The 72,089-nt window shown below is 36.8% G+C and overlaps 1 protein-coding gene across 1 annotated transcript; it reads left to right on the top strand.

The window, feature by feature from the left end:
• The first annotated feature begins 39,806 nt into the window (after window positions 1-39,806).
• On the top strand, window positions 39,807-60,413 carry LOC106092500 (uncharacterized). Its single transcript, XM_013259383.2, is given in 2 exon segments — window positions 39,807-40,012; window positions 57,150-60,413. A coding segment is annotated over 1 exon segment (2,751 nt). The 5' UTR covers window positions 39,807-40,012; window positions 57,150-57,497; the 3' UTR covers window positions 60,249-60,413.
• The last annotated feature ends 11,676 nt before the right edge of the window (window positions 60,414-72,089 follow it).

Below are 72,089 nucleotides of genomic sequence, written 5' to 3'. Positions count from 1 at the left end.
TTTTTTAAAACTGAAAGCAAAGTTAAGGGTAAGTGTCAGCAATACTAAAATTGCTACAAAATTCTTGTTCTAAACTGAGCTCTAACTGGTAACCCATTGATGGAGTCAGCGTTTGTCCTCAGTATATTATTGTTTGAGTTAAAGCGCATGTAAAGTTAGAAGGTTTAAACATCAACAGATGTAATTCTTTAATTAACAAATGGACACTATGTGTTACCATTATTCAATAGATCTTAGAGTTATCCTTTCACAGTTATAACATATTCTTCCTTCGCATATTTAATATATTTGCCTTTTACCCCTTTTGTATATTGTATATCAATATTCGACATACATTTACTTAATTTCCTTTATTCAGATTCTTGGTATCCAATAAATTTATACTCTATTGAATAAAACTTTGCACTCGATCTTTTGTGGAGAATATTTTTTTTAGCTTAAGAACGCATACAAACATACCGTTTTACGTTTTTGGATTATTTATGTGCAGACACAAGGGTGAATTGAAGTGAGAGAATTTAAAAAATTAAAAAGAATCATGCAATCGCCTGGTCTGCATTATACATATGTAGGTCAACCGAATGTTGTTTGATAAACGTATTTATTCGAAGATTCTACATTCCCGTAGGCTGTTTGAATTTGGTTTGATATATAATCAGAGGCGAAGAGAATTCTTTAAGGAGTTCAGTATCTATGATATACATACCTAAGCTTCAAGGCGGTGGTTGTCCACATATGCGTATGAGTAACATATATTGACCATAATTATATATGCGCCATATGGGACCAAGAAACCGAAGGTTGTATTAGGTTAGGTTACAGTGGGGTATTTATACAGTTAGGTATTTTCTTAACGTACTCACTTAGACTATTTTCGTCCATTGTTATACTACAATAGCGACAGATCAGACCTCAGATGGGAGTCGTGCCAACATCTCCCGCACTGGTAAGTCGAGCATGCTACCAGCTCTGCTAATGAGGCGACCATTAAACTGTAGGTTAGGTTGAAAAGAGGGTGAGGGTATTAATTTGTCTCATGGACACTATGAACATACACCTAAGCAAGTAATCGGCTTTTTGTGCGCTCTAAATACTTTAAAGTAATCTCGAAAAGGAAAATCTAAGTTAAGAATAAAGTGCTAGTAACAGTATCCCTAAATGTTTTCCATACCACGCCCTTAGTTGGCTCATGTCTGGTATTGTGTCCTCACCTAAGTTCCGGTGTCACCTAGACACGAAATCCGGAAATCCTGCATACCCTACAAATGCTATAACTTGCCGCCACTATATTGCACACAAACGGATTTCCCTAAGTGGCCTACAAATCGAAGAACGCAACATCTATTCAAACTGACTGAAATATCGACAATGACTTATGTTACGACTACTAAAAAGCATACTTAATAGGTTGTTATAAGATTCTTCTTTTAAAGCCTCTGGTCATCTTAGCTTGACGGAATAGTGTCCGTTCAAAAAATTGATTCATATTTACTTATTTCATAAAACGTAAAACACCTATCTCATATATCCTAGCAAAAATTCAATGATAATAAAAGGTAGGTTAACTTCTATACGAATAATTGCCAGCTACATAACGATTAGGAAAACTATTCAATAAGGCCTTAGCCTATTAAGAAGTTAACATGATTATGTATGAAGCCGAAGATGATCAAAAAAAAAAAAAAAATCGGAGGGGGTAATCTCCTCCTTAAGCTAGCGCTATTTGTAAGGTACTATGGCATGTAAAAACTTCTTCCCAAAAGTAGTGTGGCATTGCGGCAAGCCGCACAGTGGAAATAAGTGGAAATAAGTCTGCCATTTGCGAACGGATAAATGTATCTTTATATGGTTATACAGACGATGCCCAAAATTTCAGAGGCCTAGAAGGCCCGGGGCTCATTTGTGAGCCCTCATAGATTATCACCTTGGCCCTAAAAAATTTTGTTTTGTTCATTAATGGTCCGATTTTTAAAATTTTTATTTGCTCGAACGTGCACCGAACACCACTTAATTTTCACAATTTTTAAATTTCTAATCCGCATAACTATCGACTGAAGAAACGAATATTGTAATATGATACCGAAACATAATTGAACAATGTACAAGCCATATAAAACCGTATTTAGGTTAAAAATCGTCTCACAAATATCTTCTTAAATAACAAAATACGAGGTCTCGTTGATACAGGGCATGAGATGCATTTTCGAACAAATAAAGCAATTTTGAAAAGATGTATTCGTTAAAGAATTACAGACAGATTTTTAAGTCTTCCGACTGCGTGATTGGATTGTGATTGAATGTATAGGGGAAAACCGAGATGTCCACATTGGATAGACATTCTTGCCAACATCTTTTAATATTTCATGTTTAAAATATACATTTTTGGAAAGGTCAGCACTTGCTTTATAACGAAATTTACAAGTTGAAATCAAAATATTAAATTTGGCGGGACTATTTAGGTGTAACACAAAATGAGCCCGAAATGTACACATTTTTGAAAACAAAAACTCAAACCGAAATTATCATAAAAGACAACGTTTTAGTTTTTCAGTATTTTGTAGACAAATGTTTCCTACAAAAACAAAAAATAAAATATTTCTTTAGCCCCATTTCTTGACGATGCGCAAACTGGAGAAAGAAGTTTGCAAAATCGGCATTTTTTGTCTAATAGCCATAGAGCTCTCAATCCTTGGATGGCGAGAAAATTTTTTCCATGGATTTAAGTACCACCTAGGGTAACAAAAATATATATTACCAAGTCGGGGGTTTCAGCTTTGTGTTTTGAGAACTCGAAGGTTTTCTAGTGTTTTTTCGTAAAAAATAAAATAAATTGAAAGCTTTATATCATACCTTCTTTACCTTTTTGACTAAAAGTGCCAAAAAAGTAACTCTCATTACTGACTGGAGAATCGTACCTCAGCATATAATGCGACAAAAATATAGCAAATTTACCTATCCAAGTCTGTTAAAAATTTTAAAATCTGTTAGGAAATGTCTTTACAAACATAAAATTAAAAGACTAGCATCTGCAAAAATTAAAAAAAAAACTTCGTCGAAGTTTTTATTAAAAATGTTTTCGTAGGGTTTTTAAGACTCTCAAGCAAATGAATAATTTTAAAATCGGACCATATATGCGCTTTTGGCAGACCGAACTAAATTGTATACGGTCGAGGTGACCAATTTCGAAGGCACATCATTGGGCGCCTGGTTCTTTGAATTTTCGCACATGATCTGTATAACACCTCAGCTATGACCATACAAAATTTCGTGAAGATATCTTGATCAGTCCACAAATGACAGACAAATTTCCACTAACATTGTGCCCTTCCCACCGTGCACCGTTCGGACTAGGCTATAATAAGGAGGTCCCTTATCATTGAGCTTAAACTTGAATAGGACAGCACTCATTGATATATGAGAAATTTCTATTTTTCCATTATGGGGTGTTCATGCGCAAATTTTGCATTTGGACTTTTGAAGCGCCGTCTACTAGACTCCATTGCAATTTAACACTATAAGCTTGACAACTGCAGTACACAGCATGACACGCTATTTAAAACCCCCAACTTTTGCCAGCGGCAATATGCAATATGTTTGATTTTAAGTTCAATTATCTCTTAGAGTGATGGGAAACTTCCGGTAACCGGAATTGCCACGTAATCTGCAGACCAATAATATATTCGTAATGCATAATTTAGTGAGTTGTTAATACACTTTCTGACGGTTGTATCGATGAAACTCAGAAACTCTAGCTCTCCCATGGCTAACAATGGTTGACATCAAGGTCTGGGAAATCCAACCCAAAACTTGGCCAGGCCGTTTTTAGCCCATTTTTCATTTTTATTTATTACTGATTTTTGAAGTATTCTTAGCAACAAATATCTTAAATTACAATACTACCACCCTAAGTCTTTATACATTTACACACAACGAATTTATGCTTTTTATTTTTGTTTATATTTTATGAGTATATGTTTCCTATGAAAATTTTAGACATTTTTCCTACATTTCAATTCTCCTCCATTTCTTGCTTCTTTTCCCTTTGTCGCCGTTATTATTTTGTCTGCATAAAGGGAAAGGAGAAATCTTCATATGCTCCTTGCTTGCAAAATGTAAAATAGATTTGAAATGTGTTTATAGTAGCCCTTTGCAAGTACATATACTCTCTCCTCTCTCTCTCACACACACACATGTCCATTGTGAGATGGCCGTATATTTACAAAGAACTACTTACAATGAAATATATATATATATATATATATATATATATATATTACAAAAAAATGAGAATGAGGAAAGAGATCCTTCCATGTAGATTAATATTGGAGGCAAATATTGAAGTTATTTTCCATGGGATTACGTTCGTTATACACAATGTTAAGTATTATCGCATGTGTTTGAGAGAATGCATATCTATGGCAAGTTTATATTTCAACTGGAATAAATTGAATTCTAAAGTTCTTGGTATTAAAGTTCATTGAAATGTAAAAACAAATACAGCTGGGAGTTTTATGTTCAATATCGATAACTTCATTTGCAAATCGATTTTTTATTGCAATGTCAAGGCATTTGTATTGTTTAAAAACGTGTTTTTATCAATTGCAAATGAAATAATTTACTTTTGCTGATTTGAAAATGGTAATGTTTTTCTTATTTAATATATGAAAGTAAAATAATACAAAGTTGTATCATGTCAAGAGGCAATAATTAAATATTCATATTACGTTACATTCTGTAAAAAACATTATTTATTTATTTAAAATATTTTGGAAATTTCAGACAAACCTATGAGTACAGAGATATATACTTTGCCATAAATACGAGCGATTTCTGAATGACGCCTCCGCTTTTCTTTAGCCAATAATGTTTGGGGACAAAATATGTAACCTTTTGTAAAATAGAAAGATAAGCAACAAAGAATAATTGCTTATCATACATTCCTATATGATGCAATACTTTTTATATTATATAAAAAATATTCCAAACATATGTTTACGTAGTCGTTTCATGAGTTATTTGCTTTCCAAAAAAAAAAAAAATAATAATAATAATGCAATCATAAAACGATTTTGTTTTCCAGCAAAAATCTGCCTTGAAATTTTACAAGAAACATGTGTCGCCTTCCAATATCGGAAGGGTCGTAAAATTGTTCATATGTTATATGAATATATTCACACTATTTGAAAATTAAAAAAAAAATGCTTTGGCGTTTCGATTGTCAAAACGCCATTGAACATGTGTCACATCCTCTATGTAGGCAACAAATGTGGCAGTTTGTCGATGTGAATATTTTTTTAACGGCACCTCCACTTGTCTTCACACATTATTTCGATTGATATTGCCTTTCGTTACTTACCAACAGTAACGACGTGTGATACAGTTGGTATAGAAAATTTGTTGGCAATATTTTTAAAAAGGGTAATTTTTTAAGAGCTATACGAAAGTTTCTCATGAAAAATCACATAAAATCAGAAAAATCCTTGAAATCTTTATTTGATTGACCGGGCCCGAACGTGCAATAAAATGTGCACCAAACTCGCCTTTCAATAAGTCCATTGTTTGGCGTGCTGTGTGTCATGTCGCAGTGTCTTGTTGAAACCACATGTTATGCAAGTTAAGTTTTTGCATTTTGGACAAAAAAAAGTGGTAGCGCTCACCATTCACAGTTACGTTACGATGGTGATTTTTTTTTAAGAAGTACGGTCCAGTGATGCCACCATCCCATAAACCGCATCAAACTGTAACTTTTTCTGAATGCATTGGTAGCTCTTGCAATGCTTCTGGTTGATCATCATTTCAAAATCAAGCATTGTGCTTATTTACTGTACGTACCCATTAAGCCAAAAATAAGCTTCGTTGTAAAATGCAAGAAGTGCGTGATAAACTTTCATGGCAGAGCCCGCACTTTGATAGTAAAATTCAATAGTTAGCAACCGTTATTCGTTTGTAGACGACTTACAAACTGCAGACGAAACTGCAATGTTTGACTGTGAAAGAAAACACGAAACGGGCGCGAGCTGTTTTTAAACCAGTGTTGTCAAAAAGATAATAGGTAACAAATCACCCTTTATATATATATATATATATATATATATATATATATATATATATATATATATATATATATATATATATATATACTAAGTGTAGTTACTGACAATAAACGTTTGCTTACAATTTATACATATGCATTCAAGTAAAAGCGTGTAAAGTTCGGCTGTGCTGAATCTTATATACCTTAAACCATGGAACGCTTTTTTATGTTCTTTACACGGTTTAGAATTGTGCCAACAAGAGGTTAAAGAAGTATACTCGGGAGATCAGTTTATATTGGAGCTACAATATATCAGGATATCAACTGATTCTGGCCATTCTTAGGATAACTGTGGGAGGCCATAAAAAAGTCATCATGTTTAATTTGGTTAGGTTCAAGATGTGTAATTGGGACATCGACTTATATGGAGCCACACGGATCTATTCTGACCAAACTTTGCTTAGCTGTTTGATAAGAATTGGGGCCTCTATTGCTCAAGAGATTTAATCGAGTGGTTTATATAGAAGCTATGTCTTAACATCAACCGATTAAGCCCATTTACAATCCCAATCCAACTAGGTCAAGAGCAAGTAAAATGTAGGACGCCCACGAATAGGGGTTACACTCCCTAGGGACCTGAAAAACCAAATTCATTTTTGAAAACCAAAATTCAAATCGACATTATCATAAAACAAAAATTAATAAAGATATGGTTGTGATTTTTCAGTATTTTGTGATTTTTCAGTATGCATTTCCCCAAAAAAAATAATAAGTATAAATATAACTTGTTTCCCAAATTGTTGACCATGCCCATACTGGATAAATGTGTTTGCAAAATTGGCATATTTCAGTAAAATGGTCATAGAGATCTCAATCCTCTGATGCCGGAAAAATTTGTTGCATGTATTTAGCTTTTAGTTTTGAGAACTCGAAGGTGTTTTCCAGTTTCTTCGTAAAAATATGCCAATATTTTTTTTTTCAATATTTCCTACAAATGATCAAACCACAAATTATAAAAAAGTCATTTAAAACGCATTTAAATTAATTTTTCTTTATAGTACAGTAAGCTCAATTGAAAGCTTCGGTCAAATAAAGTTAATACACAAGAAACCAACTACCAAATTTGTATGTGAAACATTAAATTCTCAACTAATTTTAGCATTGAATCGAAGACATTATTTGTTGAAGTACGTAAGTAAGACTCTACAAGAGACTTGACAAACAAAATTATTGAAATTTTGTTGACTTTCAACAAATTCTTTAGTTGAGGTAGTTGTAAAAATAGGCGTACTACTATGCAAAGCACAAAACTCCCATGCCAATCATGACTTGCAAACCCAGGTTCGAGTCCCCTGGTTCGTATTCAGAAAAAAAGTTTTGGAGTGGTTTTTACCTTTTTTTAACTTAATCAATTGAAACACTTATTACTGTGCAGCAGTACTTATTGATTTATTTCATCGTAAAGAAGATGATGTCGGCAGGTTAGAGGATTCGTGCAAGACTACCAAACATGAGATCATGAGTTCAATACTCTGCGGCACCAAAATTATTAACATTTTTAAGGGTAATAGTAGATACAAAAACACCACCACTTGAAGCAAAGCACTTGAAGCAAAGCACCACTTGAAGCAAAGCAAAGCGTTGGCTGGTTAGATGGTTTTTTGCCTTGCTTTTAGATATATTGTTGTTGTTATATGTTGGCTTGCAAAGCGTGCCTTTCAACAACAAATTTGTACTTTGGTACGTTGAGATTCAAAATTAATTTTGCAGGAAAATTAACAACTTTCGTAGTTGTTTTTGCGACCAAAGTTGTTGATTTTCAAAATTATTTTTATCTTTGTATAGACTAAACAATGAACGAAAGATCAAGACATGTCAGAAACTGCCTCTTTTCACTTTTTTGGTTTGAAACTCGCATAACTTTGACGGAAGATTCGGACCTCGGCATATATTGTGGCAAAAATATAGAATGCTTTGTCAGCTTTGCAAGTCACAAAAAAAGTTGGTTAAGAAATGTAATCACGCATTAGCTTCAAAAATTGAGATATTGAGCTGGAAATTTTTACAGATCAGCATTTTTTTAATACGCAGGTTTAGTTTTGATCAGGCGATTTTCCAATATCGGGTTTTGAGCCCACAACAGGGGCATTTATCATACGATTTGGCTCAAACGGTGAGTTTTCCAAAGCCCCTAAATTATAAATATGGTCCCGATCGGTCTATATTTAGGTATAGCTGCATACAGACCGGTCTGCCGATTTAGGGTCTTAAACCCACATAAGCCTCATTTAGGTCTCTCGATATCCGAGCCGAGTTCTGTCCACATACGATTATATTTAGATAAGCTGCCATGTAGACAAAATGGGCCATATTTAGATACAACTTTAGATATGGTGATTATGATAAATGGTTATGATAAAATAGTATAAAATGGTATAAAAAATTTATTCATGGTATTAAAGTTCGGCACTGCCGAACGAAATACGTTTTTACTCGTATTTCAGGCTGCCATCTCCGGAGAGAATCACTCTGCAATTGTCGAATCGAAATACATGAGCCTAGTGCTTGATTCGTATCTTTTATGAAACCTGGTAGTCAGTCGAAAGTTGGGAGTTAAACCATTGTTAAATCAGTTCTGACATTTGGAGCCCTGCTTGGTAAGAGGCTGTACACGAAAAAAATAATTTATTAGCCAAAAATGAACTTTTCGACAAGTAAACTTTTTTTATGAAAACGTTGGCACTTTGTTGCATCCAGCCTGGCGCCGTTTGGTGGGAGTTTTTTTGGTTTGTGGTTTTGTAATTACAAGCATTTTTCAACAAATTAAAAATTTCAAAAAATTTTTCGACTTTACATCCATAAATGAGGCTTTTCGACTTTACATACACACACGACCGCGAACCTACCATTACTGACTGCTGAAGGACTAAGCGCCAAAAAATCACAAAATAAATCTCCAAAATTGTTGAGACACAAGATATGAGTAAACTAAAACAAATTCTTCTTTTCGTTAAACAAATCGTCTTTTGCTGTAAACAAAACAATTTTTGGCCTAAAAAAGATTGGAATTTTTAAGAGCCATACGAACCGGAGTGATTTTAACATCGATATGTGGAAAATTCATGACTAGCGATCAACGGTGGACGAAAATGATGCACATTTGCTATAAAATTAGTACTTCCTCTATTACAAATATATTCCAAACGTTATATTTTTTTGCGTGTAGAAGGCTCGTGTATGAAGTTTATATTAGATATCGGCTGGAAAATAGCCGGCGAGCGAACCAGTTGAGGGTTTTGCACACGTTCCATATGTCGATTTACATTATATATATTAGCATCACGGTGCATGCTGTAAGCTGTACCATGAAGCGCAATGGTTTCCTGTGCTGAACATAGCGCCACTTTAAGTTATTGTGTAAGGGAAGAATGTAAGAATTCTAACGCGATGGATTGCTCCGATGAAAAAACTGTAGTGCAGAAACTAGCGCATTTTCGGCGCTAGTGTATAGGCGGATGCTTTCCTTACCCGCTTTCCTACTCCGGTATGGAAGCATTGTTTTTGTATTTGGTCACGATCTTAAATGAATGACAGAACATATCATAACGATTTTAAACGAATACTGGAGTGTTAATGATTATGGTTATAAATGCGATGAATTGCAAACATAATATCACCAGTGAATTAAATACATCAGCAGCGCTGTGTGGCTTGAAATTCGCTCACATAGCTGCTGAAAATTCTGCAATTTTTTTTCTGGGATATGTAGAAATGGAGCGCTGCTTCTTTACCCATACATGTGGGTGTATCGGATAGGGGTTGTTCCCTCTCTTTACCTCGTCTCTTGGGACTTAAAAGAACGATAGCAACCCAAGTTACCTCTTCAAATTTTGATTGGGCCTTTTAACTTTGAAGCAATATGTGATTATGTGTCTTCCGTTGTCCTTCGCGCCTTTTCTCAAAGAATGATCTTGTACGCCGCTAGAGGCATACCCACAACTTCCAACTCGACTGAAAGGACTAAGTTATTTGTGGTCCGATACCAAGTGCTGGTTAGTCATCTCACCAACAGATCTACTACAGTCTAGGGCGATTTTTGAATTTAAAAATACACTAGCCCACCCACGCACGCTCCGCTGTGCCCTGTTCTACAATACACGAAACAAAAATTTCCTTATACATATTTGTAATTCAAACTTCTACTGTTCATGGTTGCATCTTGGCTTCAAAGTTTTTTTTACAATACAGATGCATGTTGGCTTCAACTTTTTTTTTTACAATATTGCAAAAAAGTTACTCTCAAAGAAATTTGTTAGTAGAATGTAGAAAAAAATTTTGAGTAACAACGGATAGTCTGCCGGAAATGGGAAAGCAAAAATTTTTGCAAAAACGGCAAACATTATCTGCTGTTTCTTCTTCCTTTTCTTCTTTAATTGGCTATGACAGAACATTTGTTCCACTAGCCGAACGTAGAATAGCGTTCCAAGCGCCTTGATATTCTGCGCTCATTTAATAATATCTGATGTCAATCTTCGATGTGCGTTTTCTGACGTTTTCATATGTTGAATGCCATAATTACTTTAAAAAGATTAATATATTTCACCTTTTTTTTAATTTTTTGTCTCTCAAGTTTCAATTTTATCAAATTTTCTAAAACAAAATATCTAGTAAAATCATATTTAAGCCTTTAAACCAAAACTGGACGTCTAAAATTGTCACAAATGTACATAAATGTATAAGAAATGCGTTAAGTATTGTTTAGAAGTTTATAAAATTGAAACTGTTTCCTGCTTTGATAAAACCTTTTTATTATAAAATCATCGAAGAGTAATTGCAGGTTTCAGAAAATTCATTTCTCTGGGTTAAAGTCAAAATATTTTAAAGCCTTCATAGGTTCTTCCGAGTCTACATTCATTATATTTTTTTCATGGCTAATCGTAATCCACTAATCGAATTCGCACTCTACTGATACTTCATCTAAAATGTTTATGCCCTAGAAAACCAAACCAAATGTTATGATCGGATTGAAGGTTCGCTCTTAAGTATTTTAAGGAGAGATGAGTGCTCAGATACTTGGCTTTATATGGCCAATGTCAGTTCGTACTCTACTCCTAAAACCCGTTTATTTGATACGAAGATTGACGGCCCTTGAGAAACTTGGCCAAAAAGTTGGATATCAAAATGATACACTGCTCTCGAATATCTTGAATTTGAACCCCATGTTATCATAATTAGGTTATATGTCCGTTAAGTCCTTTTGGGTTAAGGCTCTCTGAAACATTAATCCATATTTGTATGTTTGGTTGATACCATACTTCTAAAACCGACGCATTTAAGTACTACTTTATAATGATATATTCAAAATTATTCACTGGGAACATTTCAAGAAAATAGATACCGTCCTCTATATGGACATACAAACAAAAATAAATTATTTGTGTTTATACATAAACGCCAGTATGCACCTCTGGCGAAATTCTCGTTACCATAAGAAATGCATTGACATATACTAAGCGAAATTTTCGTTACCGATACTGTTACCGAAAATCTCTCTTGTAGGTACGCAGCTCAAATGAAATTTTCTTTGCGTAACAGGGTGACGTAATAGACATTAGAGCTTTTTATTTCAATAACGAATAAATATTTATGTTCTAATAATCCCATGCTACATGAAATTAAATTATTTGCAAAAACCTTTGGTACATATGTACTTTATTAGGAAAAAATAATTAAAATTCGGTCAAAATTATAAATCGATGTTAGACGCCATCTTTTAGTGGCGGCATAAATGTCTCGGCTGCAACCGAAAATTTCGCTATAGATGCATACCCAGCTTAATAAAGATATGAGCCCATTACATATTGCAAAATACTACATCCTCTCCCCTCCTTTAAACTGTTCATTAAGTGCATACTATAGCCACACCATCAATTGGTTTGACAAAGCAGAATCATTCAAAACATAAACGACCTGTACTGTAGCTCTCAATAAATATCTTTCGACTGATGCAAATTTCATTAAAATCCATTCAGGCGTTCGGCTGTAATATGTACCACAAAATCGCCTTTAAAAAACCTTTGCCCGTTAATAAACATACATATATACTCGTATTATACAGAGTATTATTGGCGGCCTGGCTCACTTAGCAGATATTTATTCGCATGGTGTGATTCACAGTAGGTCTTTTAAGATTCGTCCAACGGAACACAAAACCAAGGTCTATCAACTGCAGCATACATCCAGTGCTTGACATGCGCTGTAAAGTCTCAAGGATTGTCAATGTGGCTTTCGCGATGTACAAGGCAAGAGTAGCGAGTAGTGTAATGGGATACCAGGGGAGTAGCTCTGCATGTCTTCGAGTATGAAAGTACCCTACACTGTTTTTGAAGCATGTTGCAATTCATAATGATAAAGAGTTTGATTTATATTCAACTTTTTTAGAAATCTTGTTTAACTATTTGCTTTCAATACGTCTAATCAGACGGATATTAAATGACCGGAGATGTCCCATAGAGTCCTGAAGTCATTAAAAATTGTTGATTCAGACCTTGACTAATCACAGATGGCAGTTCCACAATCCTTCATGTGATTTCAGCTATAAACTAATTCCTCAAGGTATTGAAGGCAAGAAACTAATTATGTAGGATGTCGACTCCAGTCAAATGTCTGTGGTTTCTTTGGTTAGAAAAACTTTGGTTCTTGCATCTAAAAACTTTGGTCCTTGGCTTTATTTTGAACTAAAAACTTCTGTCGTTCATTTTCCATTTGTCCACTAAATAACGGCCTAGTTTAAAATAAGATTCGAACCAGTTATGTCTTATAGAAATTATTTTATCCCTATGTCTTTTGGAGGCCACCGTAGCGCAGAGGTTAGCAAGTCCACGTAAGACGCTGAGCGCCTGTGTTCGAACACTGGCGAGAATATAAAAAAATGTTTTCAACGGTGGTTATCTCCTCCTAATACTGGCGACATATGTTAAGTACTATGCAATGAAAAAACTTCTCCCCAATGAGGTTACGCACTGCGGCACGCCTTTCGGACTGGGCTATTAAAAGGAGGCCCCTCATCATTGAGCTCAAAACTTGAATCAGACAGCACTCATTGATATGGGAGAAGTTTGCTTCTGTTCATGGGTAAATTTGCATTCGCTATGTCTTTTTAATTCTCTTTATCTTGAAATGGTATTATATGCATTTTCAAATATGCCTATAAGATCTGACAAAATTATATCTTAAACACTTAACAACTACTTACCATTCCATTTTTAAGTGAACCAACAAATTGGATACAAACAATGGAAATATCTGTGCCAAATTTCTCAAAACATAGAACTGAAAAATAATACAAAAATCTTTATTCTGCCTGAATTGATACTGTGTTTGCACTTTGCTACAACAAATATAAACACATCATCATCATTGTCATCTCGATCATCGACGTTGTTGAAACGAAATGCAAAATCACTGAAAGCATGGAACGCGAATGTTGAAAATACTTCACAAGCAAAATATCCAAACGACAATGTTGACGCGGCAAGGAAAAGAAGCTTTAATGCAGAAATGAATACAATACGCGAATCCCACTGAATATAAGAAGTAAACGAGCTTATGTTGTTTATTGGATATGACTAGCTGCTGATGTTGATACTCTCGCAATAAAGCAGGAATTGACATAGAAAATTTGCAATACATCCCCTCTAGACGGTCCCCTGATTCCGGGAGTATTGCCATGGTGAAACAAAGTCTTAGTTACTTATGTGCATATAAAGAAAATGTGAATACAAACAAGGATATTAGCATGTACAGTGCATATAGACTCTCGCTCATATTTGTACGCACACGCTGGCATGTGATTACATTTGTACTTGCAAATTTATACAATTTGTTATTTTAAGCTATAAAACAAAACTTGGCATTTTTGCCAACGCCAACGATGTGCTGCTTCCCTTTCAGCCAACCTCATTGACATCTTTCCCGACGGATTGCTTCCTTGCCAGTAAGTCATGTTCTGTTTGCACAAAAAAAAGACAAATGTTGTAGTCCTTGTATTGCGTACTCACTGGATTGAAGCATCCAAACAAGTGAACGACGTCAGCTAATGCCTCTTTTGCAATTCATGCTGAGAAAACGGATATGTGGCATATTCATGTACTATGGAAGTTTCGGTTTGAGTTGGAATATTCAGACAAATGCTAAAAATCCTTCGGGGAATGTTTCTACATACAACAAAAAAAAGTAAAATAAATAATCAAACGTTTTAGAACAATTTGAGTTTAAACAATGCCATGTTTGTAAATATAGCAGTATTTTACTGCAGGCAATCAAAGTACAAGCACAATAAATGAACCAGATTTGGAAAAGGGAAGTGGGGAATTTAAATATCATAAAATGTGTAACATAGCAAAACAAATTAAAAGCGTGATATATTAATGAATTATAAATGTGAACCAATTTTATGTGTAGTGAAAGGCTAAAAAATATTTTGAAGCAAAGTTTTGAGAGGAATGAGCTTTTGTTTCGTTTCTGAATTTTGTCCTTTAGATGGATTATGCCATTAAAATTTATAACTCATAATTGTATTGGAGAATTATTCATGGCGATGGGTATTCCATGTTTTGTTTCAGTTTCGGTGAAGAATCCTAGTATCTTCATACATTGTTTATTCCCGTCGTGCCTCTGTGTTCTCAATGGTGTATAGATGCTTACGGAAAGAAAAAAAAGATGATGAAGATAATACAACAGTGGTTGAAAATCTGAATTCTGAATAATGGTAGGAGTATTTGACGTGTTTTTTTCAGTGTATTCTAAATGGTGCAGAGAATTGGGGGCGAAGCGGCAGTAATCTTGCAAATTACATTATTAGTACCCAACTTCTTCCCTCAATCTAACCTTATGATGTATTGTAGTAACAGCCAGCCTTGAAGCGTAAAAATCACACGCGTAAAAATGGCGACTTTGAACTTATGGTTGTTAGTTGCATTTCCTTGAACCAAAGCAAGGGACAAACAATGACTGTCATGACTTTCAATTTATTGGCTGTTTTGGCTTTCACCTTATCTGTGGACCTCAACTATTTGGTCTAAGGAATAATTGCAGAAGACCCTTTGACAATGTGAAGGCCACAAAGGCACCACAGAACTGGGAAATCTATACTCTGCTTGTAGTTACATCTTTCCTGTCGCATATTTCAGGACAGCACGCCTGTACCAACGGCAAGTCTACTGAATCAGCTTTGAACTAGTCACAGCAGGCTATCTTGCTGTCAAGGAATTTGCAATGGAAGCATTTTCTTGTCATTGAGAGCACATACTTCTTTACTTTACTTAAGTTAGGTTAGGTTGTAAAGAGGGTGCAGATATTAACCCGCCCCATGTCACTATGGACATACACCTAAGCCAGTAATCGGCTTGTTGTGCGCTCTAAAAGCTATAAGGTAGCCTCTAAAAAGAAAATTTTAAGTTTAGAGGCTACTTTATAGTTTTTAGAGCGCACAACAAGCCGATTACTGGCTTAGGTGTATGTCCATAGTGACATGGGGCGGGTTAATATCTGCACCCTCTTTTCAACCTAACCTAAACTAAGTAAAGTAAAGAAGTATGTGCTCTCAATGACAAGAAAATGCTTCCATTGCAAATTCCTTGACAGCGAGATAGCCTGCTGTGACTAGTTCAAAGCTGATTGTTTTCAATACAACTCCCCTAAGTTGGTTCATATTTGATATTGTGTCTCCACCTAAGTGCCGGTATCTGTTAGACAGAAAAGCCGGGCAATTAAAAACGAAATGCTACAACGTCTCATCATCTTCCCCGCATGCCCTACACATGCTATCACTTGCCGCACCGACTTAACATAATTGAGCTCGTAGTCTTGTGTGTCCCGTTATGATACCAATAGCTATACTGTCCTCCTTCTTACTACCTTTCAGTAATAGCCTCGTCTTCTCACGATCTGGATCCCCCATAGGATTTTCGCCGAACCAACAAGGCTAGAAGCGCCTACCTTAAATTCAATAGAATTTGGAGAACAAAGACATCTCACATAACACAAAAGACAGAATCTTATGGTTCCCAATTTTCTCCATTTTTATACCCTCCACCATAAGATGGGGGGTATACTAATTTCGTCATTCTGTTTGTAACTACTCGAAATATTCGTCTGAGACCCCATAAAGTATATATATTCTTGATCGTCGCGACATTTTATGTCGATCTAGCCATGTCCGTCCGTTCGTCCGTCCGTCCGTCTGTCTGTCGAAAGCACGCTAACTTCCGAAGGAGTAAAGCTAGCCGCTTGAAATTTTGCACAAATACTTCTTATTAGTGTAGGTCGGTTGGTATTGTAAATGGGCCATATCGGTCCATGTTTTGATATAGCTGCCATATAAACCGATCTTGGGTCTTGACTCTCTCTCTTGAGCCTCTAGAGTGCGCAATTCTTATTCGATTGGAATGAAATTTTGCACGACGTGTTTTGCTATGATATCCAACAACTGTGCCAAGTATAGTTCAAATCGGTCCATAACCTGATATAGCTGCCAAATAAACCGATCTTGGGTCTTGACTTCTTGAGCCTCTAGCGTGCGCAATTCTTGTCCGATCAGAATGAAATTTTGCACGACGTGTTTTGTTATTATATCCAACAACTGTGCCAAGTAAGGTTCAAATCGGTTTATAACCTGATATAGCTGCCATATAAACCGATCTTGGGTCTTGACTTCTTGAGCCTCTAGAGTGCGCAATTTTTATCCGATTGAAATGAAATTTTGCACGACGTGTTTTGTTATGATACCCAACAATTGTGCCAAGTATGGTTTAAACCGGTCCATAACCTGATATAGCTGCCATATAAACCGATCTTGGGTCTTGAGTTCTTGAGCCTCTAGAGGGCACAATTCTTATCCGATTTGAATGAATTTTTGCACGAAGTATTTCGTTATGATATCCAACAACTGTGCCAAGTATGGTCGAAATCGGCCCATAACCTGATATAGCTGCCATATAAACAGATCTGGGGATTTGACTTCTTGAGCTTCTAGAGGGCGCAATTCCTATCCGATTTGGCTAAAATTTTGCTAACGTATTTTATTCTTACTTTGAACTACTGTGTCAAATAAGGTTCAAATCGGTTCATAACCTGATATAGCTGTCATATAAACCGATCTAAGATCTTGACTTCTTGAGCCTCTAGACGTCGCATTTATTATCCGAATTGCCCGAAATTTTGTACGACGGATTCTCTCATGACCATCAACAAACGTGTTTATTATGGTCTGAATCGGTCTATAGCCCGATACAGATCCCATATAAATCATTCTCTCTATTTTACTTCGTGAGCCCCAATGGGCGCAATTCTTATACGAATTGGCTGAAATTTTACACAGGTCTCCAACATATAATTTAATTGTGGTCCGAACCGGACCATATCTTGATATCGTTTTAATAGCAGAGCAACTCTTTTCTTATATCCTTTTTAGCCTAAGAAGAGATGCCGGGAAAAGACTTCGAAAAATGCGATCCATGGTGGAGGGTATATAAGATTCGGCCCGGCCGAACTTAGCACGCTTTTACTTGTTTTATCTGCTCGGGTATGCAAGGCGTTTTGGGAGTTTTTACCATCTATTTCGTTTAATCTCCATTTGCTACCAAACTTACTTTCACGGATTCCCTTTCGATAGTTCAAACCGACCCATGGCACGAGGGTTGCCTTTTATATTTCAGGATTAGAGAACACAAAAACAAATATTAATAATCGAAAACCTAGTCAGGACTATGCGGCTCAAAAGTGAAGTTGTGTCATATTTTTGGAGTATTTCTTTCGATCAATCGACACGAGCCTTTTATTGAGCAACTGACCAATTGTGTGGGATCCAACGCGAATCAAATTTTTTTGACGGTCAAATGTTCATGCAATATTGAATGTATGCTGGTCCCACTAATGCCTAAGGTTGTCTCAATCTCATGATAGATCACATGACGATATTGCGATATCATTTGGCGCACAGCATCAATGTATTGGAGTGAAATACGACCTCGGTTGAATCCACCATACCATCGATATACACTGTTCCTTGATGTAGCTTCATTGCCAATAATTGAATTAAGTTCATCGATGCACTGTTGTTGAGTTAATCCATGTCGAAAGTTGGAAAAAGTAATCGCACGAAAATGTTCGCGATTTTAATTAATTTCTTGGGCGAGATTAATCTTTTAAGTTACTGTAAGCAACACAAATAGCGCTCGTATGTCAAAACGTTCTGAGTACGGATAACCTCAAAAATGTCAAGATTTACGATAGAGTTGTAAGTTGGCAGATTTCAACACAAGGGTTGTACAGTTCCGAAATATAAAAGGAAACCCTCGTATCCATGTCGTTGGCATAGGCGAGTAGCATGTGTGTTCTCATAAGTAGTGCGTCATATGTATTCGCATCTGTGTTTCTTATTATCTACTCCAGCAGGATATAAAAGAGATCACACGATAAGCTGTCTCTTGTATAAAACCTCGCCTGGTATTTAATGGTTTGAGGTGATTCTTTCCTATTCTTAAACAGGAACGTGTATCAGCAAGCGTCATCCTGTAGAGTTTCATCAACTTTGCAGAGATACCAAACTCAGACATGGCTTGAAACGTCGGACACTAGCAGCTGGGAACAATGTTCTTCCCATATCCCAAGCATATTATCTGTATCAGTCACCGGATTTCCTTCTTTATCTCTGCAGGAAGATGAGCTTGCACCAAAGCTTTCATCTATGGTAAAATTTCCGAACACCTGTACATCTCAATTTACTCACTCACAACTTCTTTTTTCTTTCTGCGGAATAGACGTTTCTCCTCTCTTCTTTTTCTTGGTTCCCCTCTTTCATCTGGTTGCTACTAATACTTCGCTAATGTGAAACCGCCTTAATACCGTAAGAAAATTTATTATTAACTTATCTAAAATATGTACAACGACCGGCTTGGGACCTGTGGACCTACTTTTTTTTGGAATATAGCCACTAGCAAAATAGGGGATTGCTGACACCAGATGTTAAAAGTTTACACTGGTATATCTATCTAACTTGAAATTACGGCTACATGATCGTTGTTTTATTCTCATTATACAGTTTATAGGCCACCAAAAGTACTTGCGATTGAAATTTTTTTAAATGAAATTTATTTGCGATGGGCTTCAGCCTTTATAGGGTGATTGCTTAATTTTTGGCTGGAGAATCACAGCCGGCTGTTGTTGGCGAACTCAAATACTTCAAAATTATCAAAATGTTAGTTTGAAGCAAAATAAATCCTTATAACAAGACTCGTAGCACTGCCAAACACCATAGTGGTGGACCAAACCCCACTGCAAAAACACCTAAAATGGTTTGGGGAGTGAAGGCTCGAATTCAATGAATCAAATAGTTAAAGATCGGAAAATATTTTGTGAAATAATGCAACATATATTCAAAACCGTGCTTAAGGTAAAGCCATACAAGTTCCAAAACGCACACGATCTTATAGCAAAACAAGTAAAAGCGTGCTAAGTTCGGCCGGGCCGAATCTTATATACCCTCCACCATGGATCGCATTTGTCGAGTTCTTTTCCCGGCATCTCTTCTTAGGCTAAAAAGGATATAAGAAAAGAGTTGCTCTGCTATTAAAACGATATCAAGATATGGTCCGGTTCGGACCACAATTAAATTATATGTTGGAGACCTGTGTAAAATTTCAGCCAATTCGTATAAGAATTGCGCCCATTGGGGCTCACGAAGTAAAATAGAGAGAACGATTTATATGGGATCTGTATCGGGCTATAGACCGCTTCAGACCATAATAAACACATTTGTTGATGGTCATGAGAGGATCCGTCGTACAAAATTTCAGGCATATCGGTAATAATAATTGCGACTTCTAGGGGTCAAGAAGTCAAGATCCCAGATCGGTTTATATGACAGCTATATCAGGTTATGAACCGATTTGAACCTTATTTGACACAGTTGTTGAAAGTAAAAATAAAATACGTCATGCAAAATTTCAGCCAAATCGGATAGGAATTGCGCCCTCTAGAAGCTCAAGAAGTCAAATAACCAGATCTGTTTATATGACAGCTATATCAGGTTATGCACCGATTTCAACCATACTTGGCACAGTTGTTGGATATCATAACAAAACACGTCGTGCGAAATTCCATTTCAATCGGATAAGAATTGCGCCCTCTAGAGGCTCAAGAAGTCAAGACCCAAGATTGGTTTATATGGCAGCTATATTAGGTTATGGACCGATTTGAACCATACTTGGCACAGTTGTTGGGTATCATAACAAAACACGTCGTGCGAAGTTCCATTTCAATCGGATAAGAATTGCGCCCTCTAGAGGCCCAAGAAGTCAAGACCCAAGATCGGTTTATATGGCAGCTATATCAGGTTATAAACCGATTTGAACCATACTTGGCACAGTTGTTGAATATAATAACAAAACTCGTCGTGCAAAATTCCATTTCAATCGGATAAGAATTGCGCACTCTAGAGGCTCAAGAAGTCAAGACCCAAGATCGGTTTATATGGCAGCTATATCAGGTTATGGACCGATTTGAACCATACTTGGCACAGTTGTTGGATATCATAACAAAACTCGTCGTGCGAAATTTCATTTCAATCGGATAAGAATTGCGCCCTCTAGAGGCTCAAGAAGTCAAGACCCAAGATCGGTTTATATGGCAGCTATATCAGGTTATGGACCGATTTGAACCATACTTGGCGCAGTTGTTGGATATCATAAAAAAACACGCCGTACAAAATTTCATTCGAATCGGATAAGAATTGCACACTCTAGAGGCTCAAGAAGTCAAGACCCAAGATCGGTTTATATGGCAGCTATATCAAAACATGGACCGATATGGCCCATTTACAATACCAACCGACCTACACTAATAGGAAGTATTTGTGCAAAATTTCAAGAGGCTAGCTTTACTCCTTCGGAAGTTAGCGTGCTTTCGACAGACAGACGGACGGACGGACGGACGGACAGACGGACGGACATAGCTAGATCCACATAAAATGTCACGACGATCAAGAATATATATATACTTTATGGGGTCTCAGAAGAATATTTCGAGTAGTTACAAACAGAATGACGAAATTAGTATACCCCCCATCATATGGTGGAGGGTATAAAAAGATATACTTGAAAGGGCCAATTATGCATTTCATAAATTCCCAAAACGATCGTGCTTATCTAGCACACGTATTTAAGACTGGGAATAGCCACCCGAAGTATTTTTTCCACCTCAAGTGCTGGTATCGGCAGTTGCGACCAATCGTTTTTATCGTCATCACACAGTGGCTGATCAATTCTCCAGATGAAAATCCTATGATATTTTGTACATAGACCATTTTAGAGAGCAAGGTAAGATCTAAACAATTACAAGCGTGCTAAGTTCGACCGGGCCGAATCGTATGTACCCTCCCACACGGTTCGCATTTGTCAAGTTCTTTCCCGGTATATATTTTTAGGCAAACAAAGGATAAAAGAAAATAATTGCTTTGCTATTGGAGCTATATCAGTATATCTATATCGGTTTATATGGGAGCTGTATTAAGCTATAGACCAATTCAGACCATATTTGACACGTATGTTGAAGGTCATGAGAGTAGCAGTTGTACAAAATTTCACCCAAATCGGATAGGAATTGCGCCCTCTTGTGGCTCAAAAAATCACACTCCCAGGTTATTGACTGATTTCAATCATACTTCGCACAGTTGTTGAAAATCATAACAAAACACCTTGTGAAAAATGTCAGCCAATCCTAATGAGAATCGCGCCGTCTAGTGGCTCAGGAAGTCAAGATCAAAGATCTGTCTGCATGGCAGCTATATCAAACATGGGGCGATATGGCGCATTTACAATCCCATAAACCGTAACTAATAGGAAGTATATGTGCAAAATTTCAAGCGGCTAGATTTATTCCTTCGAAATTTAGCGTGTTTTCGGCAGACAGAGGGACGGTCATGGCTAGATCGACTTAAAATGTAATGAGTGTCAAGAATATATATACTTTATGGGGTCTTAGACGAATATTTCGAGGAGTTACAAGCAGAATGACGAAATTCGTATACCCCCTCCTCAGGTGGAGGGTATAAAAAAATAGCAGAATGGATGCGCTGAAGTATGCCATTGTGATGGAATGTGCAAAATACCGGCAGACTACAATCGTGCAGCTTGGAAATTTTTTTTGCCTCTTTGGAGCAATAGTCCATCCAAAATATGGTGAATAGAATCAGAAGATAAGAGTTCTTCCGCACATTATTGCCATTTGAATGAACAACAAATATTTTGACACAACAAAATTGAAGTTGTTTGACTTGATAACAATTCCCGAAATTTCAATGAAGTTTACAAATTTTGATGAAAATTTCTCTTAAGATAAAATAGTGAATTACTAAACTTTCCATGAACATTCTATAGCGAAACAAGGGATACTTCTCTCATATTAATGAGTGCAGTCCTATTAATGTTTAAGCTCAATGATAAGGGGCCACCATTCTTTACATATCAATGCGTGCAGTTCTATTAATGTTTGTTAATGTTAAAGCTGATGATAAGGGGTCTCCACTCCGAACGATATGCTGCATAGCGACACCACTCGGTAGAGTGGTGTCGCTATGTCACTAAAGCCGGCTTTAGTCACTAAAGCCGGCTTTAGTGAGGGGAAAACCACCGCTGAACATTTTTCTGATGTTTATGTTGGGGTTTGAAGCCAGGCGTTCAGCGCATAGGCGGACATGCTAAACTTGGCGCCTCGGTGGCTGGAGGCTGATCAAATTTACTTAATTTTTTTCTTAAATTCAAAAATGTTAAAAAAATATTTTCAAAAAACAAAATTTTACTGAATTCTTCTTAATCAAAAAGAAAATTCTATAACACTTTTTTTAAATCAAATTTAGATAAAAAGTTTTCAAAAAAAAAATTTTGAATTAAATTATCTATTTCGTGATTTTTCGAACATTTCACCCTCAAGATCTTATTCAATGCTTTGTATTCAAAGAATAGCATAGCAAAGAAATTATAATAGTTGGGCAAGTGAGTGTTATCATTCGAAACACTTTGATTGGCGTGGTGGATCGCGATTTCTGATATCTCATGTATGTTCATCAACACGTTTGGCACAGTTGTAGGAAGTCATATTATATCAACAAATGCAAAATTTCAACCAAATTGGATAAGAATTGGGCCCTCTTAAAGCTCAAAAAGTCTAATCGGAAGATCGGTTAATATGGCGACTAAATGCGGTTATGGAATGAATTAGACCATACTTGATCCAGTTGTTGGAAGTGATACCAAAATATTATATTTCGAGGTGTTACAATCGGTATGAAGAAATTAATATACCCCAATCCTATGGTAGAGGGTATAAAAATTAACCATTTGTAAAAAACGGGTAAATTTTGGCAAGAAACTTATATATCAAAAACCCGAAAAATTACAAATTTCAAGAAACTGATTAATATATTGAGCTCAAAAAAAATCTAAACACCTGCTTTCAAAGCCTTTGGTAAGGGCAAGGGAGGCAATCTTTGCCCTATACACTTGCAAGAGGACTATTTGGAAAAGTTGAAGGCTTAAACTGCGTGTCATGCGTTGTCTGTGTACTACACTAGTTAAAAGCAACGTTATGGTGTTGTAGTCACGTGAACGGTGTTCAAAAAATCCACATACTGTTTAATACTCAGGCTGGTTTAAAGATCGACTTGTTTATGCATGACAGCCAGACTGAGGACGACTTTATTCGATGCAATGAATTTGATGCTACAATTTGTGAGTAGACAAATTGCTGTAGCCACTACCGTAAGTATAAGTGATCTTGCTCTTTGGTTTAGCAGCAACCACGGGAACTCGATTATTCGTAACGAAGCCCTATATCACAGGCATTGAGCCGCTATTTTATTGCAGCTACAGTATATTTGACCAACCCCTGTTGCGTTTATCATGAGAAGACCCTTTCAATAGAATGAAGGATTAGCGAAGATATAGATGGCTAAGGATAGTTGGCATACGCTTTTTCTCAGAAGTCGCTCTTGACTGACACCGATCTATCATCGAGATGGTTGAACAGTTCAAAATTCACCTGTGCTTTGTGCCGGGCCATAGAGATGTCTCATGGATTTGTATAGCAGACGAGGTTGCAAGATTGCAAATTCTAGGGAATCGGGAATCGGGAATCTGTGAATATGCTTCAGATGGAGTTCTATTTTAGGTTCTAATTTCTTTGAGCACTTGTCTGAATTGGTGGACTTGAACATTTGCAAGTTGTTGGGCTTTTTAAACGATATGGTTGATTTAACTGTGGGTACTTGATGGCATTTTCCTTTTCATGTGGCATCACAATGGATGAAAAAATTTGAGTGAGTCTGTCACAAATACTTAAACAAACTGTGTGCTGTGGGATCACATTGCTCATGCTAATAACAACAAGTTTTTGTGCTCGCCATTGCCCAGGGAGGAATTCGAATTACTGAATTGTCATGGGTTCTTATATATGCTGTTGATATGGTTTCAATAAGATAGCAATTCTTTTCTTTGATCCTTTGTTTGCCTAAAAAGAGAAACCGGAAAAAGAGCTCCACAAATGCGATCCATGGTAGAGGGTATATAAGATTCGGCCCGGCCGAACTTAGCACGCTTTTACTTGTTCTCTTTAATTTTTATCGCCATAATTATTCGACTATTAACCCCGGCAAAATGGTTTTTATTTTTATAATCTTTTGAAATTTTGTAAAATTTTGGTCGCCTACCCAAATGATTTCATTCTTTTAAAGGAATTTTAATTTTTAACGCATGCTTAAGTTTGTTCATCCTTGTTACAGAAATTCTTAAGGTTTTTGCCTATGTTTGCACAATTGTTAGGAAGTGTGAGGGAATTTAAATTTTAAATAGCCAAACCTTTGGGATCACTACATTAAAGTTATGCTAGTTTTTTTGTTTTCTAAAATAAATTTTTTGAATTCCAACTTTTGTTGTTAGGAAAAGTTTCTCAAAAAATAGCACAAAAAGCCTAAAATTTTAGTTTAACTAAGTTTATGGGCAAACATTCAAACATTTCAACATTGTTGTGGTGGACATGTCGGATGGTGAGGTACTGCTATTCTTCTCGTCGTAAAACAAGGTTATAATGCTGCAGTGCTAGACCATCACCATTACACTGTCTACATGGACGTTGTGAATACTTTCATGGGCTATGGCCAGGGGGTTTTGGACTGCTTGCGTTGGTTTGCTACTCAATTTTCTAATTTCCCCTTAAGCCATATTAGGATGTCTTTTTATGCTACTCGTATTACTATTAACCCACAGGGAGCTTTTAATAAACCACAAATTTAACATTTGTTTCTCACAGCAAAGCAATGACTGGGCTGAGGTAATTTTTGATTCGTTTTTCTTTTGCTTTTTTTGTTTAAAGCCACCCCCAACAACAACGACCCGCTGCAGCAGCTGAAGCCAACACAACAACAAATTGCCTTCGCATTTTAGTATTAATTCCAAGAAATCACGGGCATCAAACGACCAAGGGAAAGAATAGCAAAAAAAGTTTAAGGCCTATACATGACTTTTTTCCCCTACTTCTTTACTTTAATTGTGTATGACAGAATATTTGTCCCATTAGCCGAACTTGGAATAGATTTCCAAGCGACTCCAGTTTCTACGCTCCTTCCCCAATCCCTGACACCTAGTTTAAACATCTCTTTCATCACTAGATCTTTCCATCGGAGTTTTGGTCGTCCCTTCTTTATTCATTCTGACAGCATAACCTAGCCAATGCAACTGTTGTATTTTGATATGCTTGAGTTACAGCTCAGTTCTTGGTTCATTCAACGCCGATACTCTCTATCAAAGCAAGCCGGCTCATAAATTTTACGGAGAATCTTTCCCTCAAACACTGTCTAGTTTGTTTTCACAAGTACCCATATCTGAAGACTGTAGTTAATACTTCCGGTGACCAACCCATGTTATCATTGTCGTCGGTCCCTTGTTAGTAGTGTACCATGCCTATTCACATCTGCACTCGCACAATCTTTTCCAACAGGATATTAAAGAAACTACACTGTAGACTGTTTCTCTATACAAATCCTCGTTTGGTACTGAACGGTTCGGAGAGGTTGTTTCCTATTTTAACTTTCTTGTGTATGATGAGGTTCCAAATATCGGGTATGCGTTCATCAAGCTGAATTAAGCCGTCGTTTCCGATTTTAAACAGTTCAGCGGCAACCTAGACCGAATACTGCCTCGTTCTAACTAATTGGAACATACTCTTTATAATCATAAGTGATTGGTTCTGCGGTATATTTATCGCCACCATTATCGAATACCAGTTAATTCGAAAATGTGTCATCCATATCCTCAATATATGTTCTTTATCTGTTACCAGATTTCCTTCTTTGTCTCTGGAGGAGTATGTGCCTGTCCCAAAGCCATCGATTTTTTTAAGTTCTTTAGTAGAATTTTCGGGCTTCATTCTAGCTACTGACCATCTCGATTCGCTCACACTCACGTTTTTCCATTTCCTTCTTCTTTTTACGGAAAAGATGTTTTCCTCTCTCCTTTTCTCCCGATACCTCTCCTTCGCCTGTCGCAGCACTACTGACTGTAAAGTTGTCCCGTATGCCGCATTCTTGGCTTCAGTAGCTTTTTGACACCCCAGTCGTACCATAGGTTGCTTGGGGGAGGCTTTTGGTTCCCCATTACGTATGCTGCGGCTCTTTCAATAGAGTTGGTTATGGTTTGGCATTTTGCAGCTATATATATGCAATCTGGACAGGGAGTGATTTGTAAAAGCAATTGGATCAGTGGAGTGGTGTATGCCGTTGCCACCTGTTAAGACTGCTTTTTAGTGCTCAGCTTTCATGCAGTGTCAGGTCGTAATTTTCCCGCCACACTAAGAGCGGTTCGAACAAGGTAATGATCCGAATCAAGGTTCGCCCCTTAAATCGATCTTACGTCTAATACGCTGGTTGAAATCTATTTGGTTTCTCATGTTTTGATCGGGTGACAGGCATGTGGTCGTGTGAATCCTTCGATGTTGCATTCTGGATCTGCTTACTACCATTCTCGTTACCGCGGCAAAATCTGTTAGTCGATCCATTATTGGGAGTTTCCTCTTGTAGGCAAAATTTTCCTGCTATTGGACCAACGATATATTCGTTTCCTACTTTCGCATTAAAATCTCCCAGAACGATTTTAACAACATGGGCGGAACAGCGTTCATGTTCTCTTTAGAGGCGCTCGTAGAAAATATCCTTCGTCTGCCCGTTCTCGTCTTCTGTCGTGTCATGGACCCAAATAAGGCTGATGTTGGCCTTTATGTGAATGTTGTGAACCCCTCATCATTCGGAGTAAAATTGGAGATAAGGAGTTTCTGTCTCCGTATAACTACAAATCCACAGCTAAATTCATGCCTCACGTCATGGCAGCTATAGTAAAGTGCGTCACCCTTTTGTGTTGTTGTGACCATTATCGCACTTCCTGCATGCAGATACTTTTCCAATATATCATACAGTGCGTATATTGCCCCATTTCTACATCAACATAGGGGGAATCCGTTTTAAATCTTCTTCGTTTTTTCGAAGTAATTTTTTTTTTAATCTTCCAGGTGATGGGCTACTAACCCGTCACCCCAACCCATATTTTTAACGTTTAACGGGTAAACTTATGGCACATTTTTGCTCACTACCTTTAACGGATTTAATAGATAGCTAGCCAAGTGACTCCGGTGTGTCCATATTTCAGATGATTGAAGACCAAGATAAGCCTGGATTTTGCCAAGGTAAAAACAATCAGGTTAAGTTTGTTGATATATACTGGCCGTACTCCGTTTTCTACATATTTATTTGATGCTTTTAGGGCTTCAAGAAGTCAATTTTGGAAATCGGTTTAATGTAGTTATGGCCTTAGCTAAGTTATATTTTGGTTGGGAATTAAATTAATTTCGTATAAAAAATTTTAAGTAAAATCGAGCTTGTAGTAAGCAAAAAGTCAAGTCCGGAAAGATCTGTTTGCAAAATTGCAAAATCATAGCCAAATCGGTTAAAAATTGAGTCTTTTTTCTTAAGCGAAAAATTAAATTTGGATTATAAGTGAACTATATTCAAATCTTAAATGATTAGATCGACTTAAAATACCAAAATGATTAAAGATATTCATACAATGCTTAATAGGATTCCACATCGAAATTTAAAGATATTACAAACGAAACATCTATGGTGGGGGGCATTAAATAGGCGTAACGGAGTATATGAACATGGCTTTTCATTAAGCACCCATTCATTCCATACATGGTATACATGTTGGAAACAGTGCTGCCGTTTTTGGTAGAGTTTCTACCAAAATTGGTAGGTTTTAATTCTCTTGGTCGGTGAGTAGGCTGACCTCTATTTTTGGTAGGTTGATAGGCTTATCTCAATTTTTTTTTTTTTTTTTTCAACATACGTATAAATACCAAGATAATTGCTGAAAAATCGCAGGGGATAACTCAAAATTAACCCACACCTTGTCGTTTCTGCGTATTCGTTAAGAGTGCAGAACAAAACCATGGATGTCGAGAGATCAAATACTGTTACAAGAGGTCTCAGTGTTTTCAATTTCGGTAAAAAGGGCGTATGTTCTGATATTTACTGTAAGTGGTACGAGTGTAAATTCTGGGTAGGAAATGCGGCTTGAGGGGTCCATTTAACTTATGGTTGTTCATTGAAATCGGGGCAAAAATACGGGTGTAAAGGGAGTTATATCAAGATATAGGCCATCATTGAACATAGGGTGACTTCAACAAACAGACGGATGGACATAGCTAGATCGTTTGTAGCGTAGAAAATGTATTATTTAATGTATTTAAAATGGAACAGCAAAATGGCCTAGTCTGCGGTGGCGGGTATAAAAATATATACCTCATTTTTGGCTTGTAGAACATTTGGTAGGTTATGGTCGAGTTTGGTAGGATCTTAAATTGTGGTAGGAAATTATTTTCTTGAGTGGCAACACTGGTTGGAAGTCATAACAAAACTCAGATTTTGAATGTAACATCTTTAAAAGACAGATTCTAAATTTTTATCAACATATCAATGTGTTGCGAAAGCAACGATAGGCTTAGTATATCCCTCCATTTTGTGTTAGTAAATGCCTTAAATATGAAGTCCTCACTCAATTGAAGGAAAAGTTTTTGGCAACTGCCACACTTCAGCATTTATAGACTGAGGTAGGTAGCAAGGAACAAGCAATATGACAGGACAAAAGTATAATGGAAAAAACAAAACTGTTCATATTTCGTAGATAACTGTCTGTTCCTATGGGTGTGTGTTGTGTGCGGGATAAGGAGTGTGTAACCTACGTGCCATAAAACACCGCAGAACAAGAGCAATTTTCGACTTTTTGAATGAATGGTTTTGGCTCTTATGTATTAGGTGTAAGCGCGGAAGTTTTAGAAAGCAAGCATTTCTAGTATGTTTGTCTTCAGTATTTATTAAAAAATTCATTTAAAATTTAAACATAAAATTCCTTCCTTGTTTTTATAGAATTTTTTCTTCTTTCCAAAGTTAGCATTGGCTTGATGAGCATTTCAGAATTTGTAGGCTTGGCGTTCTCTTTTATTTCATCCCACCCACCCTATCAGCAGAAAAAGGAATGAAGCTTTAATCAAGGACGTAAAATTTAATACTTATGAGTGAGACCACAATTTGTGTTGGAGGGAAAATACGCCAACAACACCACCTACTATATATGTATAGAAAGGACAAAAGGGAATCAAAACTGAGTGGCACAATAAGGAAACTTAAGTTTTTGCCTCAGTGCCAATTTATAGGATATGAGCTGGGTCGTTGTTTAAGAGAACATAACAGAAACTCTGTAAATCTTATTATATTGATCCTTGGCAGCAAATAAAATATACATATAACATACATAGAAGCTCTTCCACGCACATAGATAAGAACGAGTAAATACATATGTTTTGTTGGATATTTGATTTGTAAAAGAGGAAATTTAAGAGGGAAGTATGATAAGAAAGAAAGAAGCTCAAAGAAGAAGATCAAACCACAACTACATAATTGAAAACGATAAGAATGACATCCGTCTTTGCTTGATTGGGAGGAAAGTTGGAAAAAACAGATAAATAAAAAAAATTAAAACGATTAGTTTTATTTAAAAAAATTTTCATCCTGACCAAATAGCCCGTCAAAAAAAAAAAAAAAAAACAAGAAACAAGAAAAAATTGATTATCAATATTGGTCATAGAACAACAAAAATGAATCTGCTGCTTGCTATTATCTAGTGGTTCGGAGAAGTATGAACATTGCATATGATCGCAGTGGCTAGCGAGACAATCTTTTGGTGTCATCATCCTCCAACCTTACCTATTCTAAGGTTTCTTTTTTTTGCATCTTTTCCCATAGATATATATATTTCTTCTTCCCATAGATATATGAGCCACCTTGTGTCCGTGATTCCTTCTTTGGGTAAAGATATTTTATGACAATTTTGCTCTATCCAAAGTCTTCCTGAAGTAGGTTCATGGGCAAATTTACATTTGAAGTAGACTTCCTCCTATAAGAGACTACGTTTAAATTGAATGGCGGTCTTAAATCAATCTCACTTGGATATTATAGTCCACAAAATAAATCTCACTTAGACATTTTGCAATTTAAGTTGAAGGGTATAATTTTGTTCTACGTAGCAAATTTCTGCCAAACCATGCAAATGCAAATTTGCCCATGAACATTCCATGAAGAAACAGGAGCAAACTTCTCAGATATCAATGAGTGTTGTCCAATTCAAGTTTTAAGCTCAATAATAAGGGACCTCCATTTTTAAGCCGAGTACGAATGGCGTGCCGCAGTGCGACACCTCTTTTTGGAGAAGTTTTTACATGGTTGCCATACCAAATGGTACAGTACCTCCCAAATGTCGCCAGCATTAGGATGATGTTCTCGCCAGTATCCGAACCCGGGCGTTCAGCGTCATAGGCGGACATGCTAACCACTGCGCCACGGTGGCCTCCAAAACTGCCGAACCATAAAAAAATTACATCTTCTAGGAACAAGGTAAATCGAGAGATCGGTTTATATGGGAGCAATATCAGGTTATTTACCGAATTGCAGTGTAGTTGGCACGATTGTGGGAAGTCGTTAGAGAACACTACATGCAGCAATTTTAGCCAAATCGGACAAAAATTACGACTTCCAGGGGCTCAAGATGTCAAATCAAGAGTTATAAACCGATTGATCCGCGGAAGTGATTAATTTCGTAACAGAACACTACGTGCAAAATTTCAGTCAAATCGGAATACAATTACGGCTTCCATGGCAAGAGAAGCCGTAATTGTAATCCATACCCCAAAACCGGACATATTTCCTGACTTTTGGAAAAAGTGTTTTAAATGAAAGGTATTTGAGATAAGAATATGATATCCAATTTTGAGGCCAATGGCAACATGGGGTTCAAATAAATGCTATTTGAAAGTCGAGCACGATGCTGATTTTTTCAGGGCTCAGTGTTTGGCGGAACACTCCGCTCTCTAAATCGGACATATTTACCGACCATGTCAATGTGGGTCTCAAATGAAAGGTATTGGGGAGCAGAGCTCAAAATTGGCACTAATTTTCGGGACCAATTTTCTGGGGTTTTACCCCTTCCCCAAAACAACCACAAACAGCAATTATTTACTGACCATCGCAAATGGAGCTAAGAGAAAGGTATTTGGAAGTAAAATACGAAGATAATATTCAAATGTTTGACATGTATTTGGTGTACCGCCCCTTCTCCAAACCACTCCCAAAAAATTACAAATTTACCGACCATGCCCATATGTTTCTCAAATATAAGGTGCTGGAGATTAGAAAACGACTTTGATAGCCAATTTTTCGGCCAAGTGTTTGGAGACACCTCATCCCATGAACGTCCCCTAATCCTGGGCAATATGAGGTTTAAATTAATGGTATTTGAGAGTAGAGCACGATGCTTATACATTTTATTCTCAGTGCTAATTGCCTGGAGACCACCTCACCCCAGAAAACACCCCCAAATCGGACATCATGAAAATATCGGACTCAAATAAAGTCTTTTAAGAGTGGAGTACATCTTACATCCAAACTAAAACATTTCGAGCGAATTCATAGATCAATAAAGATCATTTCATATAAAGCCTTTCTGTTGAAAGTGGTCCAGACGGGACAATATTCAGATATACCTACCATTTAGTCCGATCTCTCGAAATAGAGTATTTAGCCCATAAATGGAATATTTCTTATCCGATTTCGATGAAATTTGAAACAACGAGTTTCATAGCGGAACACTATGTGCAAAAAGATAGATACCCCAAGACCCCAGATAGGTTTATATGACAGCTATATATGGTTATTGACCGATTTTAACCACATTTAGCACAGTTGTTTGAAACCATAACCATAACAACATTTCGTGCAAAAATTCAGCCAAATCGGATAAGAATTGCGCCTTCTAGTGGCTCAAAAATTCCAGATCCAAGATTGGTTTATATGGCAGCTATATCAAAGTATGGACCGATATAGCCCATTTACAATCCCAACCGATCTACAGTAATAACAAGTATTTGTGCAAAATTTCAAGCGGATAGCTTTACTCCTTCCAAAGTTTGCGAGCTTTCGACAGACAGACGGACGAACATGGCTAGATCGACTTAAAATGTCTTGGCGATCAAGAATATATATACTTTATGGGGTCACAGACGAATACTTCGAGGAGTTACAAACAGAATGACGAGATTAGTATTTCCCCATCCTATGGTGGGGGGTATAAAAAGAAAGCCTGTGTTGAAGCTCATTAGCACCCTTTTAAGTTGATATATTCATTCATTCAAATTCAAATTAAAATTTCGCTTAAAATGCATCAAATCATATCCTATTTACAAATGAAAACGAAGCAAGTAAAAAGGTGATTAGTTCGGCCGAGCCTTGTCTTGCATACCCACCAACACGGATTCCGACAAAAATTTAAATTTATTAATTCAGTTTGTATTTGAATATTTATTTGGTCTCAAGAAGTCATATCGGGGTATCGATATTTAAGGGGGCCTACATTAGTATATAGATCGATTCAAATCAGAAATTTCAGCCAAATCAGGTGAAAATTGAGGCTAAAGAATTCAAGCTCATTTGGGTTTATATCAGTATATAGATAGATTAGGATCATACTTGGCACAGATACTGGAAATCTCGACAGAAGTGTTTGTGCCGAATTTTAGCCAAATCAGGTGAAAATTGGGGCTTCAAGGTGCTCAAGAAGTCAAATTCTGGGGTCGGTTACTATGTGGCCTACATCAGTATACAGAAGTGAACAGAAGTGTTTGTGCCAAATGGGATGAAAATTGAGGATGAAATTGAGGCTCAAGAAGTCAAAACTGGGGATCGATTTACATGGGGGCTATATCCAAATCCGAACTGATATGGCACATGTGCAATCCCTAATGAACAATGTCGATAAGAAGAATCGGTGCAAAAATTCAAGCGCATATCTTAATTTGTTGGAACGCCATCGTGATTTCAACAGCCGGACTGAGCTAAATCGAATCAGCAAATGATTCTAAGCCGATCAGTTTACTTATCAATGACTCTAGCTCTTCTCCTCCTTAGCATTGCAAAAAGTTATAATACCCTGTACCACAGTGGTGCTGTATGGTATAAGAAGCAAACTAAAGAGACAAATGTATTACATCTCATTTATTTAGCCATATTCTGAGAAGTTGTCATGGGATGACTAGTGGCATTTTGGCCTACAAGTTTGTTTGGTTTTTTTTTAGGGTGGGTTTCCCTAGCCTCTTGTTCCAAAATTTACCCTCCAACAGTTAGGTCGAAATTTTAATTACATTTGTAACATTTTGAAATATTGTTCTGAGATTTGATCGTCTTGACATTGTAAGTCGATTTAGGCATGTCCGTCTGTCTGTCAAAAAACGCTAGCTTAGCTAGGCGATTGGAATTTTGCATAAATACTTCCTATTGGTGTAGGTCGATAGGGATTGTGAATGGGTCATATCGGTCCATGATTTGATATAACTGCCTTATGAGCCGATCTTAGATCTTGACTTTATGAGCCTCTAGAGGGCGCAATTCCTATCCGATTTGGCCAAAATTTAATACAACGTGTTTTGTTGTAGGTTTCAACAACTGTGCTAAGGTTCAAGAGCATGGCAATTTTACCCATTATCCTTTATTTGATTTAATGAGATACCTGGCAAAGAACTTGACAAATTCAATCCATGGTGGAGGGTATATACGATTCGGTCCAGTCGAACTAATCATGCCTATACTTTTTGTGCCTCTCTTTCCACTTGTCCGTTTGGAGTGATGATTTTTATACCCTCCACCATAAGATGGGGGTTTACTAATTTCGTCATTCTGATTGTAACTACTTGAAATATTCGTCTGAGACCCCATAAAGTATATATATTCTTGATCGTCGTGAAATTTTATGTCGATCTAGCCATGTCCGTCCGTCTGTCCGTCCGTCCGTCTGTCTGTCGAAAGCACGCTAACTTCCGAAGGAGTAAAGCTAGCCGCTTGAAATTTTGCACAAATACTTCTTATTAGTGTAGTTCGGTTGGTATTGTAAATGGGCCATATCGGTCCATGTTTTGATATAGCTGCCATATAAACCGATCTTGGGTCTTGACTTCTAGAGCCTCTAGAGGGCGCAATTCATATCCGGTTGGAATGAAATTTTGCACGACGTGTTTTGTCATGATATCCAACAACTGTGCAGAGAATGGTTCAAATCGGTCTATAACCTGATATAGCTGTCATATAAACCGATCTGGGGTCTTGACTTCTTAAGCCTCTAGAGGGCGCAATTCTTTGGCACGACGTGTTTTGTTATGATATCCAACAACTGTGCCGAGTATGGTTCAAATCTGTCCATAACCTGATATAGCTGCCATATACACCGATCTGGGGTTTTGACTTCTTGAGCCTCTAGAGCGCGCAATTCTTATCCGATTGGAATGAAATTTTACACGACGTGTTTTGTTATTATATCCAACAACTGTGCCGAGTATGGTTCAAATCGTTTTATAACCTGATATAGCTGCCATATACACCGATCTGGGGTTTTGACTTCTTGAGCCTCTAGAGTGCGCAATTCTTATCCGATTGGAATGAAATTTTGCACGATGTGTTTTGTTGCGATATCCAACAACTGTACCAAGTATGGTTCAAATCGGGTTATAACCTGATATAGCTGCCATATAAACCGATCTTGGGTCTTGACTTCTTGAGCCTCTAGAGGGCGCAATACTTATCCAATTTGAATGAATTTTGGCACGTAGTATTTTGTTATTTTATCCAACAACTGTACCAAATATGGTTCAAATCGGTTCATAACCTGATATAGCTGCCATATAAACCGATCTTGGATCTTGACTTCTTGAGCCTCTATAGGTCGCAATTATTATCCGATTTGCCTGAAATTTTGTACGACGGATTCTCTCATGACCATTAACATACGTGTTTATTATGGTCTGAATCGGTATATAGCCGATACAGCTCCCATATAAATCGATCTCTCTGTTTTACTTATTGAGCCCACAAAGGGCGCAATTCTTATTCGAATTGGCTGACTTTTTATACAGGTCTCCAACATATAATTTTATTGTGGTCGAAACCGGACCATATCTTGATATCGCTCTAATAGCAGAGCAAATCTTTCTTATATCTTTTTTTTGCCTAAGAAGAGATGCCGGGAAAAGAGCTCGACAAATGCGATCCATGGTGGAGGGTATATAAGATTCGGCCCGGCCGAACTTAGCACGCTTTTACTTGTTACTCACTATATTCTTTCTTATACTTATCTTATCTTACTTATCTATATTATTTTTAACACCACAATTGTTTTTTCCATATTTCTAATTAAATTTAAATTGTGCAGTTTTATTAAATTTAGGATTTTAGTATCTTCTTATATATAAAAATCAATTTATGTTTGTTTGTAGGTTTGTTTGTGTGTTCCTTATAGACTCAGAAACGGCTGAACTGATTTTTTTGATATTTTCACAGATAGTGCATAATGACCCCGTGGTGAAAATAGGGTACGACATTTTTTGATATCTGAAAGGGGGGCGAACCCTCACCCTTACCCTAATTTTCAGATACGCCAGATCTCGGAAATGGGTGGTGCGATTTAAGCGAAATTTTGTGTGTTCTCATATAGTACTTTAAAAATAAAAATTTGGTATCCAAATTTTGGATGGGGTACCTAGGGGGTCTGCCCCACCTTAAAATCTACCAAACATATATTTAGACCAATCGCGACAATATGGGACTCAAATGAAAGGCATTTAGAATAAAAAAACGTATCTGATATCCAATTATCGGACCAAGTGTTAGGGGGACCACCCCAAGCCCCAAAACACCCCTAAATCGGATATATTTGCCGACAATGGCAATATCGGACTCAAATGAAAGGTATTTGCAAGAAGAATACGAATCTGATATCCAAATGTGGGACCATGTTTCTGGGGGTCCACCCATTTCCCAAAACAACCCCCAAACAGGACTTATTTACTGACCATGGGAATATGGAACTTAAATAAAAGGTATTTTAATTTAGAATACTAATCTGATGTCCAAATTTGGGACCAAGTGTTTAGGGGGCCGTCTCTCACCAAAAACATCCCCCCAAGAGTGACAAATTGACTACCATTGCAATATGGGGCTCAAATGAAAGGTCTTTGGAAGTAAAACACGAATCTTATATCAATATTCGGGAAAAGTGTCTATTGGAGCCACCCCACCCCCACAACCACACCCAAATAGGAAGTATTGGCTGACTATTGCAATATGAGGCTTTTTAGGGTTTTTAGAGTAGAACGCGAATCCGATATATTGGGTTGCCCAAAAAGTAATTGCGGATTTTTTAAAAGAAAGTAAATAAATGCATTTTTATTAGAACTTAGAATGAACTTTAATCAAATATACTTTTTTACACTTTTTTTCTAAAGTAAGATAAAAGTAACAGCTGATAACAGACAGAAGAAAGAATGCAATTATAGAGTCACAAGCCGTTGAAAAAATTTGTCAACGCCGACTATATGAAAAATCTGCAATTACTTTTTGGGCAACCAATATATTTTCAAAGCCAACTCACTGAATGGCCGCCCATCCCACAAAACACCCCCCAAGCCGGTCATGTTTGCTGACTATGGAAAAATGGGAGTCGACCACGTATCTGATATCAACATTGGGGACCAATTGTCTAGGGGACGTCCCACCACCATAACAACCCCCCAATAGGACGTATTTGATCACCAAGACAATTTGGGTCTTAAAGAGAATGGAACTAAATATTCATAGTTTTTAGGGCTAATACCCCAAACCGGACATATTGGCTGACTTTTGCAATAAGGAGTTTAAATGAGATTAGAAAACCAATTTGATATCCAATTTTGAGGGCAATGGCAATATGGGGTTCAAATAAATGGTATATAGTTATATGAGAATAGAGCACGTTGCTGATATATTTTCAGGGCTTAGAATTTGGGGGACCACCCCAATCCCTAAAACACCCCTAAATCGGACATATTTACCGACCATGTCAATGTGGAGTTTAAATGAAAGAAATTAGGGCGTAAAGCAATAATTGATATCCATTTTCGGGACCAATTTTCTGAGGGGTCTACCCCTTTCCCAAAATATGGGGCTCAAATAAAGGTATTTGGGAGTAGAATACGAATTTGATATCCAAATGTAGGACCATGTATTTAGGGCATCACCCCTTTCCCAAAACATCTCCAAAGGGAAACAAATTTTTCGACCATGCCAATATGTGGCTCAAATGAAAAGAGATGATATTTGAGAGAAGAGCACGATGCTGACATTCTTCGGGGCCAAGTATCTGGGGGACCACCTCTCCCCCGAAAACCCACTAAATCAGACATCATGAGAGTATCGGGCTGAAATATAGTATTTTAAGAATGGAGTACACCTTACATCCAAACTAAAATTCGTAGACCAATAAAGATCATGTGGGATTCAGATAAAGACACTTATATTGTTAAACTGTTAGTCAAGTTTGCATGGTATTTTATTTAAGATCTTCAATTGTCGAAAATAAATATTCCAAGGAAACTTTTGTTCCATATAAAGTAAAAGAAGGCGATGCGAAGCGGGCCCGGGTCAGCTAGTACTTAATATAATTTAAAGGTAATACTATTTATGGCAATAACTTTCAAAGTTGTCTGTCAAATTTACGCTTAATTTTCACTGTTAATACTGGTACAATTTATTTTCGTTATAGTTATTTTGTATAAATAAATGAAAAAGTTTAATTTATAATTGTTCATCGATAATGCATTTTATGTTCTTCAAAGCATAACGAACATAATCATATAACCGTTTCCACCCATTATTGAAATTTCCATTTAATATTGCTATTTATTCCGATTCTTCTGATCAATTTTTCCTAAATATCTAACCCTTAATTCTCTCAGTATTGGACATTTGGCTATGCAATGCACTAAATTTTCTGGATCTCTCGTCTTGCAAATTGTGCACTGCTTATTGTCTTCTTGATCGAAAATATTTGCGCTTAGTGGTTATACGTCCGCTCTGGGTTTCATTAATACGGTAATTTTGTTCAGCTTCCAAATATTCGTCATGTATTTCACTTCAACGTCCGGATTCAGCAGTCTGTAAAATCGGTGCTGGCTTACATTTGCACTTTCTCTCTTTTTAGCATAGCTTACATTCGTTAGTCGTTGTAATAAGGCAGTAGTTTTTACTTCCTAAGGGTCAATTTATTTCCTCTGCGAAAGATCTTATTGCTGAAGTCAACAAAATGTTCTTGGGCCATATTTTAATTGATGGTTTATGAGGCAACCTATCATTAGGATATTTATATATCGTATTGTGTATGTAGCGCATAAAAATAGTTGTCTGTAATATCCGTTTCTAAAGGGACTACGTAGTTCGGCATATTTTCTGGTAGTTTCAATTCCCGTTTTAAAAAATATATTTGTAGTTTGTCAACCTCCTCAAAATAGTCAAATCCCCATACTTGTGCTGCATAAGACTGCGTTGATCCACAAACACTCTGCTTGGCTTGGTTATTAAATCTTTCCATGTTGCATTTATGACATTTTTTGATTTGTAATTTCTTTTTTCAAGTTGTGCAGTGAATTTGATTTTTGGAGTTAATCTTACAACGAGATAGCAATGCTCGTTTGCGGTTTCCATATTCTGGTTAATAAACGTCCATTTCTCATATCTTGCTCTTTTTGAAATATCATTATTTTAAAATTTTCTAGATTTATTACCATGTTCCATTGTTAACAATTAGTTTCGAATTTCCGTATGATATTTTGTAATACACTGATGTCATACGATCCAATAACAATGTCGTCTGCGTATAATAGGACTCGAATATTCAATTATTCAATCATAAGAACTCTTTTCAACCACTTTTGAAGATCATTTAAATATAATGTTAATAGTAAAGGAGACAAAAGACATTATTGACATACAGACATGTGTATGTATTGAAATGGTCCCACACCTCAGTTCCGGTCCACACCCTTGATGTTTTATTTTGATATACCTTGTCAAATATATTTACAATTTTCCTCTGTAATTACTTGGGGTTTCCAAATCTCGTTTTTTTGTGTATGGGAAATATTACTAATTCTTCGATATTAATGTCTAAATTTCCAGTTCTAAAATATTGTGGAAATACTTTTGCCATTTCTGACCAAAATTTATTAGAAGCCTGCTTGATAAATTCATATGGCGCTTCTTCTATTCCGGGTGCTTTGTTGTTCTAAAAACCTTTCATTCAAGTGCAAGTTGTTCCGATCGGCTTACATTTCCTGTTGGGGAGTTTATTGGGGTTGAAGTGGGCCTATAGATACTTGCAAATTGCCCATGAAAATTCGATCAAGGACCAAGGAGAGAAGTATCCAGTCTCATATCAATGAGTGTTATCCGATTCAATCTTAAACTGAAAGGTACGATGTAACCTCTTTATTGGCAGATTGACACCACCTCACAATATTGCCAGTGTTGCAGAGGGAAAACCACCGCTGCAATTTTTTCCCCCACTAGGTTTGGAAACCAAGCGTTTAGCACCTTAAGCGAACATGATAAACTGTGTGCCACGGTAGCCTCCACATATATTTGGTCCTCACTATTAATATCGGATTCGTACTCTACCTTACTAAACTTTTAATTTAAAACTAATTCGTGTATTGTACTGATAGAGGTTTTATTTGGACAAATATTCATTCATACAGGTTATTGAACCACAAAGTTTTATACCAGTTTCATGTTTTTTGGCAGGCATAAGGGTGCAAGCAAAATTTCATTTAAATCGGTGTACCTAGATAAAGGCTTGGAAGTTTTAAAGAATTGGTGAGTATTCGCCCCATTTTCGGATGACATGACATGAAGTACCTTTCTTCATTGGGAAGCCATCGTTTACATTCGTTGACATACTCCTATAGCTTCGCACTAGCAAACAACTCCTTTTCACGGTGTATCGGGACCCAGTGCCTGTGTATTCATCCCGTAATTCAGTCAACACAAATGGGAATTTCTGTGTGTCAGTCTGTCATCTTAACGATGAATCTTCAATCACATCTTTAAATCAATGGTGGGCACATTAAAACATTTTAACACTACATATTCCCATGCCCATGGACTTATGTCATTGTGCACGTACACAATAATGTACAATAGTATGTGTGTATTTACACACCACTGCAATAGAAGCATTTTTGTGTCTTGGAAGATATAGAGCCAACTCCATAAGCACCATTTACTACCATTTCACACTTGTATAGCATCACAAGATGGATATCTACCCAACCAAAATCTAAAAGTATCAAAATTATATAACTACACCTCGAATATGAAATAAGGTCATGTAACTAATGTGCTAAAACCCAAGGAGACTAAGAGTAGCACCACAAGGGCAACACACAAAGAGTCTATGCTCCTGTTGTCCCTTAGTGTTATATAAAGGAAATATTCCTAGTGTTGAAGACTAAAATTTATGTTTTTCTGCATTTTTTCTTCTAAATTTCTTTTGATTCTGGTTACTTTTTGCTGGCATCTCCCCGCCGTTGAGTGTCAAAAAGGAGAATATATTGTGGCATTTGGTAAAGCATTGTTTCTGTTTTGACTATTTATTAGTTTACCCCCTCTTTTTATACCCTCCATCATAGGATGGGGGTATGCTAATTTCGTCATTCTGTTTGTAACACCTCGAAATATGCGTCTGAGACCTCATAAAGTATGTATATTCTTAATCGCCATGTCATTTTAAGTCGATCTAGCCATGTTCCTCCGTCCGTCTGTCTCTCGAAAGCACGCTAACTTTCGAAGGAGTAAAGCTAGCCATTTGAAATTTTGCACAAATAATTTTTATTAGTATAGCTCGGTTTGTATTGTAAATGGTTCAAATCGGTCCATGTTTTGATATAGCTGCCATATAAACCGATCTTGGGTCTTGACTTCTGAGCCTCTAGACGGCTCAATTCTCGTCCGATTTGACTGAAATTTTGCATGAGGTGTTTTGTTATGACTGTTCTTAATATGGCGCAGATCGGTACATAACCTGATTTAGCTGTCATATAAACCGATCTGGTATCTTGACTTCTTGAGCCTATAGAGGGCGCAGTTATTATCCAATTTTGCTGAAATTTTGTAGAACGGCTTCTCCTTTGACCTTCAACATACATGTGAAATATGGTCTGAATCGATCTATAGCGTGATACAGCTCCCATATAAGCCGATCTCCCGATTTTTCTTCTTGAGCCCCCACAAGGTGCAATTCTTATCCAAAAGGACTGAAATATTGCACAATGACTTCTTCAATGTTTAGCATTTAATTCATTTATGGTCCTAATTGGACTATAACTTGATATAGCTCCAATAGCATAACAGTTCTTATTCAATATTATTAGTTTGCCTAAAAAGAGATACCGCGCATTGAACTCGACAAATTCGATCCATGGTGGAGGGTATATAAGATTTGGTCCGGCTGAACTTAGCACGCTCTTACTTGTTTTTTGTAATTGTTGTTGCTATTCTTTTTTGGAAAGCTGTTGTCTCGGTTTTTGCGTTTATGCTAGTGAAGGGTAATCCTCGGCGCCAAACCTACTGTAATAACTTTACAAATAAACTATCTTTTTGTGGCAGTGGCAGCCGAAAAACAAAAGTGGAGGCAACAGCAGCAGCACTAGCACCAGACCCAGAAACAGCAACATTAGTGTCAGCTTCAGCTTCAGCGACAACGGCAAAGGCAATGCCAACAACATTAGCGACTCAAATGTGCAAATGTCAGACATTAAATATATGGAGATGTGGTGATGGTGCTCTTTACAAGATATCCTCATGATTTTTGATGTTGTTTAAAGTCCTTAAATGATATCAGATGTGGCGTGGAAGGCACTGGTTTACAAATTAGTTAATGTATAGGGTGTGATTTTGGGCGAGCAGAACTTTAATAGAGGACAAATAAAAGCGTGGTAAGTTCGGCCGGGCCGAATCTTGGAAACCCACCACTATGGATTCTGCTAAAAATTTATACAAAATAAATTCAGTTGAAGTCCATAATTTTATTCTTCTGTCAAACCAGTAAAAAATCAAGCTGTATCAGGTTATAGACCGATTTGGACCGTAATTTGCACAGTTGTTGAGAGTCATAACGGATAAAAATTGCGGCTTGTAGAGACTCAAGAAGTCAAATCGGGAAATCGGTTTACATATAAGCTATATCAGGCTATAGACCGATTTGGACCTTACTTCTCAGAGTTGTTAAGAGTCATAATGGAACATTATGTGCAAATTTTCAGCCAAATCGGACAAAAATTGCGGCTTGTAAGGGCTCAAGAAATTAAATCAAGAGATCGGTTTATAAGGGAGCTATATCAGGTTATAGACCGTACTTGGCACAGTTGTTGAGAGTCATAACGGACAAAAATTGCAACAGGTAGAGACGATGCTGATAGTACTTTAGGGTCCGCCTCTAAACTCCCTTCAAACCGGCCATGATTGCCTACTATGGCGATAAATAATAGGTATTTGATAGTAGAAAACGAATTTGATATCCAATTTTGAGGTAAAGTGTTTCGGGGTCGTGTCATGCCATAAACTCCCCCTAATCCAATGGCGGTTTGGGGCTCAAATTAAAGAAATTCGAGACTAGAGCACGATGCTGATATTTTTTCAGTGCTATGTACATAGGTGGCTTCCCTTCCTGCATACCCCTCAAACTGGACATATTTGTGGATTATGGATTCAAAAACGGATCTCGGAGATTGGTGGGGCGATTTTTAGTTTGTTTATAATAAATACAGAAATTTGTATCCTTATTCAGAGTCCCACCCCACCTCCAAAGACACAAGCCTAATGAAATATAAACCAATAATGAAAAAATGGGACTCAAATGAAAAGTATTTGAGACCAAAGCACGAATCTGATATATGGGGATCTGCCCCACCCCCATACCGGACATATTTACCGACCATGGCAATACAAGGCTCCAATTAAAGGTATTTGGGAGAAGAGAACCAATAAAATATCTACACTGGCGCGAAAAATCTGGAAGGCCAGCACCCCCAAACAGGACTTATTTTCTGACTTGACCGTCTAGGGCTCAGATAATATAAGAGAGTGAAAGAAGGCGCAGCGGAGCGGGCCCTGTCCAGCGAGTTATTAATAAAGTAAGTTACGTATACCTTTCCTGCTTTTAATTGCAAATCTTAATCAATTTTTAGAAGAGTCATTAAGTGAAAATGAGGCAATGCACTTTTAATGGAAGAAATATCTAGCCCATTTTGATGAAATAAGTCAGATCTATGAAGATAGGTAAAAATTAGTATTCACAAAATCTCGTGCAGATCGGGTACTATATCTAAATCTGAAACGATTTCTATGGCATTCAAAAGAAATTCTAAGTGTTGTAAGAGTATCCAAATTTCGTGAGGATCGTTATACAAACGAGAGAAGTAGCCTACATCGTAATCGCGAAAAATAAAACACCGTTAGGCAGCAAATATTTAAAAAATATATATATTTTGTTTTCGTACTACACCAAATTTGAAGGTCAATAAGAATACATCAAAAGATAATCAATAACAACCGTCTTCTGTAAAATTCGAGAACGAGATGGCTGAACAATTCAAAATTCACCTCTTCTGGGTGACGGACAATTTAGATATCCCAGGGAATTGTAAAGCGATCGAGCTTGTGAGACTAGAAACTACCTTACACATTCCAGGGGAACTGGAATTTGTCGCTAGGGGCGACATGTAAGCTAAGTCTTCAGAATCAGGCTCTGGATGTTTCAACAGTAGGAACTGGAAGTCATCTTTCTTCTCCTGTTCTTGAGGTAGCACAATAGACGTAAACGTCTAAGTGAGTCTGGCAGACTTAGTCCTAACCTCGGTACGATTTCAAAAGGCTTTCTAGCTTAAACATCGCATTTAGATAAGAATATAACATTTCTGTTAACATCGTACCAAAATTGCGCTTATGTAGTGGAAGGGATTTAAATTAGCTACATATAAATATGAACTGATTTTTTCGAAATGCAATATATAGTAGGATTGGTTAGGTTAGAGTTGTAGTCCATTATCTTAATAGACTCACTTAGACTATTTAAGCTCATTGTGGAACGATAGTAGCGACAGACCTCTAGTGGAAATCGAACCCACGACTTCCGCACTGGTAATCTAAGCATACTACAAACTTGGCTAACGGGGCCGTAATGAAATTGGATAACTCTCCCTGATCACAAGAATACATGCAGACAAACTGACCTACTTGGCCATTTTGGAATCAAGGTATGAGCTTCCCTAGTGTGCAACAAGATACATGAAGCCACAAAAGCTTGTACCACAGTAAAGGCCTTTCAGTGGTACTAAAACACTAAAAGAGTATGAGTTGTCCTAGGTACAAAATAATATAATTCTAGAAATAAGGCTGGTTCAACTGGTATTGAGAATATTTTTAAACTTTATTTCTATTTAAAATTCGGTCACTTTAAGAAAGACCCATTGCAAGATTTAAGAATAATTCCAATTATTAAATTATTAAAATAATTCTTTTGTAAACTAGAGTTTTTGACTTAAGGTCTTTAAAATCGAGTTTGTTAGTTTTTTACTAAAGCTGAAACAATAAACAAAATCTCACATACTGTTCAACACAAACAAGCTGTTGAAAATTTTTGATTTCTCTTCTAGGTTATCGGTGCTCATAACGATGAAATTTACAGCAATGATGTTACTTAAATTGCATAGTTACTTTGTGACCTTAAAACAAAAAAGGGATTAGCGAATCGGTAGCAGAAATAAAAAACAAAACTATCGATGGCTTCAATGGTCATATCGTTTTTTGTGACTGTTTTCCAATAAAAATGTTTAATTATCTTAATATCTTGTGACTTAGTGAAGGAATGATAAGAAAATTTATTTATTTGAATTGAAAACAAGTAGGCTAGGTTACGTTTAAGTGGCAGTCTTCAACTAGACAGAATTTGACGTTTTGGTCTTAATAAGTGAGGTTCCGTGGAACTATCCAGATCAATCTAAAAAGCCCAACAATTTGCAAATGTTGACATCTGCTTATGCAGACAAGTCCTCAAAAAAAGAGAATCTTAATTAGAACTTCTTCTTGTAATTTGCAACATTCACGGCCTCATTAACAAAAAAAAAAAAAAAACTATTATGGGCCAAAAATCTCTTATAGGTTAGGTTAGGTTTAAGTGGCAGTCTGCCATCAGACTCACTTAGACGTTTTCGTCCATTGTCATACCACAGGAACAGAAGGAGGAAGATTCCTTTTAGTTCCATCCAGATCGCTTTAAAAAGCCCAATAACTTGCGAATGTTCACATCCGTTAAATCAAACACCTTCTGACTGCAGAAGGTGTTCTATAGTCTCTTCTTCTTCGATGTCCTCATAGCTTCTGCAAAAATCGTTGCTGGCAAGCTGTCAGAATGTTTTCCGATTAGACAGTGACCTGCCATGACGGACACAATGACTGAGAGGTCTACAGCAAAGCGGTAGACCTCTTCAAGTCTAGATTAGGCCACATAGTTTTAGAATGCTCAAGGCCTTCTCTTTGTGACCATCAACCATTCGTTGTCCTTCGGGCCAGGTCCAGAAAACTAAGCTTACATGTCGGTAGAGGCACCCTAGACCCTCTCCCTTACTACCCTTATTTTCAGAAACGCCAGATCTCGGAGATGGGTGGTGCGATTTAAGCGAAATTTTGTGTGCTCTCATATAGTACCCTAAAAATAAAAATTTGGTATCCAAATTTTGGGATGGGGTACCTAGGGGGGCTGCCCAAAAACATCCCCCAAAGGGGACAAATTTATGACCATAGCAAAATGGGATCAAATTAAAGGTCTTTGGGAGTAAAGCACGAATTTGATATCAATATTCGGGAAAAGTGTCTATGGAACCACCCCACCCCCACAATACCACCCAAATAGTAAGTATTTTCTGACTATTGCAATATGAGGCTCAAATAAGAGGGTTTTAAAGTGGAACACGAAAGCCAATTCACTAAGTGGCCGCCCATCCCCCAAACACCCCCAAGCCCGTCATGTTCGCCGACTATAGAAATATGGGGCTCAAATTAAAGGTATGTGGGAGTAGGCCACGTATTTGATATCAACATTAGGGGCCAACTGTCTAGCGGACGTCCCACCACCATAACAACCCCCAAATAGGACATATTTGCTCACCAAGACAATTTGGGTCTTCAAGACAGGGGAGCTCGATATTCATAGTTTTTAGGGCCCATTCCCAAAAGGGACATATTTGCTGGCTTTTTCAATAAGAGGTTTAAGTGAATGGTATTTGAGATTAGAAAACGAATTTGATATCCAATTTTGAGGCCAATATGGGATTCAAATATATGAGAATCAAGCACGTTGCTGATATATTTTCAGGGCATAGCGTTTAAGGGACTTCCCCAATCGCCAAAACCCCCCTAAATCGGGCATATTTACCAACCATGTCAATGTGTAGCTTAAATGAAAGGTATTGGGGGTTGTAGCAACAATTGATATCCATTTTCGGAACCAATTTTCTGGGGATCTACCCCTTTCCCAAAATACCCCACAAACAGCAATTTTTTACTGACCATCGCAAAATGGGGCTCAAATAAAGGTATTTGGGAGTAGAATACGAATTTGATATTCAAATGTAGGATCATGTATTTAGGGCATCACCCCTTTCCCAAAACACCCCCATAGGGAAAAAATATTTCGACCATGTCAATATGTGGCTTAAATGAAAGGTATTTGAGATTAGAAAACGAATTTGATAAACTATGACTCATCGTCTAAACTCCTCTTAAGCCAATAGTAATATGGGGTTTAAATAAATGGTATTTGAGAGAAGAGCACGATGGTGATATTTTTTCAGGGCCAAGTATCTGGGGGACCACCTCAACCCCGAAAACACCCCTAAGAATGGAGAACACCTTACATCAAACTTAAATTCGTCAAGCGATATACTATTTTCGTAGCATGGTATTTCACTAAAAGATCTTTAATTGTTGAAAATAAATATTCCAAGGAAACTTTTGTTCCATATAAATTAAAAGAAGGCGCAGCGGAGCGAGCCCGGGTCAGCTAGTCTTATACATAAAAATCAATTTGTGTTTGTTTTAATGTTTGTTTGTTTGTCGGTTTGTTTGTTTGTTTCGTATAGACTCAAAAACGGCCGAACCGATTACCTTAAAATATTCACAGATTGTGTGGGTTGGTCTGGACAGTAGGAATTTCATATTAAAAATTGGGTCTACGCAACTGGGGGCCGCTCTAACCCCAAAAGCCCTTAAAATAGGTTTATTGGACGATCACGACATAATGGGACTCAAATGATAGATATTCGGGAGTAGATTGTGGATATGGGCAGGAAAAAGGGGGCGGACCCTCCCCAAACCCCAAAAACAGCACCCAAAATCAAAAGTTGGTCGATAGGCATCAAATGAAAGGTATTAGAGACTAGAAAACGAATATCGTATTGAAATTTTGGTTCGAAGTATCCAGCGGGCCGCCCCAATCCTAAAACTAACCTAACCAGAAATATTCGACGTTCATGTCAATATGGGACTTAAATTAAAAGTATTTGGCAGTAGATTACAAATATGGGATAAAAAATTAGGTCCAAGTACCTCCAAATATCACCAAATGAGCATATAAGCCGACCATGGCTATATGGGACTCAAATGAAAGGTATTTGGGAGTAGAATAAGAATATGACATTAAAATTTTAGTTCAGTCTAAATGGCGCTTTTTTTCCTTAAAATACTTCAAATATTTTCATTGACCCATTATGACAATATGGGACTCAAATGAAAGATATTTAAGAGTAGAAAACGAATCCGATATCCAATTTTGGTGCCAACTGTTTGGGGTAAGCCCTAAAGCATACCCTAATCTGATCTTCATTTCCTGCTATAGAAATATGAAGCTCAAATCAACGGTATTTGGGAGTAAAGTACGAATTTGATATCTATTTTCCGGGCAAAGTGCCGGTGGCCGCCCAGCCCCAAAGCACCCTCCAAAAGGCTGAAGTTTACCGACCATGGCAATATGGGGCTCAAATTAAAGACAATTGGAACTGAAGTACAAATTTAATATCGATATTTGAGTCGAAATGTCTCAGGTGTCATCCCCCACCTAAAAAGCACTTCTCATTTAAAAAAAAAAAAAAATATAAAAAGATCTCGGAGATTGGTAATGCGATTTGTTCAAAATATTTTGCACTCTCCCAGTTACCTAAAACAAAACAGTTTCTATTGTTGGGTTCGGGTGCCTCGGGGGCCACGCAATACCCGGAAAATTGATATATGGACCAATCACGACAATAAAGGTCTCAAACAAAAGGTCATTGAGAGAAAAGAAAAATTAATTTGATATCCAATTGAAGAGCCATGAGTTTGGTGCCACCTTAAAAACCTTCCTAATCGGACGTTTTTACCGACCATTGCAATATGTGACTTATAACGGAGTTCAGTACGAAATTGATAGTCATTTTAGAGCCTGGGGTCCACTCCACTCTCAAACAGAACTTATTTGCCTATCATGCCAATATTAGGTTCATATAAAATGTATTTGAAAGTGGAGCACAATTATATTTACTTTAAGGGCCAAGTGTCTTGGTGCTACCCCACCCCCGAAATATCCCGTAAGCAGGAACTATTTCAAAAGTCAAAGGAAATGCATTTGGGAGCAGAGTTAAATTTTGCCCATGAACTTAGCAGGGGAAAACTTCTCACACATCAATGAGTGCTTTCCGATTCAAGTTTAAACTAAATGATGAGGGACCTTATTTGTAGCACATTCCGAACCCATGCCGCAGTGCGACACTTCGTTGGGGACAATTTACATGATCATGAAGTGGATTGGTAACTCGCAAATTTCGCCGGCAATAAGAGGGGATAACCAGTGCTTTAAATTTTTTTCGATATTCTCGACAGGATTCGAACGCAGGCGTTCAGCGTTATAGGCGGACATGGACTTCAGTGGCATGAATTCGGTATCCACATTCAGGCCGAAATGTCCCCACCAAAAAGACATAGAATTAAAGAAGGCACAGCGGAGCAGGCCCGGTTCGGATAGTAGTTAATAAAAATAGAAAAGAAATAATTTTTTTTTTTTTTGAAACTATTGATGGTTGTTTAAAGATTTTTGTAAACACGTGCGAATTTTAACCCGTCTTATGCTGCTATGGACATATATTCGGCTTTCTGTATGCTCTAAATCATGAAAAGTCAATCTATATAATAGTATTCCTATTTATGGCCTAAGGGGGTTCCACAATACGCCGCCCACGCCCTTTACTTTGGACTGCCTTGAAAGGGTTCACATTCACCAATTGTATTGATAGCGATGCTTTAGCTCTTACCGTCAAGAAGTCTACCATTTCATTCCCCTTTACTCCACTACGGCCCAGCACCTAATTGATGCGGATTTTGTCATACTCAGTAAAGGCAAGAACTCCAAGACAGTGCGAGACTTCACCATTTTGGTTGTTATTTCCGTATTGGAAAACTAACTGTCAATTAAAACGTTCACCCTTGACGTTCTTGTGTTGACGCTGTACCATCTCAGGTTATTGGTGGCCTGTAAGATTTTTTAAAATATTACGATAATTTCATGTTAAGAGAAGGCGTCAATTGCTTCCTCAAACTCTAATATTGTTCTTGGCCCTACCATCTTGATTGTTATGACCCTAAGAGCCGTTTACTATCCGAGAAAACTCGACACTCGACAATCTCGCATTAAAACCGTACCACCTGACGCATTCCTGCTATGGTCAGCAAGAGGAAATAGAACTCAGTGTATGGGTTCTCAGGCGCCTACACGCTTTGATCCGTCCGCGTAGCATGAACTATTAGATTACAGTCAATAGAAGATTGTGACGCTACAAAAAGTGTCTCACACTAGACCTCAATTGTTATCGTTATTGCTACATTTTTTTGTGGTCCTCGTCAAGCTCCATAGGTGAGCAAGCTTATTCTGATCCATACGAAAGCCACTGGTGCCGGCCTGGCTCTCACAGACAATATCCACTCGATACCACTGATTGTACGCGACTTCAGTTGTAAATAGCACAAATCGGAGCGCAGAATACCAATCCGTGTGTGTGGTGCTCCCATGTCGGTTTGAATCAATTAAATGGTTCTCATCGCTTCGCCTACGCCTATCTGAGTTAACAGTTGGAAGATTGGCCGAAATTTGGAATGCAGAGTACACTAATGATCTGAAACAATCACATCAAGTTCCGTACAGATATGGCCCCAGAAAACTGGTCCGGAGAATAGAAGTCCATTTGGTTGAAATAGTTTCTAGATAGGTCTACAAAGAGGAAATTGTCGCCATACATACTTCTTAAATTTTTATCGGGTTTGGCGAAAATTTGTTATGTACAGTACACTTATGATCTTTAATATTCGCGAGTAGATAGCTCCATTAAAAGAAAAAAGCTATGGTGATGAGTAACCAAGATTTAGCCCAGCTTGATTTTACTAGTTTCGTATTCATTCATATAGGTTTAGCTCGTAGAATTGAGAAATGTCATTTTTTAATGGTGCTAAACAAGTGTAAAGCCAATAATAACATTTTCAAATTTGAAATTAGTTTATTAAAGCAAAAATAGGCTATTATGCATTTGTAAATACAAAACAAGTACAATTTACGTATTTTCGGTTTATAGAGCTCTTTTAAATGTTTGTAAATAAGGCTGTCAGTCTATAAGCAAAAATTAAGAACTCAAAAAAGGCCCAACATTTATTTTAGCAATGAAAATGAACCAAAACAAAACTTTAAAATTAAGATGTTATCTTTAAATTTAATGTCCTATTTACTAACGGACAAATTTCGATTAGCGATTGATTCTTATTTTATTATACAGATGACTGTTCAACTATTGTGCTTTGTAAAATTGTTTTTTAAACTCAGCAAAGACAACTGCCTAACTTTCAACGATATTTTAACTTCATTTTAGGTTTTTGGCTTTAAAACCAAGACGCAAAGTTAATCTATTAAACTACCATTTAAAATTAATGTTTCTTTAAGTAGTTAGAAAATTAATCATATTTACATTGAGTTCGCTTATCTTTGAATCATCAAAATTAGCACAAACATTTTTTAATTGCTAATTTTCAGCAAGAAACAGTTTTTTTAGCAAGCTGTCTGTTGGTCTTAAATTGCAAACATTTTGTTATAACAGCAGACTTGATTCATTAAAGCTTTAGCAGCAAAATTAACTTCTTACAGTCAGAAGACAGTGTTTACGTTTATCAGTAGAAGTTTATTTGTGAGTGTAGATTGGGCCACATAATTTTGGATTGTTCACAAAACAGTTCTTGTGGCCATCCGTCATTTGCCCCATTTTTGAGACCTAGCTTGCTCTACAATTCCCTGGGATATCTCTGTGGCCAGAACAGGTGAATTTTTAACTGTTCAGCCATCTCGTTGAGAGATATGCTGCAGTCGAAGGCAGGTTTTAAATCTAGAAATACGTTACCCAGAGATTAAACAGCTGCCTGGCTTCTGAGAAAATATTTACGCCAATCGTCGTTATGACATCTAAGCTATTCTTCCACTTTTTGCTACACACTGCAGTGTATGGGTAACCTTCTCGATATACTCACTTCTAATTCTTCAGAGTACACACCGAAGCCCTACTGGTCATCCAGTCTGGAACCATCCATATAAAAGCCTACGTACTTTCTATTACCAGGGAAAATTGCATTCCAATCGGTTTTATTAGGAATAGTGGTACAGCATTTTTGATCAGATCAGGCATTGTGAAATCAACACTCCCTGGAAAATCAGGCATTGTATTAATGTTAACACTGTGTTACCACCACATGACCAAAGAGAAATCTTCCTTATCCTCAATGGGTGTAGCATTAAATGCAATCAGATGCCGTCGTTGTAAGTGCAGCTGTGATGCAAAAACAAGTCTTCCTTTGGATTCAGCTGAGTATAGAACATTACTTTTGAAGCGCCGTCATCAGACCACAACACCATATAGCATCAAACCAATATATAAACCAAACACCATATATAAACCAAACCAAATTATACAGCCAGGCATGACACGAAGTTTTAACTTTTGCATGCATGAAAACAAGTACAACGTGTAATGCTTTTTTAAAGCGAATCTTATGAACCCTGCATTCGATCCATTAGATCACGTTACTGGATGACTTCTGTCTACATTAACTTGCTTGGGCCATACTTAATATATGGGCTAATCTTACAAGGCAATCCACTCTCTAAGTGCTCAAAGGGTTGATGGTTGGTTTATTTCGAATCTGTACAAAGTTAAGCGAAGAAGGTGGAAATCATAAACAACCTGTTTAATTTTGTCGCATCCTGTCTTAATTTGTTTAGATGCAAAACCATCGGCTTCAGCTGCCTTACTATTGTTTAGTCAGCTTACTGCGATATACCCTTAATGACTATCATATTGATTATTTCTGTGGCATCTTCGTCACAGCTACTATCGGAAGCAGATTCCAAAAATATGTTGTAAATATGCTCAACACTTTCTGTAATATATGTCTGTTAACAGATAACCATTTTCATAGCAACAGAAGAGGTTAGGTAAGGTTGAAAAAAGGGTGCCGATTCTAATTTGCCGCATGTCTCTAAGGACATTCACCAAAGCTAGTAATCGACTTGTTGTGCGCTCTAAATACTAAAAAGAAAAATTGAAAAAATCGAAGTCAGAATTTCGTCCTACTCACAAAATCCCTAATAGGTCACCATACCACACACCTAAGCCGGTTGGAGTCTGGTATCTTGTCTCCACATTAGTGCCGATGTCTGTAAGCCGCAAAAGCCATGCAATGACATAGGAAAAGCTCTAAATTTTCATCATCTTCACATGCCCCAGACATGCTATCACTTGCCGCGCCAATCTGCATAAGTGTACTAGTCATACTACCACAATGATACCGAAAGCCATTCTTACTTCTACCTCTCAGCAATAGCCTCATCGTCTCATGATCCGGATCCCCCAAAGGGTTTTCGTCGTTCTACTGATCGTTTCACTATTCCACAGTGCTACATGCTATGTTCGTCGCTCCCGCCCTTTAATCAGACTGCATCGCCCCGAAAGTTTTTCTCAATATAGATCCCCAGGCTCACTCTTTCCTCTATCTTCGATCCATCCGTGTAGCATAAACTTTTAGATGGCAATAGCAGAGTTCCGCCAACCCAAGACCGTATCATTAGTATTAGTGTTTTGCAATGCAAATAATGCATTTTTTTTAATTTTTATGCCCTACACCACTACTGTGGTACAGGTTATTATAATTTGAAGCATTTGTTTGTAACATCTAGTAGGAAGAGAGATAGGTCCATTGATAAGTATACCGATCGACTCAGAATCACTTTCTAGTTCGATCAAGCTATGTCCATCTGTCTGTCCATGTTACATTATAATCAAGGTACAGATGGCAATTTTCATCCGATCATCTTGAAAATTTGAGCAGACTTCGTTTTTGGACTTGAGCCGAACCCTATTGAAATTTGAAAAAAAAATTGGTTTGGATATTTGTATGTATATAGCACTCACATAAATTTTCTTCCAATTTGGACTATGACGACATTAATGTCGTAATTTGTAAACCGATTCCCTCGAAATTTAACACGAAAAATTCTCTTATGACTATCGTCATTCCTGGTGCCGGTTCAGTTTTAGGTATAGCTCCAATGTATAGTATCACCCGATTTTCATTTTTGGAGCTGTTGCAAGTACATTTATTGACCGATCTTCTCAAAATTGTTCACAATGCTTTCCTCTACGGTTAAGGACTTAAGTAGAAATCGCTTCAGATTTGCATAAAGCTCCCATATATATCTTCGTCCGATTTTGAATAATATTGCAATAATGCGGTCTTCTTTTGACCGTTCCTTAGGAATCTTGACACAAGGCACTCCTATGCGACTGTTGATATTTCTAGTGAATTTCATTAAATCGGTATTAATTACGATATTAATGTTTTGTACGGATTTTCCCAAAACTTGGTACGGAATGTTTTATTACCCATGTCATAATCTTTCAAAATCAGTTCAGATTTAGCTAACGCGTCAATAAATAAAATCGCCAATGAAAATTAATTGGTTAAGTTTAGTCGCACCGCTCGAATTTTGCTTTTTCTTACTTGTTTGACTTTAAAACTGACTAACTTTTAACTGAATAATCGGATTTGGACCTTTTTGTGACAAATTCATTGTAAATTTTGTCATCATAGAACAACAAATTACGAAGCCTGTCTCTGCCAAAATTCCGAGAAAAGACAATTAAAAGTCGGTTATCACCGAAGACAGGAGACATATTGTAGACCTGAAGCATACTTTCATGTTGGGATTTTTGAGCACTATTCAGCAACTTTTGGAAATCGGACCGCAAATAATGATTTGGCTATCCAAATAAATTTTCGAAATGTCCAGAAAACCAACTTAAAGGGTTTGCCACGAGGCGATCGGATCACCTAGAATCTTGCAATTTTGCACATAATCTCATTAATGCCTTAGCTCTTACCATTAAATTTCAAAATGTATCTTCCCGTTCTCAAAATGTAGATGTTTACTTTTTATACCCACCACCGATGGATGGCGGTATATTCATTTTGTCATTCCGTTTGCAACACATCGAAATATCCATTTTCGACCCTATAAAGTATATATATTCTTGATCAGCGTAAAAATCTAAGACGATTTAGACATGTCCGTCCGTCCGTCCGTCTGTCTGTCTGTTCAAATCACGCTACAGTCTTCAAAAATAGAGATATTGAGCTGAAACTTTGCACAGATTCTTTTTTTGTCCATAATCAGGTTAAGTTCGAAGATGGGCTATATCGGACTATATATTGATATAGACCCCATATAGACCGATCCGCCGATTTAGGGTCTTAGGCCCATAAAGGCCACATTTATTATCCGATTTTGCTGAAATTTGGGATTTTGCTGAAATTTGGGTCTTAGACCCTTCGACATCGTCCGTTAATATGGCTCAGATCGGTTCAGATTTGGATATAGGTTCCATAGTGACCTATCCTCCGATTTAGGGTCTTAGGCCCATAAAAGACACATTTATTATCCGATTTTGCTGAAATTTACCACAGTGAGTTGTGTTAGGCCCCTCGACATCCTTCGTCAATTTGACCCAGATCGGTTCAGATTTCGATATAGCTGCCATATAGACCGATCCTCCGATTTAGGGTCTTAGGCCTTAAAAGCCACATTTATTATCCGATTTTGCTGAAATTTGGGACAGTGAGTTGTGATAAGCCCTTCGACATCCTTCGTCAATTCCGCCCAGATCAGTCCAGATTTGGATATAGCTGCCATATAGACCGATCCCCTGATTTAGGGTTTTTAGGCCCATAAAAGCCACATTTATTACCCGATTTTGTTGAAATTTGGGACAATGAGTAGAGTTAGGCCCTTTGACATCCCTTGTCCATTTGGTCAAGATTTGGATATAGCTGCCATACAGACCGATCTCTCGATTAAAGGTTTTGGGCCCATAAAAGGCGCATTTTTTGTCCGATGTGGGCGAAATTGGGGACAGTGGGTTAAATTAAGCCCTTCGACATTCTTCTGCAATATGGCACAGATCAGTTCAGATTTGGATATAGCTGCCATATAGCCCGATATCTCGATCTAAGGTTTTGGGGGTCATAAAAGGCGGGTTTATTATCCGATGACGCCGAAATTTGGGACGGTGAGTTGTGTTAGGCCCTTCGATATCCTTTTTAAATTTGATCCAGATCCGATCCAATATTTTGTTATATGCAATTGAAAAATTACTTATAAGTCCAAATCGGAACATATTTCGATATAGCTGCTATGGGGCATAAGGTATGCATTTTTCACCGGATTTTGACGAAAGGTGTTTTACATATATACCAGATGTGGTGGGTATCCAAAGTTCGGCCCGGCCGAACTTAACGCCTTTTTACTTGTTTCGATTTTATTTACTTATGGCTTTGCCAGGACATACATACATATGTTCGTTTCTGAACATTCATTAGAACATAATATTAATAGTTGCTCTCCTTGATCGCAACTTGGATAAAGCAACAAAAATAAGAAAAGGGCTATACATCGCATGAACCCTATAAATATCTTATACTTCATACCATAACGAGTAATTTTAGGATGCAGAGGAATAACTTCTGCACCCTAAAATAATAATTTTAAACAAAAGTATAAATCCTTTAACAGGACTTAAATAAACAAATACACAACATAAGAGTTTTTTTTTATAAAATTTGCATATATGAAATGAATGAAAAGATATATTTAAAAACTTTCAGTGGTTGTTCCACAAGGTTGAGTTAGCAAAAAAATAGTCCTTAAATCTAAGCTAAGATCAAGCAGAAATGCTAATTAAAAATATAATTACAATTTCCGTTTTCATTTATTTCCGTAATTTAAATTCATAGCTATATTGAGATGAATAAAATTTTCTCTTGAATATTAATTTCCTTCTTTAAATTGTTAAAAAAAAAAAGTTAACCCTCATAAATATTTCATAATGATCAATGGTTGTTTTCATCCTGTTCTGTGTTTTTTCTTTTCTTTTGCAGTTTATTAAAAACGGATTCTAATGACGTGTGGTGAATCTACAATTTATTGGCAACAAATGCTTCAAATCAAGTGGAGCAACACCAACAAAAACGAAAACCAACAAGCAAAATAAAAAATCCATAGACTTTATTGAAAATTGAAAAGGAAAATCTTTGACGATAAAGAAAAGTTGAGGGAAAACCTCAGACGCCTCACGAATAAAAAAAAAGCCAAACAAAAACCGGTCGAAAAAAGTTCAACACGAAAGAAAAACTTCAAATTTGTGGAGAAAAAAAAACACACATTGGGGAGGATACTCATAGCACGGGCTACAACATAGCCACCCAGAATACTAATTCCCTAACACAATGAGAATAACAACGAAAAGAAAAACGGAAACCAAAGAAGTCTTGGAAACCACACATCAAATGGAAATTGAAAATATTGAAACACAAACAAAAACAATGGGTGTAAATTTAGAATGTTATCAGCGTCTGATAGAACAGGCAGACCAGGATGAGAATGTCACAACCTTGGCAGCATTCCACTACACCTCCCCCCTAAATAGCCTGGAGTCGTCGCAAAACAATCGACAGCATGTAAGAAAAGTACATAGCAGTGCCATCCTTAGCCCACAATATACTCTCGCCAAAAACAAAGGCTGCTTTGATTCCCGAAATTCCCATGGCTACTGGTCTATGCCTCGCCAATGGCTTTTATTGGTTTTGCTGCTGTTGGCCTCATGTCTTGTGGCCAAACCCGCAAATGCTTTGGCCAATTGTCCTAATGGCTGTCAATGTAATGATGATACCTTGGTGGTTAAATGCGGCGAAGGCACTTTGGATGTGCTGCCCATTGCTCTTAATCCATCCATTCAACGACTGGTGATTAAGAACAATAAAATCAAAACCATTGATTCCAGCATACAATTCTACACCGAACTGAGGTTCTTGGACTTGTCTTTTAACGATTTGGTGACAATACCCCCAAGAACTTTTGCTCTGCAGCGCAAGCTGCAAGAATTGCATTTGAATTACAACAAAATTGGTCAAATCAACAATAAAACCTTGTTGGGTTTGTCAGCGGTAACCATTATGAATTTGAGAGGGAATCTCATGTCCGAATTGGAGGATTACACATTTTCACCTTTGTTACAAGTTGAAGAATTGAATTTGGGTCAAAATCGTATCAGTCGCATATCAACACATGCATTCGATGGCTTAAAGAATCTGAAGGTTTTGTATTTGGATGACAACACTTTGACAGCGGTGCCTGCTCCTGAGAACTTTCAGGCCATGCCTTTGTTGGCTGAGTTGTATTTGGGTACCAATTCTTTTATGTCCATACCCAATAAAGCCTTTGAGGACTTGAAAGGTCTTACGCGTTTGGATCTGAAAGGAGCGGGTTTGCGCAACCTCTCGCTGGAAGCCATGAAGGGTTTAGAGGGTGTGCGCTATTTGGATCTCTCCGACAATAGTTTGGAGTTCATACCCCAAACTGCTCTCTCACACTTGGAACGCCTAGAAGATTTATCTTTAGGACAAAATGCATTCGAAGTTATTTCGGCCAATGCCTTGCAGGGTTTGAAAAACTTGAAACGTTTGCTTATAACTGGAGCTCAGAGGCTAAGGAAAGTGGAAAATGCCGCCTTTTCGGGCAACACCAATTTGGAATATCTTAACTTGTCGGCAAACAAAATGTTGGCGGAAATTGAAGAAAATGCTTTCAGCGGCTTACCTCATCTCAAGCATATCATCCTGAAGGAGAATAAAATTGACACCCTTAGTGAAGGGCTCTTTGCTTGGTCGGATCTTATAACTTTGGATATATCCGAAAATCCCTTGATGTGCGATTGCCGGCTCTTGTGGCTGCGCACTTTAGCTATCAACAAAAATAACACCAGCGAACAAATTCAGGGAGTGATTTGTGCTGCACCATCCAACCTAAAAGGTGAGTCCCTGAATAAACTCAGCCCTGCAATATTGGGCTGCAATCACAGTGATGCCAAACAACAAGCCTTGATAGGTGTTCTCTTAGTGGTTACTGCAGCCACTATCACAGCACTGGCCCTCATCATATACTCTTGTCGGCGCCGCATTCGGGAAGCGTTAAAGGGCGGCTGGGGTAATTCTGCGTTGGGTCGCAAAGAGCAAGAGTATCAAAAGACTTTCTCCGAGGAGGACTACATGAATCGTCATCCCCAAATACCCTGTGCCATGAGCAGCTCGGCGCCCTATGCCACCAGCACCAGCGGCTATGGGGGCCAGCATGCCTTGCAGTATATGGGAACCAGACCGATACCAGTAACCGAGCTATAGCTAGAAGCACCACCCCCACCTCAGCAAAGAGGTCGGGGATCGGCCACAGCCCCAACAGCAGCAATCATGCACCAGTTGAAAGTACCAAATGGCTCCACAATGTACAATGGCTGCGGTCCTCTACCCGATAATCAAAACTCCTTTTTAACCCAGATGCAACAGATCCCCTTTATGACCAACAACACTCGCAGTCCATACAATTATCAGTCGCAACAGGATATGCGAAAACTGACCAATGGCAAAAATCCCAATATCACCTCGCTGCCAAGGTATAGGGCCCAACAACAACAGCAATTACCCTCCCAGCAACAGGAAAGTTCTCTTATCCAAAATCACATCTATTCACAGCCCATAACACCAAATGGTGGTGTGGTCACCTATGCCACGCCCAAATACAATACCACAGAGCGTCACATACGCCTGACTCAGGATCACTTCAATCACAACAACTCGTTGAAATATCCCCAACAATATGCCCAAACCTTAGATGGTGATTATCTGCACACCAATTCGCACTATTCTTTGCCAGTGGATCACAACAATGACGCTGGTCCTCCCTTAGAATCGCCCATACCGCCCACACCACCGCCGCCGGCCTTGCCCTTACGCAACGGTAGCTGTAATACTACCGGTCGTAGATCCACCTTCAGTTCGCTGAACGGCAATTCGCAACAAATGCAACATAATCATCTTAATAACAACAATAATAGCAGTGTGGCAACTCTACACAAAGCAACCACTTTGAATAACAACAACAATATAAATAATCAAACAGGCAGCTTAAGACATCAGTATCACTGATATTCATTGAAAAAGTGCCGAGAGCATGCCAACGGCTCTCGGCCAGAGAAATTCAGCTGGTTGGATGAGATCAAGGGTGGGGGAACAACTGCATTTGAGACCATAGAAATGACAGCATTTTTACACTAGAAGGCTATAGAGAGTTGGGGAGAATTTGCTTTTGTTTTATTTTTCGATAACATATTTTTTATTTGTATTTTTCGTTCAAATATTTTTAGATATATTGTAGTTAGTTACAAATTTCTTTTTACTTTCCTGCAGTTTAAGTATAAATAGAATAGAAGTCATTTAGAAAAAAATCTCCATTTTTTTCGTTATAAGCTTAAATATAGGTTGCACCAACCATTTTGTTTAGAATAAATCTGTTGCCTACGTTCTAAGGCATTGACTTCATTTATCTGTTTCTTCTGCAGTTTTGCATATCAGTATGGTCTCTATCTGTGTTTTTCGGTCTTCTGTTTCTAGCGTGAATATAATGAAGCTCATTTCTTCGAGTGAAGCGGCTAGTAACTAAGGTTGTTAATCGCGTGACCTCGAACCTATTAGGCAATACTACCATTGGAACAAATTTTTATGGGAACTTGGCTGCATGTATAACGCCAATCAACTCTCTTGGATTTTTTAAGGTATATTTTTAACAAAAAATTTTTGGAGATGTGCCGCCATATTTTACATTGTGATAAGCTCGAAGAGCTGATAATTCAAAATTGGACAAATATTTTTCAATACGAATGAGAAAATTGCAAAACAAATTTCTTTTGGCATATTTTTGAAAAGGCAGCACTTAAGTAATATTTCCCAATATATTTCTAAGTTAGTATTTCTTTTAAAGGTGCATAAAGCATAGAAAGATCTCCTATATTCAGCTTATATAAAGAAAATAAAATTGTTGTTACCAAATATATATGTGTGGAATTATAACCACCATCAACCAAGCTATTTATTGTTTTCAAGTTTATGTACATCGTCTAAGATTAATACTTAAACATTGAATTAGATTAAACTGAATGGTTTTAGCAAAAATAAACGGCAGCTTTTTTAGGAAACTGTGTCCATAGTGGGTCGAAAGTACAAGCATAGGAGAAGAAACGGCGTCTTTTGGTAATAAAACACCTGCATTTATTCGTAACCCTTGAACAGCATTCCCATTTCCACACGAATGCCTTTGTTGTCACAGACATTCTTAACGACATGCACCCAACAATTTCAGTAGTTGACTTGATTACGATACTATTGAAAGCATTAAATGAAGATGTTTATAATCAATCTATTGGTTCAGCCAATCATCTGCATAAAAAATTAATTTGTTTTGGCTCTAGTTGGTATATGAACTACTTACTATTTGAAAATTCCTAACGGAGAACAAACAAAGAGTTTGCATACATTTATCAAAGTAAATATCTCGTATGGACTTTAATAGTTATACTACTTAAAAGTTTTAGAAGTCTGTATTTCAATTCGCGCACATCTTATTTACGAGGAGCTCACTAAATTTATTGGATAAGCCTGCATAGTTCAGTTGATGGTTATTAACCGTGATTCAGCTATTTCATCATATTGGCACAGTCCATTTTGTTATTAGGTTCCAAGATACGAGAAAGCAATTTGCAGTAACTAGCTGGACATTTATCTGTTTATTGTAGAAAAGCTATCGTCTTCTTGCACATTTACATATTGGGATTCTTCGAATAAAGAAACCCAAAATAATGTGTCAAAAATCTGCTCTTTTAATTTTTCCATACAGTACTATTTTGGATACCAATAACAAACATACTGCAATAACCAATATATATTCATTTACAGGTAGTGGCAGTTGCCCTACAACAAAAGATTGTGTGTACTAGATGTCAAAATCAGTGATTAGTGCAACTCCGATTTTAAGTATGTTACTAGTTCGCGCCATTTTTCGTTGTTTGTGTGTTATGCTTCTTAACTATAATACACACAACAACAAAAACTCGTTGCGCTATCTGTCACTTCGCGAGAAAAATTGTACTCGGCTGTTTACCATACCCTACCTGGTAATTTTGCCCTGGCAATAACCTCAATTTCAACATTGGTTGTCGCTACTGAAATGTTTAAGCTGAAGATCGTATACATATATTGAATAAGTATCGGTTAGATTCAGTGGTACCATTACAGTTTGTCTTTGTCTATGAAGTAATAGGAGAACAGGCAGTGATCAAGTTGCGAAATGGAGGGAAAGATTACCTTCGCAATTTTCACTCGACTCCGACTTCGGAATCAACTCCGAGCACTAAATTTAAAAAATAAATAAAAAAATTCTTTTTATTTCATAAGCGAATAACCTTTTATTACAAAATAAAATAATTCTTTCAATATTTTATGACGTTAGCGATGAAAAAGAATTTTAATGACTTTGACATAAAACCGCACTAGCTTTTAAAAGTAGCAAGCATATCACCATTAATTTATTTTTTTAATATAGAAGCCATCAAATGCAATAAGACTTTAAAATGGTTTCCAGAAATCTCACTCCTAAGAATTTTGAGAAAACTTTTATTTTTTGAGATATTGCCATCTTTTGATTTTCACACAAAATATGACATTATTTGACTGGAATTTTTTAAATTAATTTCATTCATCCACTTTATCTTAATCCGAATTTCATTAGATTACCTCTCTTCTAACTCGAGCTAGAATTTGTCAGAGAGAGTTCTATTCTTGGGTATTTTTCTACCCATTCGTCGTTAAAGGGTTAAGTCAGTCGACCCATATTCGTCCATCCGTTCAACGAATAGTCGAAACCACGATAGTGTTCGAACGAATGAGGCTATCCGCATGATATTCTTCATTTATTATAAATGTAAGTCGTTGGCCGTTGAAATGGGTTATTTTGTCCAATAGATTTTAATTGATTATAAAACTCTTAAGGATTTTTCGTACGACGTTTCTTAGTACAGATTTTCGAACTGTTCAAAAACTGATCTTATTCAAAAAGCGGGTGCAAATTTTAATTATTTGTATACCCTACACCACTATTGTCGTGCCAATAAGATAGATAGACCTCTTAAAAAACATACCGATCAATTCGATTTAGCTATATCCGACTGTTTGTGTGTCTGTCCGTCTCTCTGTCTTTCTGTTCATGTTAATTTGTGTACAAATTTATTACAACCATCCTTTTTGGTCCAGAGACGAAGCCTATAGAAATTGGGAGAAATCGGTTCAGATATAACTCCCATATATATGTTCGTCTTATTTGGACTAATACTCCAATAATATCATCATTTGCCAACCGATTCTCTCGAAACTATGCACGAAGGAATTTCATTGAAATTATTGCTCCTACGTGTATGTGTCGCCCAATTTTCACTTTAAGAGCCTTTACAAGCGCATTTATCAACCGATCTTTTCAAAATTTTTCACAACTATTTACTCTATGACTTCCAAAATATGTATGGATTTTAATCGAATTTTACACAGAGACAAGATTTTAATAACATTTTTCCAAAAACAAAATTTCAATGAAATTTATTCAAAAAATTGCAAATTTTGCCCATGAACATTCCATTAAGGAACAGGAGCAAACTTCTCACATATCAATGAGTGCAGTCCGATTGAAGTTTAAGCTCAATGATAAGGGGCCTCCTTTTTATAGCCGAGTCCGAACTGCGTGCCGCAGTGGGACACCTCTTTGGAGAGATGTTTTACATGGCATAGGGGAAAACCACCATTGAAAAATTTTTTCTGATGGTCTTGCCAGGATTCGAACCCAGGCGTTCAGTGCCATAGGCGGACATGGTAACCTCTGCGCTACGGTGCCCTCTATGAAATTTATCCTAAAGCTTGAAATTTTGATGAAATTTTTTCAAAACCATAAAATTTAAATAAACATTTATTTTATGACTTTTTTTTAATAAAATTTTATTGGAATTTTTTCTAAGAAATTGTTCAATGTTATCCTTTTTAAAAACAAATTTTTAATAAAAAAATTACCAAACACAATATTTCCAACAGTTTTTTTAATATAATATCTCAAAGAAATTCGTAGAAACAAAAGTTTATTTATATATTTTTCTTACAATTTAAATTTCAATGCATTTTTCTCTTAAGATAAAATTTTAATGAGATATTTAACTAAAAACAAAATTTAAACGACATGTATTAGAGACAACATTTTGAAGAAATATTGTAGTGAAATTTTTAAACAAAATTTCAATGATTTTTTTTAAAGAAAAATTTCTAATGAAAGTTTCTTTAAAAACAACACATCAATAACACTTTCTCTTAAAACAACATTTCGGTAAAAGTTTCTCCAATACTATGTGCTATGACCAAACCAGTTTTGAGCAAAGGCCTATATATATATATATATATATATATATATATATATATATATATATATATATATATATATATATATATATATATATATATATAGGCCTTTGCTCAAAACTGGTTTGGTCATAGCACATAGTATTGGAGAAACTTTTACCGAAATGTTGTTTTAAGAGAAAGTGTTATTGATGTGTTGTTTTTAAAGAACTTAACAATAGTGAATCATAACATCTATGACCATTTTCTGATTCAATTTGGCTATGTCCGTCTGCCTGTCCATGTTAATTTGTGTACAAAGTACAGGCCGCAATATTTATCCGGTCTTTAAATTAAGCACAAACATGATTTTTGGCCTAGAGACGAAACCTATTGAAATTGGAAAAAATCGATTCAGTTTGGCAAGGGGTATTTTTTTCTGACTCAACATTACTGGCAAATTTCATGAATATCGGTCCAGATTTAGATATAGTTGCCATATATGTATATCGACCGATTTTCACTTCTAGAGCCAATGCAAGTCTATTTATTGATCAATCCTGCAAAAACTTTCTACAACGCTTTCCTCGACAACTACCACAACATCAAAGAATTTTGCTCCAAGTCGGTTCAGATTTAGATTTATATACTTGTTCGTCCGAAGTTGAAAAATATTGCAATAAAGGGCTAATTTGTTAACCGATTCTCTCGAAATTTGGCAGGAAGGATTTTCTTATGACTCTCGACATTACTGGTTAATTTCATAGAAATCGGCTCAGATTTAGATATAGCTGTCATATATGTATATCGCATGACACTCCAATGCAAGCGCATTTATTTTCAAATAGTGCAAAAATTTTGCACAATGCTTTTCTCGACGATTTCCACAATATCTGAGAAGTTCGCCCGCAATCGGTTCAGATTTAGATGTAGATCCCATATATATGTTCGTAAAATTTTATTATATATATTTATATATGTTCGTTTAAACAATTTGCTCGAAATTTGATAGAAGTTGTTTAAAAACCCATCTGAAAACATCCGCCGAGGTCAATCAAAATTGGTTCAGAATTACATATAGCTCCCACATTGTACTTATAGGGTAGGTGAAGGGTATTATACAGTCGGCACCGCCCGAATTTTGCCCTTCCCTACTGGTTTTTATCTTATAAATAAAATTCAATTTGTGTTTGTTTGTTTGTTCCCTATAGACTCAAAAACGGCTGAACCAATTACCTTGAAATTTTCACAGATTGTGGAGGTTGGTCTGGAAGGAAACATAGACTATATAATTTTTTGATATCGGGAGGGGGCAAACCCTCCCCCTTGCCCCAAAAGTACTACCCAAAAATAAAAGTAGACCGATAGGGACAATATTGGGTTCGAATGAAAGGTATTCGAGAGTAGTGTACGAATTTCATAATAAAAGTTGGGTCCAAGTACCTGGGGGGCTGTCCCAGCCCCAAAACCCCTTCAAATAGGTTTATTTGACGATCATGACAATATGGGATTCAAATGAAAGGTATTCGGGAGTAGATTACGAATATGGTCAGGAAGTAGGACGGACTCTCCACCGTTACCCCAAAAACACCACCCAAAATCATAAATGGACCGATAACGACAATATGGGTATCAAATAAAAGGTATGCGTTAGTAGATAACGAATCTGGCATACAAATTCATGTCGAAGTACAATATAAAGGGTCACCCCACTCCCACAAAAAGCCCAAAATGGGCATATTAGCCAATCACGGATGTATGGGACTCGGTTTGTTTGCACCGTATAGACTGAAAAACGGCAGAACCGATTTTCGCATATTGTGTAGGTTGGTCTGGAAGGAAACATAGGCTATATAATTTTTCGGTATTGGAAGGGGGCCGACCCTCCCCTTATACCAAAAACACAACCCAAAATCAAAAGTGAACCGATCGGGACAATATAGGTATCAAATGAAAGGTATTGGAGAGTAGAATACGAAAAAAAATTTGAGTCTAAGTACCCATCGGGCCGCCCCAACCCCAAAACTCTCCCATACAGACATATTGGACGTTCATTTCAATATTGGGCTCAAATTAAAGGCATTTGGGAGTAGATTTCGAATCTGGCATACAAAATCTAATCGAAGTATAGGGAGTCACTCCACCCCTCAAAAGCGCCATTTCACCCATTATGACTATATGATACTGGCTGCATCGATTTTCTCTTAAAAGTATCAAGTACCCAACGGACCCAGCGGGGCTAAAATTAAAGGGATTAGGAAGTGCAGCATGAATTTGATGTCCATATTTAATCGAAATGTCTGAGGTGCCATCCCTCCCCTAATGAGAACATTACCCTATGGAAGAACATTACCACAAGGAACCGAGAAGGGGCAAATTCTCACACATCAATGAGTGCTTTCCGACTCAAGCTTAAACTCAATGATAAGGGACTTGTTTTTATAGCCGGGTCCGAACGGCATCCCGCAGTGCGACACCTCTTTGGGGTACATTTTTTAAATGGCCAGTGTCGCCAACATTAAAAGGGGATAAACACCGCTTTGTCCGGTGTTCGCACCAGAATTCGAACGCGTTCAGCGTCATAGGCTACAATGACACGAATTCGATATTCGCATTCAGGGCGAAGTGTCCCCACCCTAAACAGATATTAGAGAGTTAAAGAAGACGCAGCGGAGCGGACCCGGTTCGCCAAGTTTAATATATTTATCAATATTTTAATGGTATGCATTTTCATGATAAGACTAAACTAAATAAGAAACAAAACACGATTTCCACACCAAATATCGGTAAATGATTTAAATAAAAAACGAAAAGACCTAGAGCTAGAATTAAATACAGCAAAGTTAATTACAACAGGCGTTAAGTTCGGCCGGGCCGAACTTTGGATACCCACCACCTCGGGTATAAATGTAAACCACCTTTCATCAAAATTCGTTGAAAATTTCATACCTTATGTCCCATATCCGTTATATCAAAATAGGTTCCGATTTGGACCAAATACTAATAAGTATACTAGCTAAATCTAAAAATTAACCGATCTGAACTATATACGACACGGATGTCGAAAAGCCTAATGTAAGACACTGTGTCAAACTTCTGTAAAATCGGATTCTAAATGCGCCTTTTATGGGGCCAAGTCTTTAAATAGAGATATCGCTCTACATTGCAGCTATATCCAAATCTCGACCGATTTGGGTCAAGTTGCATAAAAATGTCGAAGAGCCTAATACAAAGCACTGTCCCAAATTTCGGCGAAATCGGACAATAAATGCGCCTTTTATGGGTCCAAGACTTTAAATCGAGATATCGGTCTATATGACAGCTACATCCAAATCTGGACCGATCTGTGCAATATTGCAGAAGTATGTCAAGGCCCTTAACCTAACTCACTGTCCCAAATTTCGGCGACATCGGATAATAAATGAGCATTTTATTGGCCCAAAACCATAAATCAAGAAATCGGTCTATATGGCAGCTATATCCAAATCTGAACCGATCTTGACCAAATTGAAGAAAGATGTCGAAGGGGCTAACACAACTCATTGTCCCAAATTTCAGCAAAATCGAATAATAAATGTGGGTTTTATGGGCCTAACACCATAAATCGGAGGATCGGTCTATATGGCAGCTATATCCAAATCTGGACCGATCTGAGCCAAATTGACGGAGGATGTCGAAGGGCCTAAGGCAACACACTGTCCCAAATTTCAGCACAATCGGATAATAAATGTGTCTTTTATTGGCCTAAGACCCTAAATCGGAGGATCGGTCTATATGGGGGCTATATCAAGATATAGTCCGATATAGCCCATCTTCGAACTTAACCTGCTTATGAACAAAAAAAGAATCTGTGCAAAGTTTCAGCTCAATATCTTTATTTTTAAAGATTGTAGCGTGATTTCAACAGACAGACGGACAGACGGACGGACATGTCTAGATCGTCTTAGATTTTTACGCTGATCAAGAATATATATACTTTATAGGGTCGGAAATGCATATTTCGATGTGTTGCAAACGGAATGACAAAATGAATATACCCCCATCCTTCGGTGGTGGGTATAAAAATAAAAACATTCTACTTTTTTCCCAAAAAAAAATTAAAATTTTTTTTTCAAGTTTTTGTTGTTTTTTTGCCTGTTAGGGCGAGATCATAACATTTTTGTTTTTTCTTTTGTTTGTTTGTTTCTCTTTCGAAACGTTTTTTGTTGAAACGTTTTTTATTACTTTGTACGGAATCGAGATAATTTTCTCGACTCCGACTCCGGGCAAAATCGCTCGACTCCGACTCCGCAGCCCTGGTTTTTTGGTAGGGAGAAAAATTATAATGTAATTTATTTATTATTATTATTATGGATTCATTGTCTACACAAAAAGATAATCGTATAATTAGAGTGTAGATTTATTGTTATATAATACATCCGTCTAAAGTAGGTTCTCAATAAATAAACTAGGTTACAATAAATAAAAAGTGGAACAAAAGAGTGTTTACAAATAAAAAGTGTTAAAAACAAGTAAAAGCCTGCTAAGTTCGGCCGGGCCGAATCTTATATACCCTCCACCATGGATCGCATTTGTCGAGTTCTTTTCCCGGCATCTCTTCTTAGGCAAAACAGGATATAATAAGAATTGCGCCCTTTGGGGGCTCAAGAAGTAAAATAGAGAGATCGATTTATATGGGAGCTGTATCGGGCTATAGACCGATTCAGATAATAATAAACACGTCATGCAAAATTTCAGCCAAATCGGGTAGGAATTACGCCCTCTAAAAGCTCAAGAAGTCCCCAGATCTGTTTATATGACAGCTATATCAGGTTATGAACCGATTTCATCCATACTTGGCACAGTTGTTGGATATCATAACACAATACTTCGTGCACGAATTCATTCAAATCGGATAAGAATTGCGCCTCTAGAGCCTCAAGAAGTCAAACCCAAGATCGGTTTATATGACAGCTATATCAGGTTATGAACCGATTTGAACCATACCTGTCGAAATTGTTGGATATTATAACAAAATACTTCGTGCAAAAACTCATTCAAATCGGATAAGAATTGCGCCCTCTAGAGGTTCAAGAAGTCAAGACCCAAGATCGGTCTATATGAAAGCTATATCAGGTTATGGAATAAGAAGTATTTGTGCAAAATTTCAAGCTTTATACCTTCGGAGGTTAGCGTGCTTTCGACAGACAGACGGACGGACGGACATGGCTAGATCGACATAAAATATCGCGACGATCAAGAATATATATGTAATTGGGAATTTAACAAAAAGCACAAATAAATTGATAATTTTAAAAAATTTTAAAGCAAAATTTAAAGAAATGAAATATCAGTTAACTATGAGAAAAATTTAATAAGCCGTTTTTTAAATGTAATCGTGTTGCTGATGCATTGAATGTCGTGTGGTAGATTATTCGAAAGACTTATGTTGCTAATATAAAATTGTCGTTCAGACATAGAACCCCCACTTCTAAAAGGTATTAACTTTCTTCCTCTATCGGATTGGGCAAATCTCAATCTCTCAAACATTTATCTTGGTTTCTTTTCCACAATAATCTTGTGAATTAGGTATTTCTTTACTAAACGAGAAATTTTCATATTTAAAAATGTAAATGTTTATAGCGATAATAATTTATAAAAACAAATTGACATTAAAATGTGCATAACATCCACTAAAATTTTAGATTAAATTCCCTTCGATACCAAAGCGCTCTCAATCACGTATGCGATAATTTGCCCCATATTTTTTTAGGCGGCGATACTTGTTCCTTATATGATGGCAGGAATACTTCCTTTAGACATTCTCAAGTTTCTTAACATCCAAAATAGTCACTAAAAATACCTTAGTTTTTGCATACGTTTCCTGAACTTCTACTTAATAGACTTTCTTTGTTTTTTGTATGATTTCCCAATTTTCAGAAAGGACAATGACTTCGGACCAATTTTTGAGCAACATATTTTAAAAGTACGATAGCACGTATTTTTATCATTTCGTTATGATATTGGTTAAGGACCTGCAAAGAAAATGAACAGATAACTAGACGCAGATATCAAAAATTGGTAAAGTTGACTGAACTTTTTGACACTTTCATCGAATGCCATGTAAGGCCACCTGTTTGTATGAAATCATTGTTTGCCAGTGCGTGAAACCCTATATTTTACTAAAGATCCTTAGAAAATATAAAGATAATATATTTTCTTAACAAAATAACCCATTAGTATGCAATTCAATGTAATTACGAAATATCGGGAAATAAATTAAGATTTATTGCACATAAATTTCTCGAGCTTGATTTGCCCATTTTCAGATCTTTCCGTTCTGTGAATTTGCAAAAAGACAGCTATTTGTAGATACTTCTGCTCGGTATGTTCTATTATCTTCTATATGTTTAATGACCTATCGTACTTTTTTAATTTTCTAAAATACTTTCTGCCTACTCAGACAACGCTAATATTTTTTTTCGTAGTATTCTTCAATTTTTTTTTATAAAACAGCACAGCTTCTGGTCTCGTTCTCCCTGCCATTTTTGAATTATTCCAAACAGACATAACTTAAAATGTTGCATACTTTAAGGGGTTGCCAATTGTGCAGATCTGTATTTTTGTTTAGTTATTTAATATAATAAATTACACAAAAACAAATAAACTTGCATTAAATATCAATGAACTCCCACTCAAAATGGTAATTTTAACCCATAAAACATAAAAAAACACAAATTAATTTGTCTCTATACATACATTATATACATACTTTGAATGAAATTACAACAGTTTATTTATATCTTTAAGCAAAACAAAAAAAATGTATAATACAAAAAGAAAGTTATAAAAAACATTATTTCAACAAATGATAAAAATATATCTATAATTTACACATATACTTGTAACACATAATTGTAAAAATATTGTATATACTAGTAATTTTATATTAATAAAATGCAATTAATTTTTTTAAATGGAATGGTAAAATATATATAATAAAATTATTGTATTTTGCAAAAAGACAAAAGAAATTAAAAAAAATATATTACAAACAAGGAATCATGAATTATGCTAGAGAAAACAAAAATAATTCCAGTGATTTTAGTTTAAGTTTATGATATGTACATAATATTATCGATTAAATTATATATTAGTAATAAATATAAACGAAATAAAACCAACCATCTTAAATAACAAAGACAAAAACATTAAAGTGTATACAATACATATTTTTTTTTTGTTAACACAAACGGTTATTTATTAAACTGGGTAAGAAGAGAACAATCCCAGTTGGAAATGAATGAATGAAAAATTTAACTCAAATTGATTTTTTATATCGATTTGCCCTCAATGGAGTAACAAGGAAATTTAGCGTGTTTATTTGTTTATTTTATATAGTACTAAAAAATTCACCAGAGCCTTTCATTTTAGGGTTTTAACATCAATAGTAGACCTCAGAGTCCGTCTAGTCCAGGTCGGCGATACCAATGTGGTTTATCGTTTATCCAACAACCGTAATTTAAAGTTGCCTTTAATATGAACATAGATAAGCACCAACACAAATCCGCACATAATTTCTTA

Source organism: Stomoxys calcitrans, chromosome 1, assembly GCF_963082655.1.
Source record: "Stomoxys calcitrans chromosome 1, idStoCalc2.1, whole genome shotgun sequence".
In the NCBI taxonomy this organism is placed as follows: domain Eukaryota; kingdom Metazoa; phylum Arthropoda; class Insecta; order Diptera; family Muscidae; genus Stomoxys; species Stomoxys calcitrans.
This window is presented reverse-complemented; position numbering and strand designations above follow the sequence as displayed.